The sequence below is a fragment of the Cetorhinus maximus genome, chromosome 37 (genome assembly GCF_964194155.1).
Source record: "Cetorhinus maximus chromosome 37, sCetMax3.hap1.1, whole genome shotgun sequence".
NCBI classification, from domain to species: Eukaryota; Metazoa; Chordata; class Chondrichthyes; order Lamniformes; family Cetorhinidae; genus Cetorhinus; species Cetorhinus maximus.
This window is the reverse complement of record NC_135915.1, coordinates 5,061,128-5,133,216: the sequence shown is the minus strand read 5'-3', so window position 1 is coordinate 5,133,216 and position 72,089 is coordinate 5,061,128.

Below are 72,089 nucleotides of genomic sequence, written 5' to 3'. Positions count from 1 at the left end.
GTGAAAACACACTGCAATGTGTGTTCTGGCTGTGGGGAAAATCGATACAAGCTGCATCGAATGCGGGGAAAAGAGGATCAAAGCAATACCTACTGTGGGGTAAAATGGACAATAATTGCACTGACTGCAGGTGAAAGTAAATTTACACTCCACGAACTGTTGGGTAAACTGGATACCAAATGCACCGACTGTGGGGTAAAATGGACGCAAATTGCACCGATTCTGGGACAAATTTGGCACAAACTGCACCGACTGTTGGTAAAATTGGACATAGACTGCACCGATTGTGAGTAAAAATGGATACAAACTGCACTGGCTGTAGGTGAAAGTGGATAGAAACTGCACCGACTGCGGGGAATAGTGGATTAAATTTGAACTGATTGTGGGGTAAAGTGGACACAAACTGCACCAACTGCGGGGCAAAGTGGGCACAAACTGCGCCGGCTGGGGGGCAAAGTGGGCACACACTGCGCCGGCTGGGGGGCAAAAGTGGGCATAACCTATGCCAACAGTGGGCAAAGTGGGCACAGACATAACCGACTGGGTCAAAGTGGGCACAAACTGCGCCGGCTGGGGTTCAAAATAGAGAGAGATAGACAGAGATGGGCAGAGATAATGAGAGAGTGAAAGAGAGAGAAGGAGGGATGATGTGTGTGTGATATAGGGTGAGAGCGAAAGTGTAAGAGAGAGAGATGACACAAAGATTGGCCGGGTGTTTAACAGTGAGGTTGAATGTCTTGGGCTACAGGAAAAATATAGATGGGATGGTCAAATGGGCAGATAAGTGGCAGATGGAATTTAACCCTGACAATTGTGAGGTGATACACTTTGGAAGGAGTAATTTGACAAGGAATCATTCAATGAACGCCATAACACTCGGAATTTCTGAGGAACAAAGGGAACATGGCGTGTGTGTCCATCGATATCTGAAGGCGGAGGGATATGTTAGAGGGGTGGTGAAAATGCATATGGGACATTTGCCTTTATCAATCGAGGTGTAGATTTCAAAAGTAGGGAGGTCATGTTGGAGTTGCATAGAACCTTGGTGAGGCCTCATTTGGAGTACTGTGGTACTGTGCACAGTTCTGATCGGCACATTATAGGAAGGATGTGATCGCACAGGAGGGGGTGCAGAGGAGATTCACCAGGATGTTGCCTGGGATGAAACATTTAATATATGAAGAGAGGTTGGAGGCGCTTGGGTTGTTTTCGTTGGAGCAGAGAAGACTGAGGGGCCACCTGAACGACGTGTACCCGATTATGAGGGGCATGGACAGGGTGGATAGGAAGCAGCTGATACCCTTAGTTGAAGGGTCAGTCACAAGCGGGCATAGGTTCAAGGTGAGGGGCAGGATGTTTAGGGGGGATGTGAGGAAAAACCTTTTTTTCCCAGAGGGTGGTGACAGTCTGGAATGCACTACCTGGGTGGGTGGTGTAGGCGGGTTGCCTCACATCCTTTAAAAAGTACGTGGATGAACACTTGGCGCGTCATAACATTCAACCCCATGGGCCAAGTGCTGGCAAATGGGGTTAGGTAGGTAGTTCACCTGTTTTTTTCACGTTTCGGTGCTGACTCGATGGGCCGAAGGGCCTCTTCAGCACTGTGATTCTATGTTTCTGTGATTCTGAGAGAGTGAGAGAGAGAGATATTAACGAGAGAGAGAGAGAGGAGGAATTGCCCTGAGAAATGGAGACAGAGGGAGCAGGAGAGATTGAGACTTGGAGACACAGCAAGACAGGTCGATAAATGGAGAGAGATCGAGATGGAGAGAGGCATAGAAAGAGACAAAGTTAGGCACATGTTGTGAGAGAGAGCCTGAGAGAGAATGAGGCGGAGAGAGAACGTGAGGGATAGACACAGAAAGAGAGAGAGTTGGAGAGAGAGAGATCGAGAGAAAGTGAAAGAGAGAAAGATAGGGAAGGGGAGAGGAAGAGACAAACAGACAGGCAGAGGCAGAGAAGGCAGCAGAGAGAGAGACACTGAAATAGTGAAAGGAAAGATTAGCAAACGAGAAAGAGAAATAAAGCGAGATTGGAAGAGGGAAAGAGAACAGAGAGACAAAGTGAGAGAAAGACTGAGAAGGAGAGCGAGAGACTGAGGCAGAGAGAGAGAGAGACATAGATGCGCAGAAGGGAGATAGGGAGAAAGAGAGGGAGAGAGAGACATAGAGAGAGTAAAGAGGAAGAGTAAGAGACAGCAAGAGTCATAGAGAGAGAGGGAAAGAGTGAGAGATAGAGACAGGGTGAGAGAGGCACAGAGAGAGAGAAAGTGAGACAGAGACAGAGAGAGTGAGAGAGAGATAAATTGGGAGAGACAGACAGACAAACAGAGAGAGTGTGCGAGAGGGGAGAGAGACTGCCAGAGAGAGAGGGAGAGAGAGAGAGAGAGAGAAGGCAGTGAACCAAAAAGACAACGATAGATAGATAAATAGATAGATTGGATGACAGGTGGGCAGGCAGGAAGGCAGATGGACATGCAGACAGACAGGTAGGCAGATACACAAATAGACAGAGAGATAGATAGACAGGTAAATATGTAGATAGTTAGATAGATAGACAGACAGCTAGTTAGACTGAAGTCTGAATGTCAGTTTAAGGGAAAGGAACTGAGAAGGAGAATAAGAAAGGCAGAAAGACAAACAGAGGTACACACAGAGATTGAACGAGACGGAGAAACGTGAGAGAGAGAGAGAGAGAGAGAGAGAGGGAGACGCAACGACACACGCACATGGCCACACATGCACTCTCAATGTGTCTGTGTGTAAGAGAGGGAGAGAGAGAGAAATGAAGAGAACGAGACAAACAGAATTTTCGGTTGTGAGAAGCAGAGAACACAGAGAGAGCAACACGTACACACACAAACGGAGATAAACACACAGAAAGTGAAAGAGAGGTCTAAGAGAGAGAAGGCGATCGAAAAGGAGAAAAAACTTAGAGTTGCTGGGAGAGAAAGAGAGGGAGAGGCATGGAGAGAGAAAGACAGAGTGAATGAGAGATTGGAGGATGGAGAAGTAGAGAGGCAGAGTGTGTGACATGGAGTGAGAGAGATTGAGAGAGTGAGAGAGATGGATAGAGATAGTGAGAGAAAGAGAATATAGAGAGATGCGTAAATGCATTGAGTGGAGGAGACAGAGGGAGATGGACGGAATGAGATTTAGAGACACAGCGAGAGGGATAGAGAGAGAGGGAGAGAGAGAGGGGGAGAGAGATAGGGAGGCAGAGAGAAACGTTGAAAAAGGGGGTCAGGGAAATGAGCGAGAGAGGCATAGAGAGAGACAGGGTTAGACACAAAGTGTGAGAGCTAGACAGAGAGAGAGAGAGAGAGACAGAAAGAAAGAGACAGAGAGACAGAGTGAGACATAGACTGATAGAAAGAGAGAGAGAGAAAGGGAAGTTTCGAGCGCGAGAGACAGAGAAACATGCACACACACACACGTCGACACTGACAAGGAAATGGAGTTAGGGCTGCGAGAGACAGGGCAGTCGAAGGGAGAGAGTTGATGGGAGAGAAAAAGAGGGTGAGGCAGAGAGAGAGAGAGGGAGAGAGGCAGATAAATTGAGAAAGTAAGAGGAGGAGAGAGAGAGAGTGTGTTACATAGAGCGGGAGGGAAAGAGAAAGGGAGGGAGTCATAGGGAAGAGGAGAGAATGACTGTTAGATAAATAGCGGGAGAGACCCAGAGAGACAGAAAGAGAGAGACATTGAAAAATAGAGGGGAGAGAAAAGAGAGAGAGGCAAAGAGAGAGACAGAGTGAGACACGGTGTGAGGGAGAGAGAGAGAGAGAAAGAGAGTGATAGAGAGATAGAGAGAGGGAGAGATAAAGTAACAGAAAAAAAAGAAAGAGGTAAGAGAGAGGAGCGGACAAACACACAAGTAGAGGCAACAAAGAGGCAGAGAGAGGGAGAGAGGCAATGAAACAGACAAAGGAAAATTTAGCAAGGGAGGAAGAGAGAGAAGGCGTAAGTGAAAGAGGGAAAGAGAACAGAGAGACAAAGAGAGAGTGACTGAGAAGGAGGGCGAGAGGGTGAGGCAGAGCAAGAGACAGGGATTGGCACGCAGAGGGAGAGATAGAGAGAAAGAGGCGGATAGAGAGACAGAGAGAGTAAAGAGAAAGAGGCAGCAAGTGTTACAGCGAGAAGGGAAGTGTGAGTGATGCAGACACAGCGAGAGAGGTACAGACATAGAGAGAGAGTCAGAAAAAAAGAGAAAGTTAGCGAGAGAGGTGGAGAGAGGCAGAGACAGATAGAGTGACAGAGACAGAGACAGAGAGAGAGGCATAGGGAGAGAGAGGGAAAGAGAGAAATAAAAATTCGGAGAGAGATAGATAGATAGCTAGCCGGACAGACAGAGTGAGAGAGAGGGAAACAAATGGACAGAGAGTCAGCGAGAGCGATAGAGAGAGAGAGAGAGAGTGGGGCAGAAAAAGAGAGTGGGGAAGTGAGATGGAAGAAAAAGACACAGGGTGAGCGAGAGCCAGAGATAGAGAAAAAGAGAAGAAGAACAAGGTAATGGGAGAGACAGTGAGTGTAAAAACCAGAGAGAGAGATAAAGAGTTCAAGAGCGACAGGGGAGGAAAGTGAGAGACACAGCAAAAGGGAGTGAGTGAGATGTGCACGGAGAAAAAGAGGGACAGGTAGCGGGGGGAGGGAGAGAGAGAGAGAGAGATTGATAGTGAGATAGATTCGCATTTGATTGTGGTATGGAATCAGTTTTTCAGGGATTTTGAATACATCCAGATATTTTGTTCGTTGAATATTTTAATAAATTGTCATCCTTAACCCGCTGTAATCGAACAACTGAATGTCCACAGTTAAGAGGACAGTTACCCCACATGGTGTAATAGAACAGAGGCACTCGAAGATTTGGAATTTAAACAATATATGGTACCAGTCAAGGATCGGATATCACTGGAACAATAGGAGATCTATTTGAGGGACTGATGGTGATTGAGTGGACAGCATATTATCCGGGTGAATACAGCTCTTGTTCTTTTTATTAGTTAATTAATTTGATAAGTAGAGTCCAGTCCTTGGATCCTGTGAGCTCCATTTAAAAATAAACATTTTGTATCAATAAACTCAAAGTCATTATCTGTTTGCTCATATATTTTAAAAAACAATTTGAACAATGTTGCAATTTCAACATCCCTGAGGTGATCCCGCAGGGTATAAATTAAAGGCTTTGGGAATGTATCACCTCAGTGTTTAAGGCAGATATTACCAGCAGCACAAAGGGGCACATCACTTCGCACTGAAACAATGCTATCAATTAAAGTGGCTGAGAAAATCTTCCACACAATCCTTGCTGTTATCGGTGTTCCTGGTGAGTGACCAAAGCTACTGAAGTTGTGTAAATCTGTATGTGAGCGGCTCTCTCATTTTAAACTGTGACTGAAAATATTACATTCTGATCTGTTGCTCACTGTCACAGACACACTGAATCAGCGATATAATTTGCTGAATTAAAATGTCTTGAATGTCTCTGCGGCTTTATTCAATTTTGTCAAATGAAAACAAACCTTTGATTGTAACTAGCAGGCTCTCTGATGAATTATGTCCTAGTATTCAGTGGAAAATTGTGTAATGTTAAAATAGACCTTAGTGAAGGCAAAATCTCTGAAGGAATGTTCAGTGGGAGTCAGAGGAAAATCACCCTGAGTGTGGGTCATTAATCAGAGTGGAATACCTGGCCCCAATCACCACTCTGTCACGGACTGGGCCTGTTCGTGTCAAATTGTCCTGTGTGTGTGTTAGTAACCAGATTGGAAAACCTCACTCCAGTGACCATATGTTTCTGGGTCTATCTGTTAATGTCTGTTTCTATTAAGTGTGTGTCAGTAACCAGAGTGGAATACCTGACACCAGTCACCAACCTTTCACTGACTTTATCTGTTCGTGTCAACTTGTCCTAAGTGTGGGTTGGTAACCACAGTGTAATACATGACTACAGTCACCAATCTTTCAATTACTGTATCTGATAGTGTCAAATTTTCCCAAGTGTGGGTCAGTAACCAGAGTGGAATACCTGTCCCCAGTGAACATGTATTACTGGCTGTATCTGTCAGTGTAGAATTTTACTGAGTGTGGGTCATTAATCAGAGTGGAATAACTGGCACCAGCCACCACTCTTTCACTCACTGCATCTGTTAGTGTCAAATTGTAGAAAGTGTGGGTTAGTAAAAAGAGTGGAATAACTGACTGCAGTCAACATTTATTTATGGTTATATCTGGCAGTGCAGAATTGCATTGAGTTAGGCCAGTAACCAGAGTGGAATACCTGCTCCAAGTGATAATGCATGATTGGGAACATTTGTCGGTGTCGAATTGAACTGATGTGGGTCAGCATCCGCACTGAAAGGATTCGTTTCGATTTGGAAATCATGTCTGTTTTTATTGATGAACTGTCTTTCCATTCCTTGGAGCTCTTTCTGCGTTTTACGTTCTGTATAGTGTGACAACAAGAAGTGTTTTGATGTTGGTTAAAGATATTTGGTAGTGAGTGTATGAAGTTAAATGTCTGGATTTAGCTCCATTTTCTATTGAGCTGCTTAAACAGAAATAGATGTCAACTTGTTCATGATATTGAATTAATCCACCAGCACTCTTACAGTGGTCCAATGTTCTTTTTGATTGTTTTTTAAGGCCAGAAGAGATCGGAGCAGTTGAAGGTCATTCCGCCCATGGAGTCAGCTCAGCCATTCAGTGAGATCATTGCTGATCTGATCATCGTCACCTCCACAATCCTGCCTTTTACCCATAACCCTTGATTCTCTGACTGATTAAAAATCTGTCGAGCTTAGCCTTGAATATATTTAACGACTCATCATCTACAGCCCTCAAGGGGAACTAATTCCACAGATACACTAATTTCTGAGAGACGAAATTCCACCTAATCGCTGCATTAAATTGGTGAACGCTTTCTCTGAGATGATGCCCACTCGTCCTGAACCCCCCCACAAGGCGAAACAGCTTCTCAACATGTACTGTGTCAAGCCCTCTCGAAATCTTATATGTTTCAATAAGGCCCACTCTCATTCTTTTCAACTCCAATGAGTACAGGCCCAATCTAATCAATCTCCCCACCTGAAAAAAGCCCCTCCACATCTGGCACCAGCCTATTGAACCTTCTGTGGGCTGCCTCCAATTCCAGCATATCTTTACACAAATAAATGGACCAAAATTGTTGACATTATTATAAGCGAGTGCCTTGTATAGTTCTAGCATGACTTCCCCATTATTATAATCCATTCCCTTTGAAATTAAAGCCAATATTTCATTTCCCTTCCCTATCAACTGCTGAAATTACCGTTTTCATATTCATGTACACGGGCTCCCAAATCCCTCTCTGCTGCAGCTTTCTGCAACATTCTCCATTTATGTAATATTGAACTCCTCTATTCTTCCTGCCAACGTGCATAAACCCACAGTTTCCGACATTATATGGCATCTGCCAAGTTTTACCAACTCACTTAACATTTCTATATGCCCCTGTAGGCCCTTTGAGTCTTCCTCACCACTTGCCTTCGCACCAATGTCTGTGATAACTGGGAATTTGGCGATAGTACATTCACTTCCATCATATAAGCCATTGATATATATTGTAAGTAACTGTGGTCCCAGCACTGATTCTTGTGGCGCTCCACGACTTACAGTTTACCATTCTGAAAATGCCCCCCTTATCTCAGCTCTCTGTCTTCTATTAGTTAGCAAATCCTCTATCCATGCTAGTTGACTACCCCAAGACCATGAGCTCTTATCTTATTAAGCAGCCGTGTGTATGGTACCTTATTGAACGCCTTTTTGGAAACACAAGAATATTGCATATCCTGTTTCCCCTTTATCTATTCTGCTTTTTACTTCCTCAAATAATTCTAATAAATTTGCCAGTCACGATTTCCCCATCATCAAACCATGTTAACTCTGGTTGATTATATTATGTATTTTAAATGCTCTGCTATCACATTCCTTGTCATAGACTCTAACGTTTTCCCAACAGTGCATGTTAAGCTATTTGGCCTATACTTACCTGACCTTATTCTCTTCCTCCCTTTTTGAATAAGGTTGTTACTTTGGCAGATTTCCAATCTTCTGAGTCTTTTCCAGAATCAAACGATTCTTGGAAGATAACTGTCAGTGCATCCATTATTTGTGCAGATACTTCCTTTAATATCCTAGGTTGCAACCCATCAGGGATTTATCGGTCTTTAGCTCCATTAGTTTCTTGATCACTTTTTCTCCAGTGATAGTTATTTCTTTACTCCCTTCCCCCATTTCCTCCCTGATTATTTAGTATTTTTGGAATGTGATTGGTGTCGTCTACCATGAAGACTGATGCAAAGCATTATTTCAACTCCTCTGCCATTTCCTGGTTCCCCATTCTCATTTTCACAGACTCGTTCTCTAAGAGGCATTAGTTCACTTAAGACTATCTCTTCATTTTTTTCTTATATTTAAAGCATCTGCTACGTAACCTTTTTATAAGACCTGCTATTTATCGCTCAATGTTTATTTTCTCAATCTTTAATGTATTTTTGGATAACTTTTCTTGGTTTTAAAAAAAAGATCATAATTCTGGCTTGTGACTAACCTTTGCCACATTGTACATTTTTCTTTTTTCAGCTTGATTCTATATTCAACTTCTTGGGTAAACTATGGTTGATTATGTCCATCCTAGAATCCTAATTCCTCACAGGGACATATCGCTGATATGAGTCTTGAACTATTTTCTTAAACGTCTGCCATTGTTCATCAACCGTCTTTTCTGTTGAATTCATTTCCCAGTCTACTCCAGCCAACTCTGCCATCATTCCTTTGTAATTATCCGTTTGTACGTTTAGCACAGTTGTTTCGGACCCATTTTCACTCTCAAACTGCAAACAAACTCGCTGCTTCTCTCACAGCTTCTCTCACAGTCTCTCGCTCCTAATGACCCCACTTCTCCTCTCTCACTCTGTCTGCTAATGGCCCCGTTGCTCCTCTCTCTCTCTCACTGTTAATGGCCCCGCTACAACTGTCTCACTGCAAATGGCCCCGCTTCTCCTCTCTCACTCTCCTCCAGTACACTGGCACCCCTCGAATGGCCAGATAATTTGAAAATAAGCGTCAGAGACATTGCACCCTCCTCCCGTACCTCATATTACAACCGGGGTTACATCTCATCTGGGCCTGTGAATTTATCCACTTTCAAGTAAAAACCACTAATACGTCCACCCATTCAAAGCTAATTTGTTCAAGTATATCACACGTCCCCCTCCCTGATTTCAACACCTACATCATCGTTCTCCACAGTCATCACAGATGAAGAGTAAACGTTCATAACCTCACCTTTGTCCTTCAGTTACAGCATAATCTGCCACTTTGTTCCCTGATGGGTCCTACTCTTTCCCTGGTTATCCTCATGCCCTCAATATATTTATAAAATGCCTTGGGTTTTGCTTTACCTTTCCGGCTAGTGTTTCGTAATGTCTCCTGTTAGCTCTCCTAACTACTTGTTAATAACCACATCCCTCCCCCACCACGCACTTTTGATGGTTCTCCAGCGTTTCCGCGCTGTTTTAAACCCCCTGTATCTGCCATCAGTCACTTTTCTTTTCCTTATCCAATCCTCTATATCCCTTGACAACCAGTATCCCCTGGAATTGTTTGTCCTACCCCTCACCTCTACGGGAACATGTTGGCCCTGAACTCTCACCATTTCCTTTCTGAATGACTGCCGCAGGCCTTTTGTAGCCTTTCCTACAATTAGCTGCTCCCAGTCCACTTTGGCCACATCCTGTCATAAAATATTTTAGTCGGCCTTCCCCAATTTCATCACCTTTAATTACAAGCCATCTTTGTCATTTTCAATAACTACCTTAAAACCGCAAGAACTATGGTCTATTTCCACGAAATACTTTCCCCCCTGACCCTTATACCATTTTCCTGGCTTCATTCCCTAAGATTAGGTCCAGTGCCGCCCCTTCTCTCGTAGGGCTTTAGGGTTGCCTCAAAAAGCTCTCTTTCAAGCACTTTAAGAATTCTACCACATCGAAGCCTCTCACACTAAGACTATCCAAGTTAATATTGGTGAATAGAAATTTTCTACTATTATTACCCTTGTACACATCTCTGAGATTTTCCTACATATCCGCTCCTCTATCCCCCCTGACTCTTTGGAGGCATTTAGTGCATCCCCAGCAATGTGATTGCCTCCGCTATTTAAGTTCTCTACAGATGGCCTCATTTGAGGAATCTTCTAATTTACCATCACTCCTTCTGGCATTAATTTACTTATTCATCAATCGTGCAATGCCAACTTCCATTTAGAACCCCCACCACCAAGTTGCCCTCAGCCTCCTGTCATGCCCTGAATATTCTATACAGTGGAGCATTGGGCTGCCAGTCCTGCCCTGCCACCAACCATGTCTCTGTGTTAGCAACAATATCATATTCCCATGTGTTAATCAGCACCCTCAATTCATCTGCCCTACTTTTAAGACTCATTTCATTACAAAGCAGCGAACCAGCGTTGAATTATTCCCCTGTGCCTTAACAGGTCTACGTTTTCTCTGTCTTCAGACTCACTTAGCTTCTCTTCTATATTAGGCTGTGCACCACCCTCTACTGTACCTTCAGTCATTATTACATAAAAATACAGAATTAGTTTTATCCTCCCCCCAAACCCCACCCCAACATCACAAGCAAACCTCCCCACAAAGATGTTGTTCCTGTGCCAGTTCAGGTGCAACCTGTCCGACGTGAACAGATGCCAATTCGCTAGAAACATACCTTGATCAAGGAATCAGAAGGCCTCCCACACGCAACATTTCTTCAGCCACGCATTCATCTTCTCTATCCTCATATTGCTATACTCACTTTCACGTGGCCAGGGGGCCATTCAGATGTTGCAACCTTGGAAGTCCTGCTTTTTAATCTGCTGCCTAGCTCCCTAAGTTAATTTTGCAGTACCTCATCCCTCTTTCTACCTAAGTCGTTAGAACGAATGTGAACCATGACCTCTGAGTTTTCCCTCCATCTTCAGAATGCCTTGCAACTGTTCTGTAATATCCTTGACCCTGCTACCAGGGAGGCAACACACCATCTGGAGTCAGGTCTACGGCTGCAGAACCTCCTGTCTGCACCCCTCACTATTCAGTCTCCTACCACTATTGCTGTTGGACTCTTACCCCTCCCCACTTGTGCAGCTGAGAAAACCTCAGTGCCTGGAACTTGAATCTGGTTGCACTCTCCAGTGGAACATTAACCCTTATCATATTCCAAAACAGAAAAACAGGGTTTCCGCATTACCTGCCTGGTGCTTTCCGCATTACATACCTGTGGCTTTCCTCATTACATGCTTGCCTCCCTTCTTCTGACTGGTGGTCACCCATTCCTGCACTTCCTCAAGCTGCTGAGTGACCACATCTATAAATGTTCTATCCACCTATCTCTCAGTCTCGCGGATGCACTGCTCTGTCTGCAGCTGACGCTAACGCTCTGAAACCCAATGCTCAAGCTGGTGAATCCAGTGGCACTTCCTGCACATTTGGTCATTCAGATTGTAATGCGTTTCGAAGAATCCACATGCAAATCACATGACTGAGTCTCTTTGAAATAAGTTTTCTTTTATTTTTATTACAAAAAGCTGTTTCGCTAAATTTAAGTAAAAAACGATTTAGCTTTTTTCTGGCAAAATAAATTCAAATGCAGTAACTGTTACCTACTGTAATGTAGTTTTAAAATGGAGAAAAAAGAAAACACCTTACTCACTAACTACAATCCAGCTCTTTCCCTTGTTCTGACATCACTCCTTTTGAATTCCAGCACCGCCCAGTGTCTGTGTGACAACAGGCTCCCTGACAGTTAAACTCTGCAGCGCTTGTTCTACAGCCGCTCCGTTCCCTCATAGGTAAACTCCGCTATCGCTCTTTATACAGCCGCTGCGTTCCCTCAAAGGTATACTCCGCTATCGCTCTCTACACAGCCGCACCGCTCCGTCACAGATAAACTCCGTTATCGCTCTTGATACAGCTGCTCTGCTCCCTCAAAGGGGCATTCCGCTCAACACTTTTTACAGCCGCTCCGCTCCCTCACAGGTAAACTGCGTTATCGCTCTTTATACAGCCGCTCTGCTCCCTCACAGGTAAACTCCTGCTCGAGATGCACCCGCTCCACTCTCGCTCTTTATACAGCCGCTCCACTCCCTCACAGTTAAACTCCTGCTCCTTAAACACCCGCCCACGTCTGGCTTTTTTTTGTTGTTTCACCATTATTGTTTGTTTAATTTCCCCCTATCCTTTAAATAATAAATTTAATAATAATCAACAAGTGATTGTAACTCAGCTGCTAATTTCAATCTAAAAACAAAGCTAAAATCTGAAATACTCACCAGCCAGTCGCCTGCCTGTCCTCCTGTGAGCAAACTCTGTTTTGGTGCTGAAATCCTGTGCTCCCTATGAGGGTCAGACATGGAGAATGTTTAATCATTAATTTCCAGGCCCTTCTCCCCTCTCTCTGAAAGTTAATCTACTGGGAATTGTGATCCTGTCCCGGGGAAAGTGTGGCCTCTCCACCTGCACCACTCGCTACCTGGTGGCCATGGCAACGGCGGATCTACTGGTCATTATCGCACACGTCATACTGACCAAGATCAGAAATTATTATTTCCCAGTGACTTTCCTGGACATCACTCCTGTGTGTAGTGTTCACGTTGTCCTGCTGGTTGCATCCACGGACTGTTCTGTCTGGTTCACCGTCACTTTCTCCTTTGATCGATTTGTGGCCATTCGTTGCCAGAAGCTGAGAACAAAATATTGCACCGGGAAAACTGCGGCTGTGGTTCTAGTGACAACCGGTATCCTGCTCTGTTTAAAAAACATCTCGTGGTACTTCACATATGAAGCTGTTATGATAATCGACAATGTACCATGGGGCTGTTTTCCAAAGCCAAGCATTTATACTGATCCCGGATGGGTTGGATTTTCCTGGTTTAAGACGGTTTTAACCCCATTGCTCCCATTCGGATTAATTCTGCTGATCAACGCTCTGACAGTCAGACACATTTTAGTGACCAGTCGAGTCCGGAAGGGACTGAGGGCTCAGAGTAAGGGAGAGAATCGCAGTGACCCAGAGATGGAGAGCAGGAGGAAGTAAATGATTTTACTCTTCACCATATCCGGCACCTTCATCCTCCTGTGGTCGGTGCATGTTATAAAATTCTTCTATATTGATGTGAGAGGTTTAGTTTACCTCACCTATCCTGAATTTATAGTACAACAAGTCGGATTTATGCTGCGGAGTTTAAGTTGCTGCACAAACACATTTATTTATGTGGTGGCTCAGTCCAAGTTCCGAGAGCAGGTCAAGAAAACGGTGAAATATCCGGTTACATCAATTATTCAATTAATGAAGAAAAAAAACCGACTGTCAGACGCCTCAGCCAATCGGTGAGTTCCGGCTGCTGACGGACAGGCGTTTCCCCCAATGAGGGAGCTCCGCATGATGACTGACAGTAGCATCAGCCAATCAGGGATCGCCGCCGCTAACTGACAGCTGCTTCTGCCAATCAGGGCAATCATCCCCATAACTGACAGGCGCGGCAGCCAATGGAGCAGCATCAGATTTTCACCCACAGCCACCTCAGCCATTCAGGGAGAAGCGCTCGCTGAATGACAGCTACCTGAGCCAATTAAGGTGGCTTACCTGCTCACTGACAGTCACTTCACCCAATCAGGGAGCTGCAACCTATTGACCCAGAGTCACGTGGACCATTCAGGGTATTCATCCTCTGCGCTGACATTCATCTCAACCAATCAGGGAGCAACAACTGCTCACTGACAGACAGTTCAGCCAAACAGTTCATTCCAACAGCTGACGTGCATAAGCTTCATTCAATCACCTTGCTGCAACCAGTGACTCACAGTTAGTTCAGCCAATCATAGCGTTCAATATTTCCCTGATAGCTCCTCAAACAAATGGAGAGTCCCGAAGGTGTGACGGACACCTGCCCTGCCCGATTGGAGCGTTTCAGAATGAGATTGACAGCTGTACTTTCCAATCGGAGAGATTCATCAGCCCTGGAATTTCCTGGAGTAATGAAAATCCCGCCTCAAAATCCGACCAATAGCCGAGCGCCTTGCTCACCTCAGCAAAACCTATCCCTGCCCACTTTGCGATTGACAGCAGCGTAAGCCAATGGCTGGGTTGCTTGCAGATCATCGACCAATCAAAACCCGGCCCCATTGTTTCGATTCTGAAAGGGTCACCACAACCTACCGTCATGACGTCATGACGCTCGATCCTGGCTGGAGGTTAGTCAATAATCCTTAAAGCGGGGCAGCTTTGGGAATTACGCCAGTGCAACTATGTTTCACTGATTCTAATTAAAGCTGCAAACAAAAGGCAGAAATTCAGAGATTGAAATAGGAGGGACACAGGGAAAAGGAAGGATCAAGTTAAATAACAGAATCACAGAACTGTTAGCAAGTTGAAGACGGCCATTTGTCCCATTGTGTCTGCACCAAATCTCTCAACGAGCAACTCACCAAGCTCTATTCTCCAGCCTTCTCTCCATAACCAGCACTTTCTTCATTTTCAGATTACACTCTAATTCCCGAACGAATGCTTCATTTCAACCTGACTCCACCAGCTCTCAGTCACTGTTTTACAGATCCAAAAAACTCGCAGTGCGAAAGCATAATATTTAACGTTATCAGTGCGTCTTTTCCTGATGACCTTAATACTGAGCTTCCTCACCCTGAGTGCTTTCACGAAAATGAACCCTTTCCCCTTGTTTAATAAGGATCACTCATGATTCTAAATAGACATATCAAATATCCTCTCAGCCTTCTCTTCTTCAAGGAAAACAATCCTAACTTAGATTCATAGTGTCATTGGTGTTGTCAGCACAGAAAAAGGACCTTTTCAGCCCATCGAATCTGCGCCGGTCATACAAGTACTTATCTATTCTGAACCCATTGTCCAGCACCAGACCCATAACCTTGTATGCCATGGCATCGCAAGTGCATATACAAACATATCTTACATGTTATGAGGGTTTCTGATTCAAACACCCTTTGAGGCAGTGAGTTCCAGATGCCCAACACCCTCTGGGTTAAAAAAAATCTTCCTCACATCCCCACTAAACCTCCTGCCCCTTACCTTAAATCTATGCCCACTGGTTATGGATCCCTCCACCAAAGGGATGAGCTCCTTCCTGTCAACCCCATCTATGCACCTAATAATTCTATACACTCAGTCATGTCCCCCTTCAATCTGCTCTCCTCCAGGGAAACAAAACCCAGTCTATATAATCTCGCTTCATAACTAAAGCTCTCCAGTCCAAGCAACATCCTGGTAAAACTCCTCTGCACTCTCTCTGATGGAATGACATCCTTCCCATAACGCACATTCCAGAACTGCACGCAATACTCTAGCTGTGACCTGACCAGCGTTTTATATAGTTCAAGCATAACCTCCCTGCTCTTATACACTACGACTCATCTAATATCGGCAAGTATCCCATATGTCTTCTTAACCAGCTTATCTACATGTTCCGCTACCTGAAGGGACCGGTGGATATGCACACACAGATCCCTCTGATCCTCGGCACTTCCCAAGTACAATTCATCGTGTACTCCGGTGCCTTGCTTGTCCTGCACAAGTGAATCACCTCACACTTAACCGGATTAAATTCCATTTGCCAATGATCAGCCCATCTGACCAGTGCATCTATATCCTCCTTTAATCTGGGGCTATCCAATGCACTAATTACCACCCCACCAATACCCGTGTCATTCGCGAACTTAATGATCAACCATCCTACATTCAGTTCCAAATCGTTTATATATACCAAAAACAGAAAGGGACCCAACACCAATCCCTGTAACTTCTCCAAGTTCAAATCTGGAAACATTCTCGTGAAGCTTATCTGTCCTCTATAGAGTAACTTCACATTCCCTGCCCAGATCTCAACGTAATACTTCAACTAGAGTCCAAACTAGTCATTTATGCAAGTTGAACTAACTTCCTTGCACTTATATTCTATTTTACGATAAATACAGCCTTGCTTTAGTTACTGATTTCTCAAAATATACTGCCACCTTCAATGGCTTGTCCTTCTGCTCATCACCCCTTCAGAGATGTATCCTTCATTTTGTGCTGTCTCTCCTCATGTTCTCGCTACTAAAATGAATTATTTCGCATCTATTTGTATTGAACTTCATCTACTACCTGTCTATTCATTCCATTAACTTGTCCAGGCCCTTTGGAAATGCTATTCTATCATCCTCACAGTTCAGCAATCTTCTGATTTAGTTGCTTATCAGCTGAAATACCGTTATACCTTTCTTTTCTATCCTTGCAATGTTTTCAAGACCAATACAACAATTAACTTTACTTTATATCATTAATATTAGTTAACATGACCAATTCACGATTTACACTCAATGTACCCGTCTGTGTGTTGGCTATCAAGTTAACTTTCACAAGTGAAATCGAACATTATACCATGTGGATCAGTTATTATGCCCAATAAAATAAACACGTACAATTGTACTCCTCTGCATAGGGTCTGAAGCCCAACTTAGCAATCAAATGTCAATTTATGTTAGAGTATACAATTGATCTTAATTATTTAGCATCTATGTGTTTGTGTATGTGTGTGTTTGTTTGTGTGTGTGTGTGTGTTTGATTGTGTGTTTTTCTGTGTGTGTGTGTGTGTGTGTGTGTGTGCGTGTGTGTTTGGGCGTCCGTGGTCACGATAAACCCCAGCCGAGGGAGATTGCTGAAGGTGAGGTTGTGTGTGCGTGTTTGTATTTGACTGTGAGTAAATATGTCTATTTATGTTTCTGTCCCTCTGTGTGTGCGAATGTGTGTGACAATGTGTATGTGTGTGTGTGTTTGTGCGTTTGTCTGTGGCTGTGTGCGTCTGTGTCTGTCTGAGTGCCTGTCCGTGTATGTCTACGTGCGTGCGTATATTTGCGTGGGTGCGTATTTGAGGATATGTCTGCCTGTGTGTGTGGCTCTCTGCATGTATGATTTTTGTGTGCGTGTGTGTATGTGTTTCTGTATGTTTGTGCGTGCCTATCGGAGTGCACGCATTTATTTACGTATCTGTCCGCCTGTACGTTTCTGTCTCTTTATATGTGTGTGTGTGTGTGTGTGTGTGAGAGAGAGAGAGAGTGTACATCTCTCTGTCTGTCGATCTGTGTGTGTGTGCGTGTGCGCAATGTGTTTCTGTGCAACGTGAACATGACAGCATCCTACAGTGGGAGAGCGCTGAATGTGAGTCTTTTTTGTGTAGGCGCCTGTGTCTGTCAGCCTGTTCGTCTTCCCGTGTGTATGGGTGGGAGAGAGAGAGAGAGAGAGAGAGAGTGAAAGAGTGAGAGTGAGAGTGAAGGAGTGAGAGAGAGAGAGAGAGATAGAGTGAGAGTGAGAGAGAGAGAGAGAGAAATTGTTGTTCCAGTACAAACTATATTTTTTATTTACGAAATACTTTGTTAATGTTCTGCCATTGATCTGATCTATGTGTAAAAAAAGTACAAGGCAGTGCTTATTGTGAAATGAGAATTATAAGCCTAACCAGTTTGTAAGTGTGTTTAAAATTATCAGAGTAACGCATGTTGCATCAAAAGAGATTGAACGTTAATACACTATTAGTCAAAGTGGAACAGTCATGTACAAAAAACAAAAAAATGCCGGAAAAACTCAACAGGTCTGACAGAATTTGTGGAGAGAAAGACTGAGTCAAAGTTTCGAGTCCGTATGACTCTTCTTCAGAGGTCCCAAGGGTAGTCATGCAGAGTCGATACACTAATAATGTCTTTCTCTCCACAGATGCTGTCAGACCTGCTGACTTTCCAAGCATATTTTTTTTTGCTTCAGATTTTCAACATCCGCATTATTTTGCCATTAAGGGACAGTCATGTACTGCACCTTAACATGTATGATGAATAAAGTACATCATTTTTTGGAAAACTAAAGTTTTACACAGTTTCCATTCTCCTTTCTCCAATTAATCACAGACTTTCATTGTGTCCATTTCATCCCGTCTTCGCCTTGTCTTAAACCTCTTAATTGCCTAACGTTTTCCAGCTCTGAAATAAGCTCAATGACATGAAATATAAAGTCAGTCAGTTTTGAATAGAAATACAAGGAAATAGCCAGGACTTCAGTAGTCAAAGACGTGTCTTATGAATGTCAGTTACAGGACTCGATTAAGGCATTCTGAGACGCTGAGGTATGTCAAGTTTAAAACGGCCCATTCCGTAAAAGGTTTCCTTTGTAACGCTCACAGAAAGTGGACTGCAAATTTTATCTTCGCAAATTTGCAACAGTAAAGGCACAAACATCACATTAATTTGGAACTAAAATACATCTTACAAAATACTTGTTTGCATTAGATAATTCCAAATTAAGATACGTTAACGATTTGTTAATTGGTAAAAATGAAAATTTTTGACGACAGAAAGAGAAAAGCTGTTAGACCAATCAGCAGCTTATTAAGAGGAAGCAGTAATACAAACTGCAGCAAATCTGTTTGCACATCATATGATTCGAAAACATTGAAAAGTTTTCTTTCGTGATGTTTGGAAAGCAACATCATCGATGATGTCCTCAAATAATAAGCTACCAAATGTATCACTTTGGATGTACATAATGCTGAGGGCTGATCGCTATCCTTGCAGCAAACTTTAGCCAAATTCATGGAACTCAGTCCTGGAGAACTGAGCAGAATTTCTCAAGTAACTGTTTGTGAACGTGCATCATTCTTACAAAGATATATCCCGTTCAAAGCTTGTGAACACTTCAAATTCTTGGATTTCAAAAGTTACATATCCAAAAATGTAGATATTGATCTTGTGCCAAAGAGATAAAAAAATCCGTGCGCAACTCGACCCGAGGCACAACTGATGCTGCCGTGCAGCTGCGACCAGCAGACTGCTGGATTTATACACGCCGTTTTCAAGTTAACCATTCAACATGGAACACATTTAAGCTACAGGAAATAATTATGTGGACAGCAGCAAGGGGATCTGAATGGAATCCTTCCTTTTGTATGAATAAAATATTTATCAATGGGGTTTTACGGCATTTTAAAATAAAACATTGTTACACCTGCACAAATACATGAACTCATTCTGACTAATAACTTTGTAACGATATAGGTAAGAATGTATTTCACATATTAGAATGAAATGTCCATATTTGTAGTGTAACATGCCAGTTTCAACCGATTATGTCCAATTACCACCCTCTCAGCCACCGACTGCCCGCCCCACACGCTTGAAAGCGTGAAATCACAATGGTCCGGAACATGTACGGACCAACTTGTCAGGACTAAACAGGATGGGGGCCTGGAAGAACTCATAGACATTGGGAATGATTGAAAACTTTGGGCATGGTGGTTTCCTGAGCACCAAATGGTGCCGATTATCTCAGCCATCGTTCCAATGGACCACCCAGCAGCAGTCACATCACTCGGTTGGTCTTCCCAGCAGTGGTTACATAGCACGGGTGGTCTTTCCAGCAGCAGTTACATCGCTCGGTTGGTTTCTCCAGCAGCAGTCACATCTCTCGGGTGATCTCTCCAACAGTAGTTGCACAGCTCGGGTGGTCTCTCCAGCAGCAGTTACATGGCTCGGGTGTTCTCTCCAGCAGTAGTTACATCGCTCGGGTGGTCTCTCCAGCAGTAGTTACATCGCTCGGATGAACTTTCCAGCGGCAATCCCATCGCTGAGGTGAACTCTCCAGCGATATACAGCTAAAGTGGATCCGGAGCATGTCGTTTGGCTAAAGCAAAGCTTTTCAATCGGGGCGTGTGTGAAGGGCAAATGACAAGCATCCAGGGAAGGCGTCTAACACGAAGCTCACAAGCACTCGGGCAAAGGCAGATTCGTCCCTGTGTGCATATTCTTCTGGGCGTCATAGACCCAGCTTGGGCTGTCCCCCTGAATATAGGGAGTGTGCTCATGAACAGAAAATAGGAAAAGGAATGAGAACACTCAATCCCGGCGTGAGAAATCCCGGCTTCTCTCTCAAACCCACACACACACAGATACACAAACACATACTTACTCAATTACACACACAAACACGCACACAAGAACACGCAGCCGTAGATTTTCACTTGATCTCACACTATTAAATTGTCAAACACAGTTTCTCAAATATATGCACTCTCTTGCCTGCTCTCAGTCACAGTATGATACACTCAAACTGGCCCTCATACACTCCGCCTCATACACACCCACTCACAGACTGATTTTCACTCACGCACTCAAATCCCAAGCTCACTCAATCTGACACTCTGAAAATGCCACGCTTTCTCTCTGTCACAAAAACACACGCACACACACACACACACACAATATCATAGACTCATGAACACTCACACTTTTACCCACAATCACACTCACACACACATTCTCTCTGACGCATTTTCACGAAATCCCATGCTCACACAATTCCACACTGTCCAAATCTCTCTCTCTATCTATTTCTCTCTCTCTCTCTTTCACTCGCACACACACAACATGCACACACTCACACAGGCAGACACTCACAGACACTCTGCATTCCATATTTTTTCTCTCACTGACACAGGCATTCACTCACTCCCTCACACACATTCACAGAAGCACTCACACATTAATCACAAGCACACACTTACTCCGTCACACACGCACTCTCCCAGAATCAAATACTCATTCAATATCACACTGTCAAAATGCCACACATTCTCTTTCACCCTCACACACACACTTTCACTCTCACAGACTCAGACTCACATGCACACAGACACAAACCAACATCCACACACACACAGATTCTGTCACACGGTCACAATATCATAAAGTCAATGTCTCACACACATTGACACTCTCACTCTCTATCTCTCACAAGCAGGCAGACAAACAGATTCACATACTTACTGACACACCCTCACAAAAACATTTCAGCTCTCACACTTGTATGCACTCACATATCACACTCACTCACAAACTCTTGCAGAGAAGCACTCATGCGTATCAACAGGCAATAGCAAACATACATTCAGAAACACTCTCGCTCTCTAATACTCTCACTCACACGCACATTCACACATTCTCTCAAGCACTCAAAATTTCACACACCCTGCTGTCCCACCATACAAAGAAACGCATTCGCACAATCACGCACTCTTTCAAACAATTACTAACTCACTTTCACAATCTCAAAATGACACAATCTTACGCACACACTATTAATGCCATCAGACACAAACATAAACACAAATGTCCTGAATCACAAATAAACAAAATCATAGTCAAACTGACTCACAAGCTCTCCCTCGCATGCTCCCGTCACACACACACACACTCACATGCTGTCAGATAAAAAGTAATATAGTCGCACCGCACTCTCACAAACACACAAATACACACTTGCTCAATCTTAGCCTGTGTTTGTCTATGTGTGTGTGTGTGTGAGTTTGTGTGTTTTATGTGGATATGTTTTTTGTTTGTTTGTGTGTTTTATGCACGTTGACATCCCGAGTGTGTTGGAGTGAGTCTGCTGATGTGTGTGTATGTGTGTGAGGGTGTGTTTTCAGGTAGAAATTCAATCATGATTTTATTGGATGCCGGACAGACTCCAATACCCGAATGACAACCTAATTGTCCCGATTACTTAATTCATTACTCACCTTAAGGATTTCCTTTTGTCCTAATCGGTGATAGTGCAATGGCGGACGTTGATCCCACAATCCCCCGCGGATGGGAAAGCCCTCTATCAGTGAGCAGGGCCGCACTGCACTCTGGGAGAGTGAACCGACTGCACATGCGCAACAATACTGCCTGCTTAACAGGAAGCTGCTTCTCATTTACATTTAATTGTTAGCACTGTTATTATTATTTAGCTCCTCGACGGGTCAGAGTTTTAGTTCCTTCTCAATTCTGAAGAGTCGAATCTTCCATTCTCTTTGTCGATTTAAAATAAATGCCTGCAATAAGACACTGAAGCCAGAAGGCCATTGTTGCCGACCTGTGGCCGGGGTAAGACAAAGAGCAGCGGTCGATGTAGCGGGTGGGCAAGACTTAACAGTGTGAGGACCAGAGAGACACAGGAGGGCCAGGCGAAGTTTAGAGCGGCACGTAACGGTTAGGAGGTGAAATGACTCCAAGCGCAGTCTCCCTCTTCCTCAAGCCCAGTTCAGTTGGCAGAGGCAGGAGGAAATGTCTTCAAACATGAACTTCAGCTTCTCAACTCCAGAACAAAAAGAAACATTCAAGCTGCACAACAGATTTACTCACCAATCCCCACACTATATCCGCCCTTATCACATCAACTGTGGTGTGAGATAGTTTAAGTCGTTTCCTGTTGAAGGATTTCAGATATCAAGTGCTATTAATGGCTTTAGAAACAGGAGCAGGAGAAGGATACTAGGACCCTCGAGCCCACTCCGCCATTTAATAAGGTCATAGCTGATCAGATTATGCGCTTAACTCCAAACCTTTGCTCCATTTCCATATCTGTCCCCCTTTGCCCTCCGTTCCCTTGTCGATGAAATCTCTACCGAACTCAGCATTGAATATAATCAATGACCCGTATTCCACTGCTCACTGGGGAAGGGAATTAATGAATCTGGGAAACAAGGAATTCCTCATCATCTCCGCTACAAATGCTTGACTCATATTCTTTAATTGTGCCACTAGTTCTGATTCCGGCACAAAGGGAAACATCCTGTCAGCAGACACCCGGTCAAAGCCTCTCGGAATTATACCTGTTCCAAGGCGACTCTGAAGTCCAATATGCACCAGTTCAAAGGGCAGAAAATTTGCTAATGAGAAAACGCCTTCATCACTGGGATCAGCATCTTTGAACTGCCTGCAGTGCAAACATTACCTTCGTTATCTCAGGAGACCAAAGTGAGTAGAGAAGATTAGACGAGAATGGATTCAGCGATGAGGGACCTCCGTTAAGTGAATAGATTGGAGGAGCTGGCGTTGTTCTTGGAGAAGAGAAGCTTGCGAGACTAGGTAGAGATGACCTGAATCATGATTGATCGAGACAGAGTAGATAGTTATTCTTCACTTTGGCAGTAGGGCCGAGAATCAGTTGAGATTAGGTTAATGTGTTCGCCAATGAAGCAAAGGTGACATGAGGAAAACGACTTTGACACGGTAAGGAGATGAGGTCTCCAAAGTTCTGTCCGAGAAAGAGATGGAGCAAAGTTTAATACTTTTTTCTGAGAGGATATCGGATGGGAAGCTGAAGGGAAAATATTTGCTGGGTTTCGGGGAAAGGGTGGACAAGTGGCAGTAGTGATATTGCTCCTGCAGCGTACTTTCACAGGCTGGATGTGCTGAATGCCCTCCTTCTGTACTGAAACCGTTCTATGATTTACACATAGAGCTGGGTATCAGTTATGCTGACTGCTCCGTTGCATCCCCTGTTTAAATCTGATTTCTGCTCCAACACATCCATGCTCACTTTAAGGGCAAATGATTGATGCTGGAATTTGAACAGCCCAAAGGGTGTGCTGAATGATCTCTGGAGTGAAGATTCCTCATCAAGTTTCACGTTCTAGTCGCCATATCTGGTACCAAGCTGATGAAAGCTTTGGCACCTGGCAGTTCTGGCATGGTCCCTTGCACTGTTGGAATATCATAGTCAGTACACCTTATTGGTTGATTTAGGTCTTTGGGATCCAGGGAAATACTTACTCGCCCATTTGCCTTCTCTCTCAAGGCATTACAATTTACCAATCCATAGGCTCAATGACTTGGGTAATTATTTTCTTCTCTTTATCTCTTGGAGCTCACTTTCAAGCTTCCTTTCAGCTCTATTGGTAATTTAATGGGGTATGAAACAGTGATATTCCTTGGGTCAATCATCATGTGATACGTAAAATATACAGTGCATTCACATATCTTATCTAAACTTTCTGGGTCCAATTGGACCAGATCTTTCTTTCATCTGCTCGGAGGACGCTGTTTCAATCAATGTATTATTTTCAATCCTCAGTGACGCCTCATTCATTCCTTGATTTGCTGCGATCAGATACAGCTTTTCACAACTGCTCAACCCCCGGATAGCAGGTCCATCTGTTTCAGTGGCATATAAAATTCAATTAACGTCACTTCCTTTTGGGCCCTTTCACTTTGCTCGTCCCCAGCTATGAAATATCAGTTCCACATTAGAACTTTAGAATAAGTTTCCTGGCTTTCATTGCATCTTTCCTCAGGGAACCATTCCCTTTCAAACGTTCGGAAAATATTTTCCGGTTTTAGCCTGAAGGGTTTGATATTTCTTTGTGTTCTGGCGTTAAGCTTTGGATTAATGTTTGTGAGAGTATTTCCCATCTCATCCAGGTCTGAATAGTTGCGTAAGTTACTTCTGGCAAGGAAAAGCCACGTCTATAAATGTCATTCAGTTTTCTAGTTCCGATCTCGTATGTATCCTCAACCTCATGGCCATTTCCTAGGGAATGGAGTTTTTGATTTCTTCTCTTCCACTTTAACCCTGTTTCTTTGCCTCTGATAATTTGTTGACCTTGTTCTTTCTTTGCCCCCGTGCATCTGTTCCCAGTGATTGTGTTGTCCACAAGCTCTGCCTCCAAGTGTCTGTGGGCTCTGCTTGCCACCTGTTTCTGCAGGCAGGTACTACTGTGGGTCAACATTGTATCCCCGCACTGTGAATCATAATCATGACGAAATTGGTCATTTACATTTGGAGTCATGGAGGGTTGTGGAAAACAATAATTTCCATCCCCACTTCCCAGATGGTTTATGTTTTTGCAAATCTGGTGATCAATGAAGAGGAAACAGGTGGAAATCTGGTCCAATAAGACAACAATGTAAACTCCTCAATTGCCGTGGTGGCTCGGCATGTAGACTTTGAGTTTGGGAGGATGGAAGTTCCAACCAGCAGGTGCAGGAAACATGTTATTGTATCGGGATCTGAAGTTGGAGTTGGAGAGAAGATGAAAAAAAAATGCTCCAGGGAGACAGATTGTGGGAGTGGAGCAGAGTGAGACGGTCACGGTTCCATTGACATGTTAAATAGGTAATTGTGACTTTTCAAGTGGTGGGTTGTGGTCCTGTGGTATGGCGATACCTTCGGATATACAAGTTATAAAATCATAGAGGCCTTCAGAACAGAAACAAGCCCTTCGGACCATCGAGTCTGCACCGGTCAAAAAAGTAGCTGGTAATTCTAATCCCATTTGCCAGCACTAGGCACATAGCCTTGTATTCCAGGGCATCATAAGTGCAAATCCGTACACTTCATTGATATTATGAGGGTTTCTCCCTCTACAACCCTTTCAGGCACTGAATTCCAGATTCCCACCACCCTCTGGGTGAAAAAACAATTCTTCCTCGCATCCCCTATAAACATCCTGCCCCTTACATTATATCTATGCCCGCTAGTAATTGATCCCTCCAACCAGTGGAAAACTCCCTTCCTGTCTACCCTATCTATGCTCCTCAAAATTCTATACACATCAATCATGCACCCCCCTCAATCACCTCTGCTGCAGGGAAATTAAACTCAGTCTATCCAATCTCTCATCATAACTAAAACTCTCCGCCCCAGGCACACCCTGTTAAATCTCCTCTGCACTCTCTCATATACAACCATATCCTTCCTACAATGTGGACTACAGAACTGCATGCAATACTCAAGCTGTGGCCTAGCCATTGTTTTATACAGTTCCAGCATAACCTCCCTGCTCTTATATTCTATTCCTTGGCTAATAAAGGCAAGAATCCCATATGCCCCCTTAACCAACTTATCTACCTGCCCCGCTAACTTAAGGGACGGGCGAACATGCACACCAAGCTCCCTCTGATCCTCTATTCATCCCAGGGTCCTTGCATTCATCGTGCATTCCCGTGCACTGTTTGTCCTGCTGAAGTGCATCATCTTATACTTATCCAGATTAAGGTCTATATGCCACTGATCAGCCCATCTGACCAGCCAGTCTATATCCTCTTTTAATCTTAGGCTTTCCTCCTCACTATTTACCAACCCACCAATTTTCATGTCAGCTGCAACCGGCCAGCTGGATGGGCTCAATAGTTTGTGACATGGAAGACACGATGGATGTCTCTCCAATGGTCTGAGTGCCCCCCGATTCGAGAATAAATCTACAGTGAGTTTCAAACAATTCCAGGCGAGGCATCCTCCATGCTCCGCAACAACAAACCAGGGAAATGATTCTTGTTATCATGTCCAAGGACAGTCGATACATGGCCCAGCCAGAACTGCACACATTTTTGCGCCTTGGTGTTGCATTCGGCAAGATCTGCAACAGTGCAGGGTTACTCGAGCGATAGGCATTGCAGGAGATGTTGCATAGCCTGTAGCTCAGTTCCACATTCACAAGTTGTTAGGCTGGTTGTATGTCCCCATTTGCTTAGTGACACCTTTGAAAGACCTAACTCTGTTAAGGCACTTCCAGGTTGCTTATTTGCAATTAGCGCTTGGGGAAGGCTTTCATCCAGTAGAATTTCCATCGCTGGGTTTTGTTCGCGACTGGCGAGCCGGTCTTTCCACAAGGCGATGCGGGCTTCAGATGGGGTTGATTGTAATGGAACAGCACTGTTCAAGAAGCTGCTCGGTTACTTTAGGCGGCTGGGTGTAGGTGTATGACCATTTAGAGGGTGTCATCTGATGTTTGACAGAGTGGCTCTTTCTTGATGGCTACCGTTCGTCTTATATCAGGAGGAGTGATACCCGCCAGGATATACAGGCTGTTGGTGTTTGTTGGTATTAAACAACCTCTGATAAGTCAGCAACTTGCATTCAGAACTGCAACCGTCTTCTTACCTTGAGTACATCTTTCCCATGCAGAGCAGGTGTATTCAGCAGTGGAATAACAAAGAGCAAGTGCACTGGTTCGCTATGTTTTCCAGCTTACTCCCCATTTTGTGTTAGTGAGCTTATGCAGGATGTTGTTTCATGCACTCAGTTTTTCCTTTGTCTTTTCAATGTGGTTCTTGAAGGTGAGGGATCTATCAAGTGTGACTAAGTAGATAGGGTGCTCGCAATCCGTCTGTGTTGCTCCACACCAGGTTACTTTAAACTGGCGTTTGGCTTCACGGTTTCTGAGGTGGAATGCACAAACTTGTGTCTTTGACGGGTTTGTGCGAAGGTGGTTTTCTTCATAGTACGATCTTAGTCCCTCCAAGGCCTCAGAAAGCATTTTCTCCACAGTGTTAAAATCAGTGCCTTTGGCAGTTGCACATAAATCATCAGCAGGTATAAAACGGCGTGTGACACCGTCTATAGGTTGGGCATTCGTGTAGATGTTGTACAGCAGCGGTGCAAGCATGCTTCCCTGAGGAAAACCATTCTTCTGAATACGGCACGTGCTGCACTACCCACCTAGTTCAACATCGACCCGGCGATTCTGAAGCATGCTTTTTAACAGTTCTGTTAAGTGAATATCTTTTGTCATCTCTAGGATCTTGCAGAGGAGACGTCTATGGTTCACTGTATCGGATGTTGCTGACTGGTCGACAAAAACAACACATGTTACCATCCCTTGCTCAAAACCATCTTCGATATGTTGTGTGAGGTTGAGCAGTTGGCTTGCTGTTGATTTGCCGGGGCGGAAACCTGCTAGCTCTGGAATGATCTTCCCATCTACAGATCGTGATATCCTATTGAGTATCAGGGATTTAAACAGCTTATTGGTGCGGCAAAGCAGTGAAATTGGCCGAAAACTCTTAGGATCTGAGGAATCTTTTCTGGGCTTTGATAGTGCTATTACCTGTCCCTTCTGTCAAATATTATGTTTCTTGTGTGTTGCCAGGCAGTGGTTGAACAATTGGAGGAGCCATTTCATTGCTTGTTGTCCAAAATGCTTTATCTACTCCGTTGCTATGTTTTCAAGACCATGGAAATGAAGGAAGAGTACACACTGGTCACTGGCACCGAGGCACTATAGGAAAACAGTAAATTCCCAACTCAAAATGTTAACAGGGGACACCTCCGCCCCTTCCGCCCCCTCGCACCCCCACCCTCACACTGCCGCCCCCCAACAACCATTGCTCGGTTACAGCAAGAGGGAAACTCATCAGCAATGCTTTAGTTTTCCTAGCTGAACGGGAACCCGTTGGCAGCCACTGCCCCATTGTCCCACCATAGATAGGATTTTAACAGATTCCATTCACCGACCACATTCTAATAGGCAAGCTGTCTTCCAGGTGGACTCGGGAGATTTTCAACGTCTCAGTCAGAGACTGAGTCACGACCAACAATCGGGGCACCTCCTGGTGCTGGACTGAAGGAACAGGACTCAAATGCAGCTGTGGTGTCTGAGGTCAAAATCGTCACACAGTGTAGAACCCAATGTTTCATACCCTGGAAAGGAACAGACACAACTGAACCCTCAGTGTAACAAGTATATCTTAGACCTGGTTCAGAAGTTCACTGCTGCGTTGTTAAAAGCTGATTTGCATTTACAAGCACATTGCCTGCACAGGAATACCTGGGGATTTCGAATACTTTCTTGCAGAATGGCCATCCCACAAAGCTGTGCTATCCAGCTGAATATCGCCACCTAAGGGACCGGCCCTGTGTGGGTTTCGGCGCCACCGTGCAACTCCAAGCGCTTTTTCAATGATGTGAAAGCAGCAGCCAATACGGTCCAAGGCTGTAGACGCCAAACTACCTGGCAGCGGAATGTCGATGACCGGCATTGGATTCTCCCAGATTGGCTTCAGCCATATCCACATCCCACAATCCCCCAAACCCGTCCGCCCAACAGCAACAAAAAAAAAACGGTCGAATCTGGCTTTACCTGTGGCACATATTCTGCGCTGTTGTAACTTCACTCCCACAAAAGGGTGTGCCCAGGCCTTCGGGTACATTTTTGTCTCATCTGCTGTATCTCACAGGCACTGACAATCCTGGGCTGTCATCTGGAAAGCAGCGTGTGTATGAGAGTGCAGTGGGTGATTGGGATTCCCCACATTTCTCTTGAGCTGGGGAAATGATTTTCAGTAGATTGTCATTCTCCATGTTTTCAAAACATGTGTTAAAGTAGTGTTGATGCAATACTTTGTCTCTGAGTCCAAAGGAGGGGGTGTTCGGCTTCTATCATTTTCAGCATTTCCGCCACTTTTCCTGCAGGGATTTTTTTTCCCGGGTTCCAGTTGGGAACTCACTTTGTGCCGTGGGTGCCTCCGTGTTGCTGAGCATTGAATCCTCTTCCTCCATTTGACCTGCATTTCAGTCGGTGGAATGGACGAGTCCACACTCGCAGGAAGCGCTAACTCACTAACACCGTCACACGGAGCCGTTTCCTCTGCCTGATATGGGACAGTCACGATGGTGTCAGACACATGGAGACCTCCAACAGGAGATTCCACCACCCACTACCCCACCAGTGCCTGAGAAACCATCTTGCTGAGGATCATCCTGGCCCACCTCATAAAACTGCTCTACCTCACACCACCCCACTTCACCAGAGGTGGAGATGTTGCGAGTCTCCACGGCAAGTCCCAGTTATCTATCGGAGGACTTTCTTCCTCTAAAGCATCTGAATTTTGATGCCTGTCTTTAACTGCTCTCAGCCTGACTGCAGCCTCCATCCCATTAGCACAAACCAATCTACCTCACCTCTTTCAATGTGTGGCACGCAATCTGGTGCTGCATTTCTGTGTTCACTGTCCATTCAGACATGTTCATCAAACACGTATGAAAATCAGTGGGAAAGGGGCAGAGACTGTGCAGTGAATGCTTTTAAGAATCTGTTTGGAAAATCCGTGAGAAATATTATCCCTGGCAATGAGCTGCATGAGATTCTCATTAAAGACGAATTGGCAGGATCGTTCAACACATTCATCCCCCTAATAATCATCACACGACTTATTTATCTAAGTAACTTTCTTAACCGTTCTCTGCTTAATGATTTTGCTGCTGATACTGAATCACAGCAACAGAGTTTGAAACTCTGTCATGTGGGGCTTCAAGTGACAACTTCAAAAAAACAGTGATGCTACTGTTGAATCAGCCAACTGTCATGACTCGTGGACGTTATAAGTTAATTACGATCTAAGATTTATCTTCCAATTAAAAGCAACAAAATAATGTCCTGGAAGGGAGGACGGCGTGAAGTTGAATTGAACTCTTGCAGGAGACAAGGCATTGTGATCTGGTTGACATGGATATCTGGGGCCGTGGTTCAAACCTTCTGAAAGTCTGTGCTGAGCTTTAACACCTTGACACAAAGGATGAAGTAACCTCTGCTTTGAAGAGTACAGACTTGAAAATCTCAGAACCAGTCAGACCGGAAGTGTCAGGGTAAAGAAGACCCACGGCAGTGGCTGCTATGCCATGCAGAAGAAAAGGACTGATTTTCAGATAATGACCAAGCAGATAGCTCGTTAGAACCACGGACTGGTAAGAGTTAAAGATGGTGGAACCACCAGAGGGAATCTTCATTGCGAATTTCAGTCGATTGTGTTCAAAGGCTTGAATAGTAGAGACACGGTGAATAAGGGAAAAGGGTTCCTGATAGAGCCGGAATGCGCCAGATGTTAAGGTTAGGGCTACATGACTACAGATAGTGTCTATAATGTCTCAACTCGGAGTGAGTTTTTCTTTTTAATTATGAAGTTAAAGCGGGATATATTCCCTGTAATTTAATGTATTAGTTGCCTGCTCATCAATGTTTAGTCTTGGTTGATTTCAGTGAGCTTTGCAGAGCAAAAGAATTAAAACGAGAAAACTCGTTTTGCATAATTTTGCAAGGTCACTTGGACTTCAGATCTCTTTCTAAAGGTTAGCAGACTTTGTGCAACAAAACACACAGACATATGGTTCAACAAATGTTGATAAATTGAGGATATATTAATTCCCCAATTGATCTGTTCTGCTGGTCAGGGCAATGACAGAACATGCAGCCGACAGTCAGCTGCGCAATTTTCACAAAGTTGTTTCTCAGATCCGCAGAGCTCAAGACGATCAGGCAGTTACTATGGTCTCCTTCTTTACTGGACTGTTGAGAGCTCCGCTGGTTTCAGTGCTGCAGTTCATCACCACAGTGGTGAAAGTTTATTGAGGGATTTGCTGAACGCCTGTCCTGCTACCCAGTGGTTGTGTCAGAGACCTGGAAACGTCTGGCAGCGAAAATAATGTCTTGGAGAATGAAAGACACATTGAATGTCCTACTGGAGAATGATCAGAACTCAGATATAATAACACTTGTGTAATTGTCTTGCCTGCATATCACGACAGTCAGGTTTTGATTCACGGACACGTTGAGTTCCTACACAACGGATGGCGAGTTATTCAATAATGAGCAACAGCAGATCCGGGATCGTGCAGCGGAATTTTCAACCTTACTCCTGGAACGTCCAAAATGTTTCCAAGTCCCCCGATGTGCCTGCAACCTGTTAGCATAGTTGCAGAGTCAACTGCTGCTGTCCAGACCCAGAATGAACCCGAAATCCCCAGGATACGAACCTCCTGCACCTCCTCCTCCTTTTTAAATCAATTCATTCTGCTCCCAAAATGAGTTATAAATAAAGCCTTGGTGTATATAACAGGTTGTTCTACTGAAAATAACTATTGTGTGCACTGCAATAAATATATTTCCTGGTTATGTCAATACTGGTGGACCAGAGCCTGGGAGAGCCAGAGGATCTGACACATGCAGAACCAGGGAATCAGACACTGGCAGAGCCACGGGATCTGACACTTTCTGAACCAGGGGATATGACACTGTCTCTACCTGAGGGTCTTACATTGGCTGAAACAGTTGGGTTGACAATGATTGAATCAGGGGATCAGCCATCTGCGAAATCATGGAATCAGTCAATCGCTGAACCAGGTATTTAGTGACTCGCTGAACGAGGGGATCAGGCACTCGCTGAGCCAGGGGATCTGATAGTTGCTGAATAAGTGCCATAGAGTCACGAAGTCATAGTTGTGGACTTGTAAAGCGCAGGAACATGACCTTCAGCCCATCGTGTTTCTGCGAGGCATCTGCACCAATCTACTCTAATCGCATTTTCCATCACTGGGCACATACGCGTGTATGCAATGAAGTTTCAAGTGCTGATATAATTACTCATCAAACGTTGTGAAGTTTCCGTCCTCTACCACCACCTCTGGCAGGGTGTTCCAGATACCAAACCCCTCTGGGTGTAAAAAAAAAATCCTCAAATCGCCTTACCTTAAATATATGCCCCCTGGTAATTGACACATCATCTCATGGCAAATGATTCTTCTTACCTCCACAATCTATATCTCTCAAAGTTTTGCCTACCTCTGTCAGGTCCCCCCCTCATCATTCTCTGCTGTAATGAAAACAGCCATAGCCTATCCAGCCTTTCTTCATAGCTGAAATTCTCAGCCCAGGCAACATCCTGCTGTATTTCCTCTGCATCATCTCCAGTGCAACCACATTCTTCCAATAGTTTGGCGACCAGAACTGCACACAGTACTCCATCTGTGACCCAAATATCGTTTTATAAAGCTCCAACATAATCTTCCCGATTCTAAATTCTATGAGACAGATAATAAATGCACATATCCCGTAAGCCATCCTAACAACCTTATCTTCCACAGTTGCTGCCTTCAGAGATCAATGGACATCTACACCAAGGTTCCTCTGATTCCCTGTTCTTCTGAGGTTCTACTATTCACTGTGTATTCCTTTGCCGTGTTTGGCCTCCCAAAATGCATCAGCTCACATTTCTCAGTATTAAGTTCTATTTACCACCGCTCTGCCCGTCTTACCAGGCCACCTTTATCGTCCAGGACTCTAAGGCTTTGCTCCTCACTAATTATGTCACCACCTATCTGCAAAGCTACTGATCATAGCTTCCATATTCAAGTCCAAATCATTAATGTGCACTAAAAACAGCAAGGGTCCCAGCGCCGATCCCTGCGTATCGCCACTGGACAGAGGCGTCCAATCGTTAAAGTAACCGTCGACCATCACCCTCTGCCATTGCCACGAATTTAAATTTTGACTCCAATTTGCCAAAGAGCCCTGGATCCCATGGGCACTTAACTTATTGGCCTGGATCCCATGTGGGTCCTTGTCAAAAGCCTTACTGAAGTACATATGTTCACTACATCAACAGCACTACCCTCACCTACCCAACCAGCCAGCCCCTCCAAAAATTCAGTCAAAGGTGATAGATATGACCTACCTCTGGGAAAGCCATGCTGACTATCTCTGATGTAACCCCTACATCTCCTAGTGGAGATAAATCCTGTCCCTCAAGACTTGTTTTTGTCAATAGTTTCCCTACCACTGATGTAAGACTCACTGGACTGTAATTACCAGGTTTATCACTGCAACACTTCTTGAATAATGTTTTACATTCCCTGTCCTCCTCTTCACTGGCACCTCTCCTGTGACGAAAGGGTTTTGAAAATTTGTATCAGGACCCTTGCAATCTCCTCCCTTGCCTCACATAGCAGCCTGGGAAACACCTCATTTGGTCCTGGGGGTTTATCAATGTTCATTGCCGCTAACATCATTAACACCTCCTCGCTTCCAATGCCAATTTGTTCAGGTATATCACAGTTCCCCTCCCCTATCACTACATCTACGTCCGACCCCTCCCTTTTGTGAACACAAGCGAAAATTAATAATTCAAAACATCACTTATGTCCTTCACCTCCACGCAAACATTGCCACTTTCGTCCATAATGAACGCGACTCTTTCCCTGGTTATCGTCTTGCCCTTAATATATTTATAAGATGCCTTGTGATTTCCTTTATCTTGACCCTCATTCGCCCTCCTTGTTAATTTTTCTCAGTACCCCCTACACTTTCTACAGTACTCTAGGGCTTCCACTGTTTTCAGCCCTCTGTATCTGACATGAGCATTCTTTATTTTGCTTATATCCCTTGACATCCAGAGCGCACTGACCTTGTTGGTCCTGCCCTTCACCTCTACGAGAATATGTTGACCCTGAAATCTTACTATTTCCTCTTTGTATGCCTCCCACTGGTTTGATGTAGACTTTCCAACAAGTAGCTGCTCCGAATACACTTTAGCCAGATCCTTTCTTGTCAATTTGAAATCGGCCTTCTCCAATTCATGACCTTTATTTCCGGTTTATCTTTGTCCTTTCCTATAATTACCTTAAATCTTACAGAGTTATGGTCACCATTTTGGAACTGCTCCCCCACTGATTCTTTTACCACTTTCCCGGCTTCATTCCCGAAGACTCGGTCCAGTCCCGCCCCCTCTCCTATAGGAATTTATGTGTGCAGGCTCCAACAAGCTCTCCTGCATGCACTTTAAGATTTCCGTCACCATCCACCACCCCCCCAACCCGCTCCCTCTAAGCATTCCACACTAACGCTATCCCCATTATTATTGGGGAAGTTGAAATCCCGTACTAGTAGTGCCCTATTACATTTAATATTCTCTGAGATTTGAATAAATATCTGACCCTCTTCACAACAAGTCCCCGCCTCCCAAGCTCCCCCACTCCCACACCCTCCACGACACCACATACCCCGCTACCCACCCAGCATTCTTTCGGGGATGTGGCAGTCGCTGAAACAAAGGATCAGATACTGGCTGAACATGTGGATGAGGCACTGACTGAAACAGAGCACAAGGCACTGTATGCACCAATGGATCTCACCCTGTCAGGATCAGCAAATATGATTCTCTCCCACCCAGATGATCTGATTGAACCAGAGCATCTGACACAGTCTGTACCGTTGGATCCCATTCTGTCTGAATCAGAGCGCCTGGCACAGACTGTAACAATGGATCTCACTCTGTCTGGGTCATAAGATCTGGCATTTCCTGACATTTCGGATCCAGTGGATCTGATAGTGCCTGATCCAGTGGATCTGACACTGAAGCAGAGATGAGGCACTGGGTGAAACAGAATACAAGACACTGTATGTAACATTGAATCTCACCCTGTCCGATCCACATTACCTGACACTATCTGAACTGTAAAACTAGACACTAACTGAAAAAGAGGATCTGGCCCTGCTGTAACCGGAGCATCTGATATTCTCTGAACCTGAGAAAATGACACTGCCTGCTGTAGGGTATCTGACACTGTCTGAATCAAAGCACCTGACACTGCCTGTAGCACTGCCTGAACCAAAGGTTCTAACACAGACAGATACAGGAGATCTATCACTAATCGTTTCAATGTCTCGGGACTATCTGGAGCAGTGGACCACACTCTGTGTGAACCAGAAGGTCTGAAACTGTCTGCTTCAGTTGACATGACACAGCCTGAACCATGGAATCTGACACTGTCCGATCTACTGGACCTGGCACGATCTGGATCACTGGATATCACTCTGTCTCAGCCAGATGATCTGACACTGTCTATTCCAGAGGATCTTACACTGTCTGATGCAGTGGACCTGACACTATCAGAAACGTTAGGCCTGACGCAATTGGACACAATGGATCTCACTCGCTCTGCTCCAATGGATCTGACATTTCCTGAAACAGTGAATCTGGCACTATGTGATCCAATGGATCTCATTCTGTCTGATCCGGTGGATCTGTGCCTCTGTAAACTGTTTAATATAATATTTTCCACAATGGTTTAATCTATGGACAACCTAGTGCCTCCCACGACATCCTTGCACAGTTAGTGGGAAAGCGTCTTCAGGATGCTGGAAACAGTCCAGTGAGTGAGTGAATTGTGAGCCCGGATTAAACTTCATGCTGGGAATACCTGAGGACTCTTAAACAAAAAATAAAAATACCTGGAAAAACTCAGCGGTCTGACAGCATCTGCAGAGATGAACACAGTTAACGCTTCAAGTCCATATGACTCTTCAACCGAACTAAGGAAAAAGAGAAAGGAGGAGAAATAGAAGCTGGTTGAAGGGGGGGTGGGGGGGGGGGTGGGGGGGGTGGAACAAGTAGAGCTGGATAGAGGGCCAGTGATAGGTGGAGATATCCAAAAGATGTCATTGACAAAAGGACAAAGAGGAGTTGACGGTGGTGATATTTTCTAAGAAATGTGCTAATATGTGACATTAAGGGTACAAAGTAGGACGAGCAAGGCACAGATATCCCTAGTGGGGGTGAGGTGGGGGGATGGATTCGAAAAAGGCTAAAAGGTTGAGATAAAGCAATGGATTTAAATACATTTAAAAACAATGGAAAAAGGTGGGAAAATAAAAATCTATATAAATTATTGGGAAAAAAGGGCGGATCGGAAAGGGGGTGTAGATGGAGGAGAGAGTTCATCATGTAAATTTGTTGTTATTCTATTTTTCCTTAGTTCTGTTGAATAGTCGTACGGACTTGAAGCGTTAACTGTGTTCCTCTCCGCAGATGCTCTCTAACCTGCTGAGTTTTTCCAGGAATGTTTATTTTTGTTTTGAATTTCCAGCATCCGCTGGTTTTTCCTTTCACCTGAGGACTCATGTCCCATAGGAGAGCGCATGCGCGGACGGAGGATTGTGGGGAGAGGGGGTGCGAATGGTAACGCATGCGCAGATCCGGAAATGGAAAGTTGCACGCGTGCTCTAAACCGCTTGGGAAAGCGGAATGCGGCACACATTTATTGTGGAGGGGCTCTTGGCGCATGCGCGGAAGAGGAAGGGCAAGGAAGGAGAACGCGAGGGCGGGGGCAGGGGGAGCGCGGCGCGAAGAACAGGCGAATGCGCTGCACGGGCGTGGACTGTCCTCGGGCTCTGGGGGTGGGGAGGAGCAGCGGAATAATGAGGGTGAAGGGCGGGATTGGAGACAGCGACCCGGTGAGCGCGCGGAAGGTCTTTCCGTGACGGAGGGTGTTGGAAGGATGACAATGCGCATGTGCGATGGTTGAGGAGGCGGGAATGTGTCAACATCGTGGAGGATAGCGGCCGGACTGCGCGTGCGTGAACTGGTAACAGTAGGACTGCGCTTGCCCGGATGCGGGTGGCGGAAAGAGCAGCGCGAGATTGTCGATTCAAAAATAAACGGTAGGGCAGTCACCGCGCCTGCGCAAGAGCCGGAGATCCAACCCTTCCACTGATATCAACTAGAGAGGGATTCCACACTGGGGCTGTGTCAGAGATCGACTAGAGAGGGATCTCACACTGGGGCTGTGTCAGAGATCAACCAGAGAGGATTCCACACTGGGGTTGTGTCAGAGGTCAACCAGAGAGCGATTCCACATTGGGGCTGTGTCAGAGATCAACTAGAGAGGGATTCCACACTGGGGCTGTGTCAGAGATCAACTAGAGAGAGATTCAACACAGGGGCTGTGTCAGAGATCAACTAGAGAATGTTCTCACACTGGGGCTGTGTCAGAGATCAGCTAGAAAGGGTTCTCACACTAGGACTGTGTCAGAGATAAACTAGAGTAGGATCTCACACTGGGACTGTGTCAGAGATCAACTAGAGAAGGATCTCACACTGGGGCTGTGTCAGAGATCAACTAGAGCGAGATCCCGCACTGGGACTGTGTCAGAGATCAACTAGAGAGGGATCTCACACTGGGGCTGTGTCAGAGATCAACCAGAGAGGGATTCCACACTGGGACTGTGTCAGAGATCAACTAGAGGGGGATACCACACTGGGGCTGTGTCAGAGATCAACTAGAGAGGGATCTCACACTGGGGCTGTGTCAGAGATCAACTAGAGAGGGATTCCACACTGGGACTATGTCAGAGATCAACTAGAGAGGGATTCCACACTGGGGCTTTGTCAGAGACCAACTAGAGAGGGATTCCACACTGGGACTATGTCAGAGATCAACCAGAGAGGGATCTCACCCTGAGGCTGTGTCAGAGATTCACTAGAGAGTGATTCCACTGTGCAATGCCTCCTTGTCCTGCCTGTACACTAAGCCACTTTCATCCTTACTCGCAGTTACCCACGTGCAGTTTACTCTGTTCTAATCCTCATCACCCTAAACGCGGGTAACTCATTCTTTGCCCTGTCCCCTTCATAATTCACGGCCTCACACTCCCTGTAGTCATGGATGTGCATCTGTCTCACTCTGTGCCTCAACACTTACTTCTAGGAATAGAAGGCTTAGGAGCAGGAGTAGGCCATTCGGCCCTTCGAGTCTGATCCTTCAATCGATAAGATCATGCCTGATCTGACAGTGACCTCAACCCCACCTTCTTGTCCGCCATTCCCCGCAACACTTGACTGTCTCCTCCATCAAGAATCCATCTTCAATAAATTCAATGATGCAGCTTCCAATGCTTTCCGAGAAAGAGTTTTGGTGTCCTTAGCTATTCTGCGGCCCTCTTTGCCCCGTTGCCCTCATCATTCAGTTCCTTATTTAAATCATTCATGGGATGTGGGCATCGCTGGCTAGGCCAGCATTTGTTGCCCATCCCTTAGTGCCTCTTGTGAAGGTGGTGGTGTGCTGTCTTCATGAACCGATGCAGATCATGTGGTGTAGGTACACCCACAGTGCTGGTAAGTTGGGAGTTCCAGGATTTTGACCCAGTGAAAGTGATGGCACGGCCGATATACAAAGAAAAGTACAGCACAGGAACAAACAGGCCCTTCGGCCCTCCAAGACTGCACCATCAACTAAAAAATATATTTCCAAGCCAGGATTGTGTGTGGCTTGGAGAGGACCTTCCAGGTGGTGGCGTTCCCCTATGTCTGCTTCCCTTGTCCTCTATGTGGTAAAGGTCACAGGTTTGGGCGTTGCTGCCGAAGCAGCCTTGCTGAGTTTCTGCAGTGCATCTTGTAGATGGTAAGCACTGCTGCCACATTGCATCGCTGGTGGATGGAGTGAATGTTTGTGGATGCCGTGCAAATCACGCAGGCTGCTTTGTCCCTCACGGTTTCAAACTTCCTAAATGTTGTTGGAGCTGCATTCATCCAGGCAAGTGGAGAGTATTTCATCACACTCCTGACTTGTGCCTTGTAGATGCTGGTTACACTTTGGAGAGCCAGGAAGTGGGTTACTCTCTGCCGAATTCAAAACCTCTGACCTGCTCTTGTAGCCAAAGGATTTATATGGCTGGTGCAGTTCAGTTTCTGGTTAATTGTAACCACTGCGATGTTGATAGTGGGGGAAGCTGTGTTCAATTTTGTCTACAACACTTTGGGAAGAATGTGAAGATTGCAGAGAGAGAGAGAGCAGAAAAGAGTCATGAGAATGGCTCCACGGATGAGGAGCTTCAGTTATGTAGCTGGATTGGAGAGTTGGGATTGTTCTCCTTGGAGAATAGAAGGCTGAGAGGGGATTTGATTGAGGTGTTCACAATCATGAGGGGTCTGGACAGGGTAAATTGGGAAAAGCTGTTCCCATTGGCGGAAGGATTGGCAACCAGAGGGACACAGATTTATGGCGATTGGCAAAAGAAGCAAAGGAGATGTGAGGAGAAACTTTTTCATGCAGCGAATGGTTAGGATCAGGACCGAGCTGCCTGAGTGTGTGGTGGAGGTAGGTTAGATCTAGGCTTTAAAGAAGGAATTGGATTATTATCTGAAGAGAAGAAACTTGCAGAGCTACAGTGAAAGGGCAGGGAGAGTGGGGCTAGCTGGGTTGTTCTTGTAGAGAGCCAGCATGGACAAAACAGGCAGAATGGCCTCCTTCTGTTTCTCTTCCTGGATATCGTGGATCATTAGCTCAGGGCACTGGATAACTATTGCAGTAACGTAACCGCATTCCACTGTACACCAGAAATGTGACACTTTTTGTTCACTCCTCCCACGCCCTCTCACATTTATGGCCTCAGTCGCACCAGCTGCCCTTTCTCCTCGTTCCATCCCAACCAATCACTTTAGGACTCTCCTCGGCTGTGCGGCATGTGGCACTGAAGGAAGGAGGGAACAGGGAGCAAGGCGCAAGCGTATTGACAGCAACCGGTACTGCAAGCAGGCATGCTGGCTGAAACCCGGCAGGGATTCGAGAGGCACACAGGCACACAAGACCGAGCTGGGCACGCCTGCGCAGTGGACACCCACCATCTTGCTGAACTGCTCCTGTTGCGTATGGAGACATCGACGCCCTCACTCCTCCCGTGCGGCAGCTACACTTGGTCACGCCCAATCTTACAGCACGGCTTTTTATTTGTCACTGGCAATAATCCTCGCAGTCAGCTCGATTCTGACTGGCTGCTGACCGAATGAGGGGCAAAAAAATACAGCAATCAATCACTGATGTATCCAGGCAACCAGTGTTATAATCAATGATAACGCAACACATATGGAAAAAGGAATTAGGGTCAGGAGTATCGCCTTTGTGCATGCTCCTGTCACTCAACAGTATCTGATTGTGGCACAACTCTACATTTCCGCCTCCCACCGATAAGGTTTGACTTCCTTGTTAGTGAAGAGTCTATTAAGCTCTCACTGAAACATATTCAATGAGCCAGACTCCACCGCTCACTGCGGAAGAGAATTCCACAGACTAACCACCCTCCGAAAGAAAAAAAAAATCTACTCATCTCCGTCTTTAATCTGATATCCCTGACTTATTAACTATGCACACTATGTCTATTCTCTCATGGGGAAACATCCTCTCAACAATCACTCTATCAAGACCCTCTAAATCTTACATGTTTCAATAAGATCACCTCTCATTCTTCTAAACGCCAATGGATACAGGCCCAAGCTGTCCAAAATTACCACAGTAATAACTGGCAGTATGCTTGAAAGGAAGATGGGAGCCCATTGTTGGGGGTTGGTGTGACCTCAGCAACAAGATTCTGGTTTGGTCAATGTTAGCTTGACAAAGCCCAATACATGACTGAGGACTGTTTCTTCATTGAGACACAGAAGGGACTCATAGGCGCTGCTTCACCCACCATTATATTGTCGCAACACAGTCCCGACATGACACTAATCCCCACTGAGATCTTTTCATAAAGGCAAGATACAAAATTTCACCTCTCAACAAGCCCAGGATTTCCACTAACTGCACCTACCACACAGTTCCGTAGAACGTAATGCACCCATTGCTCTGTTTCAAAGGATTACAGAGGATTCATAGCACTAGAGCAGGCTATTCAGCCCCTCTGCTCCTTGCCTGTATTCCTGCCCCACACCAGTCTCCACCCATCCATACTTCATCTCTCCACAACCTCATATCCTTCTATTCATTTCTCCCTCACTTGTTTGTCCAGATTCACCCACCCCTCCCTTAAATGTACCGACACGATTCAGCTCAACCCGTGGAAGTGAGTTCCACATTCTGACCGCTCTCTGGGTAAAGCAGTTTCCCCTGAATTCCCCAATTTGACTTAATAGTATATGATATTTATGGCCTCCTCATGTTCTGTTTTCTTTACCACAGCAACCCCCCTCCCCCAGGACACAAGTGGAAACATCTTGCTTAAGTCTACCCTGTTGAAATTCTAGCTGTCCTTTTCTGGGGTCACACATCAATCTTTGTGTTTCCCACCTCATTGAGAATACCCAAGAAGACAGCCACGAAATACATGACAGCATGAACAAACTTGCAGAATGTGCATGTAAATGGCAACTGAAGTTCAATGTGGATATGGATAGAGGATTGCAACTGGAAGGCGCCACCACTCCTTCACAATTAAGACTCGTAACTGGCCATAGAGTAAAGGAATCTCGGGTTACAGATTCCCAATACATTAACAGTGGCAACACGGGTCAGCAAAGCTACAATAATCACAAACTAAGCTTTGGGGTTGATAATTTGTGAAGTACAAATGAAAAGTAGAGTAGGTGTTTGGAACTTATATAGAACCTGGGTTAGACCTCACTGGAGTATTCTGCACAAATCCAGTTTCCACATCACACTCGGAATACTGGGCACAGGTCTGGGCTCCATGCCAGTGGTATGATTGTTCCTGTGGCTCTATCCCCAGCCTCCTGCATAGGGTGTACAAGATACCAGCCTCCCAGGTTTGAAACTACATGGCAGAGCGCTCAAAGAAGTTCAGCAAGACCAATGGGCCTTACCTGTTCTCTGCTCCACCTTTTGGCTGCAGAGCTAATCGGGCATCCATCCCCAGAAGTGCAGTCGGTAATCGGAATTGCTTCGAAATTGCTCCGTTTCAGCAGGAATTCTTGCTCATGGGTACTGACACTCCATCTTGCAAAGTCACAGCGCCAAGGCTCTGTTGCTGAGATTCTTTCTTACTGTGCCTTTCTTACCTTTCTTACTTTCTTACTGTGATTTTTTCTTACTGTGATTCTTTCTTACTGTTCAATATCCTCCTCCTGCAGCTCACCTGTCCCTTTTACAGCAAGGATTTGTTACCCCACAGGCTCTAATTGGGAACTCAATGTCTGTCGTGAATGTCTCTGTGTTTGACCAGTCTGTCCTCTTCCTCCATTATACCTGCGCTGCTATTGGGTGAACATGGAGAAGTCATCGCGTGATGCTCCAAACTAGCTTGGACTGACATCCAAATTAGTTTCCCTACTTGGTAGATGATCAATGCTGTCAGAAGGGCTCACGTCTGGTGTTTTCCCAGTGGTTGTAAAGCCACCTTGACGTGGTGTAGCCTGGCCTATTGCAGCGTACTGCCCCACTGTCCAGGGATAAAAACTTCCACACGTGCTGGGGAATTAGTGGGGGAGGGTCATCGGTCACCAAATCATCGGTTGTAGGGTGGCCCTGCTCAAATTCAGCCCTATCTTATCCCCTATCGGTAGACATTTACAGCTTGCTGGCAGCCATATCCCTACCAGCGATTGGGCCACTAGCCTCGTGAGTGTTAGCGGATGCCACTGAATCAGCGATCGGTGCTCCTGTGTACGTTCAATCTCCGTGGGAGGACGTGCCAAGCTCGTTGGGCACATATCTGCCTCATCCCCTGGGTCACAGAGACTATGAGGAACCTGTGAGACCATCTAACAGGCCGCTTGTATGTCCGACCCAGTCTAATAAGTCGTAACCCATCTTTTGAAAAGTCATCATGATCCGATTCGTTGTCCAGCTCACATGGCTCGCCTCGCTCAGTTGGGCTCGGTGCAGCGCCTGGGCACTTCTCTTCTCCTCAGCATCAGATCGCATCAACACAACGGTGACTTCCACCTGCTTGGCGGGAACTTCCATCTTCCCGATGTCTGGTGCTGCCTCCTCAGGTGCCATGGCAGCTGTGTTCTTCATCTCGGTGTCGCGTACGGCCGGACTTCCCCCTGGCTCCGTTTTCATTGACAACCGGCCTTTCCAGATCATTGACCGATGGGGAAACAGAGACGGAATTTATTTGCACCCAAAACCAACCCATGTCCTCAAAAACAAAAAGATAATCTATCTTGACGTAACCCTTGAAAACAGTGGTTGAGGGGTCGGTGGTGCGGGGGGCAGTGCTGATGGGGAAAATGCAATACTCACCCGCAGTAGCTGCTGCCGCTGTAGACAGTTGGCAGGTAGAACTTCGATACAACGGTATACATTCAGTGAACGGGTGTAACTATAGAAGCGGGAGATGCAGGTTGGTGTCGACACACATGCCGGGTGCTATGACAACACGGGACTATGTCACAATGGCTTTGCGCTGGACAGTGTGACGTCAGCACGAATCACATTTCCCCAATTTCGAGTCTTGAGTGAAGAGCCAGGGATCAAAGTGAAGGATTCTGCAAATGGAAAAATATAAATAAAGTTTTGCATTTCTTCAGCGACTTTCACCATTTCAGAATGTCCCCAAAGGAAAACAAATGGATTCCTTCTTAATGAGTAGTCACTGTGGTAACGTAGGGCTGCAGTGCAACCGGGTTGCAAGGAATGGCTTTGGAGACAAGCTAAATCTAAGCCGTTAATACAGTCGGGTATTTGAGGAGGAAATTATTCACTCAGAAAGCGGTGGGAATGTGGAACTATCTCCCAAAGGGTTTGGAGGAGGTGAATGGTGACGATGAACTTAAGGGGGGTGCGGTGTGGGGGAGCTGGATAAACGCATTAGGCAGAAAGGAAGAGAGGGATACGAGAATGCGGGGGATGAAGTAGTGGTTGGGAGAAGGCTGGTGTGGGAAGGATCACCGGTATGGAGCAGAGATGCCGAAAGGCCTGCATCTCTGCTGCCAACCCTGTGTAATTCTACGAAATAGATCAGTGGCATCATGAATTATCTCTCCGATACAAAAGCACCGCGCCTTTGCTTCACCACACTCCATTCAATCACCCCCTCTAATTGAATGTAGACACCCCCTCGTGTGGCATCCCTCTCCATTTCATCTCTGATACATCCCCCATACTCGATCACTCTCCAGTTGACCACAGAGACTCCCCAATGTGGGATCCCTTTCCAGCGTATCAGAGAAACTCCTCAGTGCAAGACTCCTCTCGAGTTGATCCCTGACATCTCCCAATCTGAGGCCCTGACCTAGTTGATCTCTGACTCCCCACAATGTGGGTTCACACTCTCGTTGATGAGAGGCATCCCCAATAATCCATTCCTCTCTACTTGATTTCAGGCACCCGCTAGTGTGGCATCCCTCTCTCGGTAATCTCTGATATCACCCCCACCGTGTGGGATCATTCTCCAGCTGATTTCAGCCACTCCCTATTTTGGGAACACTTTCTGGATGATCTCGGAGACTGCACAGTGTGGGATCACCCTCCAGTTGATCACAGACACTCTGCAGTTCAAGACCACTCTGTAGTTGACCTATGAAACCTCCCAATCTGGGGCACCGCCCTAGTTGTTCACTGGCTCCCCACAATGTGGGTTCACTAACGAGTTGATAAGAGACATTCGCAGTGTGGAATCCCTCACTATCTGATTTCTGACAAAGCTCCACGGTGGAATCCCTCTGTAATTGGTCTCTGACAGACCCCGGTGTGGAATCCTTCTCTAGCTGATCTCTAACACAGCCCCAATGTGGAATCCCTCAGTAACCGATCTCTGATACAGCCCCAGTGTGAAATCCCTCTCTGGTTGATCTCTGATACAACCCCAGTGTGGAATCCCTCTGCAGTTGATCTCTGACACAGCCCCAGTGTGTAATCCGTCTCTAGTTCATCTCTGACATAGCCCCAGTGTGAGATCCCTCTCTGGTTGATCTCTGACACAGCCCCAGTGAGGAATATCTCTCTAGCTGATCTCTGACACAGTCCCAGTTTGGAATCTCTCTCTAGTTGATCACTGACACAGCCCCGGTTTTGAATCCCTCTCTAGTTGATATCTGACACAGCCGCAGTGTGCGATCCCTCTCTAGTTGATCTCTGACACAGTCCCAGTTTGGAATCTCTCTCTAATTGATCTCTGACACAGCCGCAGTGTGAGATCCCTCTCTAGTTGATCTCTGACACAGCCCCAGTGTGAGATCCATCTCTAGTTGATCTCAGTGGAAGGGTTGGATCTCCGGCCCTTGCGCAGGCGCGGTCGCTGCCCGACCTTTTATGTTTCAATCCACAATCTGGCGCTGCTCTTCCTGCCACCCGCATCCGGGCATGCGCAGTCCCACTGATACCGGTCAAGCACGCCCAGTCCGGCCGCATTCCTCCACGATGTTGACACAGTCCCACATACTCAACCACCGCACATGCGCATTGTCTTCCTTCCAACACCCTCGATGGAAAGGCCTTCCGCGAGCTCACCGGTTCGCTGTCTCGAATCCCGCCCTTCACCCTCATTATCCTGCTGCTCCTCCACTCCCCCACAGCCCGACGATGGTCCGCGCCCGTGCAGCACAATCGTCTGTTCTTCGCGCCGCGCTCCCCTCACCACGCGCCCCGACTGGCCCTTCCCTTCCTCATCCGCAAATGCGCCAAGCGTCCCCTACCGCCCCCCGTCTCCATAAATGTGTGCCGCGTTCCGCCTTCCCCAACGGTTTTGCACCCGCATCCAACATTCCTTCCCGGATCTGCGCATGCGTTGCCATTCGCACCTCCCCCTCTCCCCATAATCCTCCGTCCGCACAAGCGCTCTGCACTCTGGGACATGAGTCCTCAGGTGAAAGGAAGAAACTGAGGATGCTGGAAATCCAAAACAAAAATAAAAATACCTGGAAAAACTCAGGTCTGACACCATCTGCGGAGAGGAACACAGATAACGTTTTGGGTCCGTATGACTATTCAACAGAACTAAGGAAAAATAGAAAAAAAACAACTTTACATCATGAACTCTCCCCTCCATCCCCAACCCCTTTCCGATTCCCCCTTTTTTCCCAATAATTTATATGGATTTTTCTTTTCCCACCTTTTTTGCATTGTTTTTAAAAGTATTTGCATCCATTTTTTGACCTCGACCTTTTAGTCTATTTCGATTCCTTCCCCCCACCCCACCCCCCGCTAGGGTTATATGTACCCTGCCCGTCCTGTTTTCTACCCTTAATGTCACCTATTAGCACATTTCTTACATAATATCACAACTGTCAACATCTCTTTGTCCTTTTGTCTATGACATCTTTTAGCTATCTCCACCTATCACTGGCCCTCTATCCAGATCTACTTGTCCCACCCCACCTTAAACCAGCTCCTATTGCATCTCCTTTCTCTTTTTCCTTAGTTCTGTTGAAGAGTCATACGGACTTGAAGCGTTAACTGTGTTCATCTCTGCAAATGCTGTCAGACCTGCTGAGTTTTCCCAGGTATCTTTATTTTTGTTTAAAGAGTCCTCAGGTATCGCCAGCATAAAGTTTAATCCGGGCTCTCAATTCACTCACTCACTGGACTGTTTCCAGCATCCTGAACATGCCTTCCCACTAACTGTGCAAGGATGTCGTGGGAGGCACTAGGTTGTCCATGGATTAAACCATTATGGAAACTATTATATAAAACAGTTTATAGAGACACAGATCCACCGGATCAGACAAAATGAGATCCTTTGGATCACATAGTGCCAGATCCACTGTTTCAGGAAATGTCAGATCCATTGGAGCAGTGCGAGTGAGATCCATTGTTTCCAATTGCTTCAGGCCTAGCGTTTCTGATAGTGTCAGGTCCAAAGTATCAGACAGTGTAAGATCCTCTGGAACAGACAGTGTCAGATCATCTGGCTCAGACAGAGTGATACCCAATGATCCAGATCGTGCCAGGTCCAATAGATCGGACAGTGTCAGATTCCATCATTCAGATTGCGTCATGTCAACTGGAGCAGGCAGTTTCAGACCTTCTGGTTCACACAGAGTGTGGTCCGCTGCTCCAGATAGTGCCAAACCATTGAAATGATTAGTGATAGATCACCTGTATCAGACTGCGTTAGAACCTTTGGTTCAGGCATTGCAACAGGCAGTGTCAGGTGCTTTGGTTCAGACAGTGTCAGATACCGTACAGCAGCCAGTGTCATTTTCTAAGGTTCAGAGAATGTCAGACGCTCCGGTTCCAGCAGGGCCAGATCCTCTTTTTCAGTTAGTGTCAGGCTTTCCAGTTCAGATAGTGTCAGGTAATCTGGATCGGACAGCGTGAGATTCAATGGTACAGAAAGTGTATTGTGTTCCGTTTCACCCAGTGCCTCATCCTCTGCTTCAGTGTCAGATCCACTGGATCAGGCACTATTAGATCCACTGGATCCGAAGTGTCAGAAAATGTCAGATCCTATGTCCCAGACAGAGTGATATCCACTGTTACAGTCAGTGCCAGGTGCTCTGATTCAGACCGAATGGGATCCAACGGTGCATACTTTGTCAGATGCTGTGGTTCAAGTCAGATCCTCTGTATCGGAGAGCATGATATTCGCTGATCCTGACAGGGTGAGATCCAATGGTGCATACACTGCGTTGTACACTGATTCAGAAAGTGTCTCATCCTCATGTTCAGCAAGTATCCGATCTTTGTTTCAGCGAAGGCCTCATCCCCGAAACAGTGCTGGGTGGGTAGGGGGGTATGTGGGGTGTGGTGGGGGAGGAGGGGAGTTGTTGAGAAGAGGGTCAGATATGTAGGCAAATCTCAGAGAATATTAAATGTAATGGGGCAATACCAGTTTGGGATTTCAACTTCCCCAATATTAATGGGGATAGTGTTAGTGTGGAATGCTTATAGGGAGAAGGTTGTGTTGGGGGGCGGGGGGTGGGGGGGGGTCGTTGACGGTGACGGAAATCTTACAGTGCATGCAGGAGAGCTTTTTTGAGCCTGCACGCATCAATTCCTACAAGAGAGAGGGCGGCACTGGACTGAGTCTTAGGGAATAAGGCCGGGCAAGTGGTAAAAGTGTCAATGCGGGAGGTGTTCCAAAAATAATGACCATAACTCTGTAAGGTTTAAGGTAATTATAGGAAAGGACAAAGATAGACCGGAAATAAAGGTCATGAATTGGAGAAGGCCGATTTCAAATTGACAAGACAGGATCTGGCCAAAGTGTATTCGGAGCAGCTACTTGTTGGAAAGTCTACATCAAAATAGGGAGTGGCATACAAAGAGGAAATAGTAAGATTTCAGGGCCAACATATTCCCGTAGAGGTGAAGGACAGGACCAACAAGGTCAGTGCACTCTGGATGTCAAGGGATATAAACAAAATAAGAAAGCTCATGTCTGATACAGAGTGCTTAAAACAGTGGAAGCCCTAGAGTAGTTTAGAAAGTGTAGGGGGTACTGAAAAAGTAATTAGGAGGGCGAAAGAGGTGCTAGATAAAGGAAATTCTCAAGGCATCTTATAAATATATTAAGGGCAAGAGGATAACCAGGCAAAGAGTAGGTTGCATTCTGGACCAAAGTGGCAATGTGTGCGTGGAGGTGAAGGACGAAAGTGTTGTTTTGAATTATTAATTTTCACTTGTGTTCACAAAAGGGAGGGGTCAGACGTAGGTGTAATGATCGGGGAGGGGGACTGTGAAACATTTGAACAAATTGGCATTGGAAACGAGAAGTTGTTATGATTTAGCGGGAATGGATATTGATAAACCCCCAGGCCCAGATGAGATGTATCCCAGGGTGCTCTGTGAGGCAAGGGGGGAGATTGCAAGGGCCCTGACACTAATTTTCAAAACCCTTTGGCCACAGGACAGGTGCCAGCGGACTGTAGGACCGAGAATGTAAAACATTATTCAAGAAGTGTTGCAGTGATAAACCTGGTAATTACAGTCCAGTGAGTCTTACATCAGTCGTTGGGAAACTATTGACAAAGACAAGTCTGAAGGACAGGATTAATCTCCACTTGGAGAGGTAGGGGTTAGTCAGATATAATCAGCCTGACTTCCTCAGAGGGAGGTCATATCTAATACATTTGACTGAATTTTTCGAGGGGCTGGCTGGTTGTGTAGATGAGGGTAGTGCTGTTGATGTAGTGAACATGTACTTCAGTAAGGCTTTTGACAAGGACACATTTGGGATCCAGGTCAATAAGTTAAGTGCCCATGGGATCCAGGGCAATTTGGCAAATTGGAGCCAAAATTTACTTTGTGGCAATGGCAGAGGGTGATGGTTGAAGGTTGCTTTAGCGATTGGAAGCCTCTGTCCAGTGGCGAAACGCAGGGATCGGTGCTGGGAGCCCTGCTATTTTTAGTGTACATTAATGATTTGCATATGAATATAGAAGCTATGATCAGTAGCTTTGCAGATTTGTGGTGACGTAATTAGTGAGGAGGAAAGCCTTAGATTCCTGGACGATATAGGTAGGCTGGTAAAACGGGCAGAGCGGTGGTAAATGGTACTTAATCCTGAGAAATGTGAGCTGATGCATTTTGTGAGGCCAAACACGGCAAAGGAATACACAGTGAATAATAGGACCCTCGGAAGAATAGGGGATCAGAGGGGCCTTGGTATAGATGCTCATTGATCCCTGAAGGCAGCAGTGGAGGGAGGTTAAGAATGCTGATGGGATACGTGCCTTTATTAGCCGAGGCATAGAATTTAGAAACGAAAAGATTATGTTGAAGCTTTATAAAACGATATTTTGGTCACAGCTGGAGTACTCTGTGCATTCTGCTCATCAAACTATTGGTAGAATGTGATTGCACTGGAGAGGATGCAGAGGAAATACAGCAGGATGTTGCCTGGGCTGAGAATTTCAGCTATGAAGAAAGGCTGGATAGGCTAGGGCTGTATTCCTTACAGCAGAGACTGCTGGGGGGGACCTGACAGAGGTAGGCAAAACTATGAGAGAAATAGATTGTGGAGGTGGGAAAAATTGTTTGCCCTGAGATGATATGTCGATAACGAGGGGGCATAGATTTTAGGTAAGGCAATTTGAGGATTTTTTTTTTACACCCAGAGGAGTTTGGAATCTGGAACACCCTGCCAGAGGTGGTGGTAGAGGAGGGAAACTTCACAATGTTTGAGGAGAATTTAGATGAGCACTTGAAATGTCATAGCAGACATGGCTATGCGCCCAGTCATGGAAAATAAGATTAGAGTAGATTGGTGCAGGTGGCCGGCAGAGACACGATGGGCTGAAGCGTCAGTTACTGCGCTTTACAAGTCCACAACTATGACTTCGTGACTGTATGGCATTTATTCAGCAACTATTAGATCCCCTGGCTCAGCGAGTGCCTGAACCCCTCGTTCAGCGAGTGACTGATCCCCTGTTTCAGCGATTGACTGATTCCATGATTTCGCTGATGGCTGTTCCCCTGATTCAATAATTGTCAAACCAACTGATTCGGCCAACGTCAGACCCTCTGGTAGAGACAGTATCATATACTCTTGTTCAGAAAGTGTCAGATCCCCTGGCTCTGCCAGTGTCTGATTCCCTGGTTCTGCTAATGTCAGATCCTCTGGCTCTCCCAGGATCTGGTCCTCCAGTATTTACATAACCAGGAAATATATTTATTTACAGTGCACACAATAGTTATTTGCAGTAGAACAACCTGTTATATACACTAAGGCTTCATTTATACCTCATTTTGGGTGAAGAATGAATTGATTTAAAAAGGAGGAGGAGGTGCAGGAGGTTCATATCCTGGGTATTTCGGGTTCATTCAGGATCTGGACAGCAGCAGTTGACTCTGCAATTTTCCGAACATCTTGCAGGCACTTCGGGAGACTTGGAAAAATTTTGGTCGTTCCAGGGGTAAGGTTGAAAATTCCGCTGCGCGATCTCGGAGCTGCTGTTGCTCATTATTGAATAACTCGCCACCCATTGCGTAGGAACTCAACGTGTCTGGGAATCTAAACCTGACTGGCATGATATGCAGGCAGGACAATAACAAAAGGCTTATTATATCTGAGTTCTGATCATTCTCCAGTAGGACATGCAATGTGTCTTTAATTCTCCAAGACATTCTTTTCGCTGCCAGACATTTCCAGGGCTCTGACACAACCACGGCGTAGCAGGACAGGTGTTCAGCAAATCCCTCAATAAACTTTCACCACTGTGGTGATGAACTGCAGCACTGAAACCAGCGGAACTCTCAACAGTTCAGTAAAGAAGGAGACCATAGTAACTGCCTGATCGCCTTGAGCTCTAAGGATCTGAGAAACAACTTTGTGAAAATTTCGCAGCTGACTGTGGGCTGCATGTTCTGTCATTGCCCAGACCAGCAGATCAGATCAATTGGGGAATTAACATATCCTCACTTTCTCTCCATTTGTTGAACCATACATCTTTGTGTTTTGTTGCACAAAGTCTGCTAATGTTTAGAAAGAAATCTGCAGTCCATGTGGCCTTGCAACATTATGCAAAACGAGTTTTCTCGTTTTAAGACTTTTGCTGTGCAAAGTTCAATGAAATCAACCAAGACTAAACATTGATGAGCAGGCAACTAATACATTAAATTACAGGGATTATATCCCGCTTTAACTTCATAACTAAAAGGAAAAACTCACTCCGAGTTTATACATTAAAGACACTATCTGTAGTTATGTAGCCCTAACCTTAATGTCTGGCCCATTCCGGCTCTAACTAGAAACCTTTTCCCTTTTTCACCCAGGTGAAACAGTTTATACAATTCCAGGCTTTGAACATAATCCACTGAAATTCCCATTGAAGATTACCTCTGGAGGTTCCAGCATCATTAACACTTACCAGTCTGTGGTTCTAACGAGCTATCTGCCTGGTCATTATCTGAAAAGCAGTCCTTTTCTTCTGCCTGGCACAGCAGCACCTGCTGTGGGTCTTCTTTCCCCTGACACTTAGGTCTGACTGATTCTGAGATGTTAAGTCTGTACTCATCAAAGCACATTTACTTCTTCCTTTGTGTCAAGGTCTTAAAGCTCAGTACTGACTTTCAGTACGATTTGACCTCGGCCCCAGATATCCATGTCAACCAGATCACAATGTCCTGACTCGTGGAAGAGTTCATTTCAACTTCACGCCGTCCTCCATTCCACGACATTAATTTCTTCCTTTTAATTGGAAGGGAAATCTTAGATCATAACTAACTTATAATGTCCACGACTCCTGACAGTTGGCTGATTCAACAGCAGCATCAGTGTTTTTCTGAAGTTCTCACTTAAAGCCCCACATGACAGACTTTCAAACTCCGTTTCTGTGATTCAGTAACAACAGCAAAATCATGAAGCAGAGAATGATTAAGAAAGTTACTTAGATAAATACTTTGTGTGATGAATATTAGGGGGATGATTGTGTTGAACGATCCTGCCAATTCATGTTTAATGACAATCTCATGCAGCTCATTGCCAGAGATAATATTTCTCGCGGATGGATTAGTTATTTTCCAAACAGCTGCTTAAAAGCATTCCCTGCACAGTCTCAGCCCCTTTCCCACTGATTTTCATACGTGCTTGATGAACTTGTCTGAATGGATGGGTAAAGGAACAGGACACAACTGCAGCTGTGGTGTCTGAGGTCAAAATCGTCACACAATGTAGAACACAGTGTTTCATACCCTGGAAAGTAACAAACTCCAACTGAACCCTGAGTGTACCAAGTATGTCTGAGACCTGGTTCTGAAGTTCACTGCTTCGTTGGTAAAAGCTGATTTGCATTTACAAGCACAGCGGCTGCACAGGAAGACCTGGGGAGTTCGAATCCTTTCTTGCAGAATGTCCGTCCCACAAAGCTGAATATGCCCAACTAATGGCTCGTCCCTGTGTAGGATTCGGCGCCACCGTGCAACTCTGAGCGCTTCTTCAATGATGTGAAAGTAGCAGCCAGTACAGTCCTGGTCTGTAGACGTCAAACTAGGGTGCAGCCGAATGTCGATGACCGGCATTGGATGCTCCCAGATTGGCTTCATGCAGATCCTTATCCCACAACACCCCCAAACCCGGCCGCCCACCAGCACCAACAAAAACGTTCGAATCTGGCTTTACGTGTGCCACACACTCCGCTCTCTTGACACGTCACTCCTACACCAGGATGTGCCAAGGCCTTCGGGTACGTTACTGTCTCATCTGTTATCTCTCACAGGCACTGACAATCCTGAGATGTCATCTGGAATGCAGCGTGTGTATGAAAGTGCAGTGGGTGATTGAGATTCCCCATATTTCTCTTGAGCTGGGGAAATGATTTTCAGTGGATAGTCACTCTCCATTTTGACAAAACATGAGTTAAAGTAATGTTGATGCAATACTTTGTCTCTGTGTCCAAAGGAGGAGGTGTTCGACTTCTATCATTTTCAGCATTTCCCCCACTTTTCCTTTAGGGATTTTTTTTCACGGGTTCCAGTTGGGAACTCACTATGTGCCGTGGGTGCCTCCGTGTTGCTGAGCAGTGAATCATCTTCCTCCATTTGACCTGCATTTCAGTCTGTGGAATGGGTGAGACCACACCCGCAGGAAGCGCTAACTCACTAGCACCGTCACACGGAGCCATTTCCTCTGACTGATATAGGACAGTCACGATGGTGTCAGAAACATGCAGACCTCCAGCAGGAGATTCCACAAACCCCTACCCCACCACTGCTTGACAAACCATCTTGCTGTGGATCAGCCTGGCCCACCTCATAAAGCTGCTCTACCTGACACCACCCCACTTCTCCAGAGGTGGAGATGTCATGAGACTCCACGGCAAGTCCCAATCATCTATGGGAGGTCAATCTTCCAACAAAGAATCTGAATTGTGTTGCCTGTATTTAACTGCTCTCAGCCTGACTGCAGCCTCCATCCCATTAGCACAAAGCAATCTGCCTCACCTCATTCAACGTGTGCAACGCAATCTGGGGTGTCATTTCTGTGTTCCTTCACTCCAGCACCAGGTGGTGCCCCGATTGTTGGGCATGTCTCAGTCTCTGATAGAGACATTGAAAAACTCCCGAGGCCACCTGGAAGGCAGCTTGCCTATTAGCATGTGGTCGGTGAATGGAATCTGTTAAAATTCTATCTATGGTGGGACAATGGGGCAGTGGCTGCCAACGGGTTCCCGTTCAGCTAGGACAACTGAAGCAGTGCTGATGAGTTTCCCTCTCGCTGTTACCGAGCAATGGTTGTTGGGGGGCGGCAGTGTGAGGTGGGGCTGCGTGGGGTGAGGAAGTGGCGTAAGTGTCCCCGCAACCATTTTCAGTTGGGAATTTATTGTTTTCCTTTAGTGCCTCGGTGCCAGAGACCAGTGTCCTCTTCCTTCACTTCCACGCTCTTGACCACATAACAACGGAGAAGATAAAGCATTTTGGACAGCAAGCAAAGAAATGACTCCTCCAATGGTTAAACCACTGCCTGGCAACACACATGTCACCTAATATTTGGCAGGAGACACATGTAATTGCACTAATAAAGCCCAGAAAAGATCCCTCAGATCCTAAGACTTTTCAGCCAATTTCACAGCCTTGCCGCACTAATAAGCTGTTTGAATCCCTCATGCTCAATAGGATAGCACCATATATAGATGAGAAGATCATTCCAGAGCAAACAGGTTGCCGCTCCGGCAAATCAACAACAAGCCAACTGCTCAACCTCACACAACATATCTAAGATGGTTATAAGCAAGGGATAGTAAATTGTGTTGTTTTTGTAGACCTGTCAGCAGCATCCGGTACAGTGAATCATAGACCTCTCCTCTGCAAGATCCTAGAGATGACAAAAGATATTCACTTAACAGAGTTGTTAGAAAGCATGCTTCAGAATCACCGTGTCGATGTTGAACTAGTTGGGTAGTGCAGCACGTGGCGTATTCAGAAGTATGATCTTCCTCAGGGAAGCGTGCTTGCACCGCTGCTGTACAACATCTTCACGAAGGACCAACCTATAGACGGTGTCACACGCCGTTTTATATCTGCTGATGACTTATGTGCAACTTCCAAAGGCACTGATTTTAACAACGTCGGGAAAACGCTTTCTGAAGGCCTTGGAGGGTGTTAGATCGTACTATGAAGAAAACCACCTTCGCACAAACGCATCAAAGAAACAGGTTTGTGCATTCCATCTTAGAAACCGTGAAGCCAAACGCCAGATTAAATTAAACTGGGGTGGAGCAACACTGACGCATTGCGAGCATCCTATCTACTTAGTGTCACACTGGATAGATACCTCACCTTCAAGAACCATATTGAAAAGACAAAGGCAAAAGTGAGCGCACAAAACAACATCCTGAATCATCTCACTAATACAAAATGGAGAGCAAGTTGGAAAACATTGCGAACCAGTGCACTTGCTCTTTGCTATTCCAATGCCGAATACACCTGCCCTGCATGGGAAAGATCTACTCAAGCTAAGAAGATGGATGCGGTTCTGAATGCAAGCTGCCGACTTATCACAGTTGCTTAAAACCAACAAACACCAACAGACTGTATATTGGCGGGTATCGCTCCCCCTGATTTTAGAAGAACGGTAGCCGGCAAGAAAGAGCGACTCCGTCAAACATCAGATGAGAGGCACCCTCTACATGGTCATACACCTACACCCAGCCGCCTAAAGTAACGGAAGAGCTTCATGAACAGTGTTGTTCCATTACAATCAACGCCATCTGAAGCCCGCATCGCCTTGTGGAAAGATTGGCTCGCCAGTCTCGGACAAAACACAGCGATGGAAATTCTACCGGATGAAAGCCTTCCCCCAGGAGCTAAATGCAACTGGGCAACCTGGAATTGCCTTAACAGACTTAGGACTGGAGTAGGTCCTTCAAAGGTGTCACTTAGCAAACGGGGACATACAACCAGCCCGACAACTTGTGAATGTGGAACTGAGCCACAGGCTATGCAACATCTCCTGCAATGCCTATTGCTAGAATAACCCTGCACCTTTGCAGATCTTGCCGAATTCAACAGGCGCAAAAATGTGTTCAGTCCTGGCTGGGCCATGTAGAGACTGTCCGTGGACACGATAACAAACTAATTTCCCTGGTTTCTTGTTGTGGGGCATGGAGGAGGCCTCACCAGGAATTGTTTCAAACTCACTGTAGATTCATTCACGATTCGGAGGGCACCCAGACCTTTGGAGAGATTTCCATCGTGTCTCCCGTGTCACAAAGCCTTTGAGAAACTATTGAGCCCATCTGGCAGGCCGCTTGCGGTTGACATGAAAATTGATGGATTGGTAAATAGTGTAAGGACAGCCTTAGATTACAAGAGGATATAGAGGAGCTGCTCAGATGGGCTGATCAGTGGTATATGGAATTTAATCTGGATAAGTATAATGTGATGCACTTCAGCAGGACAAACAATGCACGGGAATGCACAATGAATGCAAGGGCCCTGGGATGATCCGAGGATCAGAGGGAGCTTGGTGTTTATGTCCACCCGTCCCTTAAGTTGGCGGGGCAGGTAGATAAATTGGTTAAGGGGGCATATGGGATTCTTGCCTTTATTAGCCAAGGAATAGAATATACGAGCGGGGACGTTATGCAGGTACTGTATAATACATTGGTTAGGCCACAGCTTGAATGTTGCATGCAGTTCTGGAGTCCACATTGTAGGAAGGATGTGGTTGTACTAGAGAGAGTGCAGAGGAGATTTAACAGGGTGTGCCTGGGGCGGAGAGTATTAGTTATGAAGGCAGATTGGATAGACTAAGGTTAATTTCCCTGCAGCAGAGGCGACTGAGGGTGGGAAATGACTAATGTGTATAGAATTTTGAGGAGCATAGATAGATGAGACAGTAAGTGAGTTTTCCATTTGGTGGACGGATCAATTACCAGCGGGCATAGATTTAATGTAAGGGGTTGGAGGTTTATAGGGGATGTGGGGAAGAATTTTTTTTCACCCAGAGGGCGGTGGGAATCTGGCATTAAGTGCCTGAAAGGGTTGTAGAGGCAGAAACCCGCATAATATCTATGAAGTGTTTGGATGTGCACTTGCGATGACCTGGCATACAAGGCTATGTGCCTAGTGCTGGAAAATGGGATTAGAATTACCAGCTACTTGTTTGACCGGTGCAGACTCGATGTTCCGAAGGGCTTGTTTCTGTTCTGAAGGCCTCTATGATTTTATGACTTGTATATCCGAAGGTATCGCCAACCCACAGGACCACAACCCACCACTTGAAAAGTCACAATGACCTATTTAACTTGTCAATGGAACCGTGACCATCTCACTCGACTCCACTCCCACAATCCGTCTCCCTGGAGCAATTTTTTCATCTTCTCTCCAACTCCAACTTCAAATCCAGATACAATGACATGTTTCCTGCACCTGCTGGTCGGAACTTCCATCCTCTCAAACTCAAAGGCTACAGGCCGAGCCACCACGGCAATTGAGGCTTTTGCATTGTTGTCTTATTGGACCAGATTTCCACCTGTTTCCTCTACATTGAGCACCAGCTTTGCCAACCCATATAACATTGGAGAAGTGTGGATGGAAATTATTGTTATTCCGCAACCTTCCATGTCTCCTAATGCAAATGACCAATATCGTCATGATCATGACTGACAGTGCGGGGATACAATGTTGACCCACAGTAGTACCCGCCTGCAGAAGTAGGTGGCAACCAGAGCCCACAGACACTTGGAGGCAGAGCTTTTGGAAAACACAATCACTGGGAACAGATGCATGGGGGTAAATAAAGAACACGGTCAACAAATTATTAGAGGCAGAGGAACAGGGCGAATGTGGAAGAGAAGAAATCAAAACCTCCATTACCTAGCAAATGGCGATGAGGTTGAGGATACATACGAGATCGGAACTACACAACTGAATGACATTTATAGACGTGACTTTTCCTGGACAGAAATAATTTACTCAACTACTCAGAACAGGATGAGATGGGAAATACGCTCACAAACATTAATCCAAAGCTTAATGCCAGAGCACAAAGAAATGTTAAAACATTCAGACTAAAACCAGGAAATATTTGCTGAAAGTTTGAAAGGGAATGGTTCCCCAAAGAAAGATCCAATGAAAGCCAGGAAACTTACTTTGACGGTCCAAGGTGGAATTGACATTTCAGAGCTTGGGACGAGCAAAGTGAAAGGGACCAAAAGGAATTGACGTTAATTTAATTTTACATGCCACTGAAACAGATGGACCTGCTATCCGGGGGTTGAGCAGTTGTGAAAAGCTGTATCTGATCGCAGCAAATCAAGAAATGAATGAGGCGTCACTGAGGATTGAAAATAATACATTCATTGAAAAAGCGTCCTCCAAGCAGATAATGAAAGAGCTGGTCCAATTGGACTAAGAGTGTTTAGATAAGATATTTGAATGAACTGAATATTTTGAGTATCACATGATGATTGATCCAGAGAATATCACTGTTTCATGCCCCGTGTAAATTACCAATAGAGCTGAAAGGATGCTTGGGAATGAGCTCCAAGAGATAGAGAGAACAAAATAATTACCCAAGTCACCCTGCCTAGAGATTGGTAAATTGAAATGCCGTGAGAGAGAAGGCAAATGGGCGAGTAAATTTTTGCCTGGATCCCAAAGACCTAATTCAAACAATAAAGAACACTGACTATGTTATGCCAACAGTGTAAGGGACCATGCCAGAACTCCCAGGTGCTAAAGCTTTCAGCAGCTTGATACCAGATATGGCGACTAGAACGTGAAGTTTGATGAGGAATCCTCACTCCTGAGATCATTCAACACACCCTTTGGGCTGTTCAACTTCCGTCATCAATCATTTGCCCTTAAAGTGAGCACGGATGTGTTGGGGCAGAAATCAGATTTAAACAGGGGATGCAAAAGAGCAGTCAGCATAACTGATACCCAGCTCTATGTGTGAATCATATAACGGTTTCAGTACAGAAGGAGAGCATTCAGCACATCCAGACAGTGAAAGTACGCTGCAGGAGCAATCTCACTACTGCCACTTGTCCACCCTTTCACCAAAATCCGGCAAATATTTTCGCTTCAGCTTCCCGTCCCATTTCCTCTCAGAAACCATGATTAAACTTTGCTCCACCTCTTACTCGGACAGAACATTAGAGACCCCATCTCCTCACGGTGTTAAAGGGATTTTCCTTATCTCACCTTTGCTTCTTTGGCAAACAAATTAACCTAATGTCATCTGATTCTCGGCCCTTCTGCCAAAGTGAAGAAAAACTATCTACTCTGTCTCGGTCAATCATGATTCAGGTCATATCTACCTATTCTCGGATGCTTCTCTTCTCCATGAACAACGCCAGCTCCTCCAATGTATTCTTTTAACGTAGGTCCATCATCACTGAATCCATTCTCGTCTAATCTTCTCCAGTCAGTTTGGTCTCCTGACATAACGAGGGTAATGCTTGCACTGCAGGCAGTTCAGAGATGCTGATTCCAGTGATGAAGGCGTTGTCTCAGGAATAAATTTTCAGCCCTTTGAACTGGTGCATATTGGAGTTCAGAGTCGCCTTGGAAGAGATACAATTCCGAGAGGCTTTGACCGGGTGGCTGCTGAGAGGATGTGTCCCTTTGTGACGGAATCATAACTAGTGGCACAATTTAAGAACGTGAGTCAGGCATTTATGACGGAGATGATGAGGAATTTCTTGTTTCCTAGACTCATTAATTCCCTTCCCCAGTGAGCTGTGGAATCCGGGTCATTGATTATATTCAATGCTGAGTTCGGCAGAGCTTTTATCAACAAGGGAACGGAGGGCAATGGTGGGGTCAGATATGGGAATGGAGCAAAGGTTTGTAGATAAGGGCACAATCTGATCAGCGATGACCTGATTAAATGGCGGAGTAGGCGCGAGGTCCCGTGTATCTTTCTCCTGCTCCTATTTTTAAAGCCATTAATAGCTTTTGATATCTGAAATCTTTCAACAGGAAACGACTTAAACTATCTCACACCACAGTTAACGTGATAAAGGATGATATAGTGTGGGTTTTCGAGAGTTAATCTGTTGTGCGACGTGAATGGTTCTTTTTCTTGATGTATTTAGAAGCTGAACTTCATATTTGAGACAGTTCCTCCTGCGTCTGCCAACTGAACTCGACTTTGGGAAGAGAGAGACTGCGCTTGCTGCCATTTCACCTTTCAACCACTAGTTGCCGCTCAAAGTTCCGCCTGGCCCTCCTGTGTCTCTCTGGTCCTCTCATGGTTAACTCTTGCACAACCGCTGCATCGACCGCAGCTCTTTGACGAACCCCGGCCACAGGTCGGTAGCAATGGCTTCCTGGCTTCAGTGTTTTATTGCAGGCATTTATATTAAATCGACAAAGAGAAAGGAGGAAGCGACTCTTCAGAATGGAGAAGGAACTGGAACTCTGACACGTCGAGGAGCTAAATAATAATAATAGTGATAATAATGAAATGAAAAATGAGAAGCAGCTTCATGTTAAGCAGGCAATATTGCTGCGCATGTGCAGTCGGTTCACTCTCCCAGAGGGCAGTGCGGCCCTGCTCACTGATAGAGGGCTTACCCATCCGCGGGGGATTTCGGGAACAGCCCCCGCCATTACTCTCACCAATTAGGACAAAAAGAAATCCTGAAATTGAGTAATGAATTAAGTAATTGGTACAATATGGGGCCTTTCGGGCATTGGATCCTGACCGGCATCTAATAAGATCATGGCTAAATTTCTACCTGAAAACATCCTCCTTCACACGCATACACACACACACATACAGACGCACTCCCACACGCACTGTAATTAACGTGCATAAAACACTCACACACAAAAAAAAAACACATCCACATAAAACACACATACTCACGCACACATTCACACGCATAAAAACACCACACAGCGTGAGATTGAACCAGTGTGTATCTGTCTGCTTGTGATAGTGTGGTGCGAATATATTACATTGTAGCTGAGAGCATGTGAGTGTGTATGTGTGTGTGAGACCGAGAGCGTGTGAGCGAGAACGTGTGAGTCAGTGTGACTTTGAATTTGTGTATTTGTGATTCAGGAAGTATGTGTTTGTGTGTGCATATAGGTGCATCAATAGTGTTTGCGTAAGAGTGTGTCATTTTGAGACTGTAAAAGTGAGTTTGTAATTGTGTGAGAGAGTGCGTGATTGTGCGAATGAATGTCTGTATGTGGTGGGACAGCAGGGTGTGTGACATTCAGACTGCTTGAGAGAATGTGTGAATGTCCGTGGGAGTGAGAGTGTTGTTGAGGGAGAGTCTGTCTGAATGTGTGTTTGCGATTGCCTGTTGATGCCCATGAGTGCTTCCTTGAGTGTGTACAAGTGAGAGAGCTGAGAGCGTTTTGTGAGGTGGTGTGAGTAAATATGTGAATCTGTGTGTGTGCCTGCTTGTGAGAGATAGAGAGTGAGAGTGTCAATATGTGTGAGACATTGAGTGCATGATATTGTGACTGTATGACAGAATCTGTGTGTGTGTCCATGTTGGTGTTTGTCTCCGTGCATGTGAGTCCGTGTGAATGAAAGTTTGTGTGTGAGGGAGACAGAGAATGTCTGGCATTTTGTCAGTGTGCTATTGATGGAATATTTGAATCTGGGAGTGTGTGTGTGAGAGGGAGAGAGTGTGTCATTGAGATTATTTGAGAGTGCTTGTGTGAATGAGTATGAGGGAGTGAGTGAATGTCTGTGTGCGTGAGAGAAAAAATGTGGTTTTGGGTACTTGTGAGTTTCTGTTTATGTGTGTGTGCATGTTCTGTATGTGTGTGTATGACTGAGAGAGATAGAGATGTCCACAGTGTGGACTTGAGTGAGCATGTGATTTCGTGAAAATGTGTGTGTGAGTTTGATTGTATGGAAAAGTCTGAGTGTATGTCAGTCTATGATACTGTGTGTGTGTGTGTGTTAGAGAGAAAATGCGTGAATTTTTGACAGTGTCAGATTGAGTGAGCTTGGGATTTGATTGCGTGAGTGAAAATGTGTCTGTGAATGGTTATGTGTGAGAGTCAGTTTGTGAGGGCGAGTGTGAGTATATGATACTGTGACTGTGTGCAGACAAGTTAGTGCATATGTTTTAGAAAGTGTGTTTGACAATGTAATACTGTGAGATCGAGTGAATATGTATGGCTTCCTGTTTCTGTGTGTTTGTGTGTGTGGGTTTGAGAGAGATGCCGGGATTTTACATGACGGGCTTGAGTGTTCTCATAGCTTTTCCAATTTTTTGTTCATGAGCACGCCACCTATATTCAGGGGGACAGCCCAGACTGTGTCTATGCCACCCAGAAAGTTGTGCAAACCGGGAGGGATCAGACTTTGCCCGAGTGCCTGTGAGCCTCGTGTGAGAAGCCTTCCCTGGATGCTTGTCGTTTGCCCTGCACACAAGCCCCGATTGCAAAGCTTTGCTTTAGCCAAATGACATGTTCTGGGTACCCTTCAGCTGCACATCGCTGCAGAGTTCAACTCAGCGATGTGACTGCTGCTGGAGAGACCACCCGTGTGAAGTGAATGATGCTGGAGAGCCTACATGAGCGATATGACTGCTGCTGGAGAGACGACCTGAGCGATGTAACTACTGCTGGAGAGACCACTCGAGCGATGTTACTGCTGCTGGAGAGACCACCCGAACGATGCGACAACTGCTGCAGATATAACGCGAGTGACGTGACTACTGCTGGAGAGACCAAACTATCGATGCGACAACTGCTGGAGCGTCCATTGGAGCGATGGCTGAGATAATCGGTACCATTTGGTGCTCAGGAAACCACCATCCCCAAAGTTCTCAGTCGTTCCCAGTGACCATGAGCTGTTCCACGCCTCCATCCTGTTAATTCCTGAAAAGTTGCTCCTTGCATGTTCCAGGCCGGCGCGATTTCACGCGTTCAAGCGCATGGGACCAGTGTTCGGGTGGCTGGAAGGGCTGGAATTGGACATAATCGGTTGAAACTTGCAAATAACACCACAAATATAGACTTTTCATTCTAATATGCAAAATACCTTCTCATCTATATCCTTACAAAATTACCAGTTAGAATGAGTTCATGTATTTGTGCAGGTGTAACAATAGTTAATTTTTAAATGCCATGAGAACCCTTGGATAAATATTAGTTTCAGACAAAATGAAGGATTCCATTCAGATCCCCTTGCTGCTGTACACATAACTTTTCCCTCTGGCTTAAATAAATTCCATGTTGAATTTTGAACTTGCAAACTACGTTCATCAGAACCAGCAGCCTGCTGGTCCCAGCTGCATGGCAGCATCAGTTGTGCCTCTGATCCAGTTACACAGGATTCCTTATCTCTTTGCCACAAAATCAACATCCACATTTTTGGATGTGTAGGTTTCGAAATGCAAGAGCTCAATGTGTTTTGAAGCTTTGAACGGAATATATCTTTGTAAGAGTGACACACGTTCACAAACACGGACTTGAGAAATTCTGCTCAGTTTTCCAGGACTGATTTCCATGAATTTGAATAAAGTTTGCTGCAAGGATAGTGATCTGCCCTCAGCTCTATGTACATCCAAAGTGATACATTTGGTAGCTTATTATTTGTGGACATCATCGACGATTTTGCTTTGCAAACATCACAAAAGAAATCTGATGTGCAACCAGATTTGCAGCAGTTTGTATTACTGCTTCCTCTTAATAAGCTGCTGATTTGCCTCTCAGATTTTCTGTTTGTTTAGTCAAAATTTTTCATTTTTACCAATTAAGAAATCGTGAACGTATAATAATTTGAACTTAGCTAATGCAAAGAGATATTTTGTGAGACCTATTTTAGTTCCATTCACATGTGTTCTTTGTGCCTTTACTTTTGCACATTTGCGAAGATACAATTTTCAGTCCACTTCCTGTGAGAATTATCAGGGAAACCTTTTGTAGAATGGGCCGTTTTAAGCTTGACATACTTCCGGGTCTCGGCATGTCTCAATCCAGTCCTGTAACTGACATTTATAAGGCACTTCTTTGTCTACTGAAGACCTGAATATTTCCTTGTATTTCCATTCAAAACTTATTGACTTTAATTTTAAGGCAATTGAGCTTAGATCAGAGCTGGGTAAGTTTGGGGATGTAAGAGGTTTTAGACACGGTGAAGGCGGGGTGGGGTGGGGGGTGGGGGGCGGATATGGACACAATAATTGTCTGTGATGAATTGGAAAAAAGAGGAGACTGTTTAAAACTCTATATTTCCAAAAAGAATAAATACTTTATTCATCAAACATGTTAAGGTGCTGTACATGAATGTTCCATGAAGGCAAACTACTGCGTTGTTGGAATTCTGAAACAAAATAAGTACACACTTGTAAAAATCTGCATGCCTGACAGCATCTGTGGTGAGAAAGACAGAGTTAGCGTCTCGAGTCCGTATTACTCTTCTTCAGGACTCGATACGTTAACCCTGTATTACTCTCCACAGATGCTGTCAGAACTGTTGAATTTTTGTAGCATTTTTTGTTTTTCGTACATAACTGTTCCACTTTGACATTAAGCCTATTAATTTTACTGCATGCCTTACACAGAATTGTTTAAGCACGATTACAATCTGGTTAACTATATATTTCTCATTTAAAATCAAGCACTGCTTTATACTTTTTAGCACAGAGATCAGATTGACGGCAGTGCAAAACAATAACAAGGAATTTCCTAAATAAAAACGATAGTGTGTACTGGAAGAACAATCTCTCCCTCTCTCTCTCTCTCTCTCTCTCTCTCTCACACACACACACACACACACACACACACAAGCGCACACTCGCCTACACATGCAAGTGCTCTCTCTCTGTCTCTCTCTCTCTCTCTCTCCCCCCATCTGTCTTTCACACATATGTACATACAAACATATGTGCACACACAAATACACACAGGTTGACGAAGCTACAGACAGGCACAGGCACATACACAGAAACAGACTGACATTCAGCAATCTTCCTCTGTAGGACGATGTCATGTTCACCTGCCACTGAAATAAACAGCGTACACGCACACAAACACACACACACACACACACGGACACACACAAGCACACACACATACACACATAGAGATAGATAGACAGACACATAAACACTCTCTCACACACAAAGGCATGCAAACGAACGTACACAAAATTACAGATGGACAGAAACATAAATAGATGCGTGCACTTCCATAGGCATGCACACACACATACACAATGAAACACACATGCAGAGGGACAAACACACAGGCGGCCAGACACTCAAATACGCAACACAATCACAAAGATACCCACGCACGTACATACACCTCGACGGACAGACACTCAGACACTCTCCCATTGCCACAGACATACCCACATACACGCACACAAGCACACACACATACACATTCTAACACACATTCTTACGCACACAGATGGACAGAAACATAAACAGATACATTTACTCAAACGGTCAAATGCATTCACGCACACGGACATTTAAACTCACCTTCAGCAAACTCCCTTGGCTTGGGTCTATCATGACCCCGCGCTCACACACACGCTCACACTCACAAACAGATATACACTAAATAATTACGATACATTATACACAATTGTATAAATTGACATTTAGTTGCTAAGTTGGGCTTGATACCCAATGCAGTGGAAAATAATTGTACGTGTTTGTTTTATTGGACATGATAACTGATCCACAGGGTGTAACGTTCGATCTGACTTGTGAACATTAACTTGATAGCCAACACATGGACGGGTAAATTTACAATAAATCATGAATTTTTCATGACATCTAATATACGTGATATAAAGTTAAATCTAATTGTTGTATTGGTCTTGAAAACATTACATGGGGAGTAAACGAAGGCATTTCGATATGCAACGAAATCAGAAGTTTTCTGAACTCTGAGGAGGATAGTATAATATCTCAAAAGGTCATGGAGAAGTTATTGGAATAGATAGCCATGGGGTCGATGAAATTCAAAGCAGAGAGAAGAGAAATGATTCATTTTGGGAGCAAGAACATTGGTAGAGGCGGGATAAAATAAAGGATACATCCCTGAAGAGGGCATGAACAGAGGGACATGTCACTGAAGGTGGCAGAGTAGTTTGAGTAATCAGTAACTAAAGCAAGGCTGCCTTTATCGGAAAATACAGTACAGGTGCAAGGAGGTTACTTTCCACTTGTATAAATCACTAGTTCGTGCTCCAGTTGAAATAATAACTCTCGTTCTGGGCAAGGAATTGGAAGGTACTGTATAGATTAAAGATAATATTCGTGAGAATGCTTCCAGGGCTGAGTTTGGAGAAATTGTAGGGATCGGTGCTTGGTTCCTTGCTGTTTGTGGTATATATAAACAATATGGAATTGAAGTGGGAGGGATGATCAGTAAGTTCACGGGTGCCAGCAAAAGTGGTGAGGTGGTAAATAGTATGGAGCAGAGCCTTAAATTAAACGAGGATATAGATGTGCTGGTCAGATTGGCTGATCAGTGACAAATGGGTCTATAACCGAACATGTGTGAGGTGATACACTTGGGAAGGACGAACAAGGCACGGAGATACACGATGAAACGTAGAACCCTGGGAAGTACCGAGGATCAGGGTTGGTGTGCATGTCTACTGGTCTGTTAAGGTAGCGTGTCAGGTAGATAATGTGGTTAAGAAGGCATATGGGATAATTGCATTTATTAGCCGAGGCATAGAATATAAGAGCAGGGAGGTAATGCTGAAACTTTATGTAACACTGGTTGGGCCACAGCTTGAGTATTAGGTGCGGTTCTGGAATCCACAATGTAGGAAGGATCTGATTCCACTTGAGAGATTGCAGAAGAGATTTACCAGGTTGTTGCCTGGGATGGAGAGTTCCAGTTCTGAGGAGGGATAGGATAGACTGTCGTTATTTTGACTGGAGCAGAGGAGGTTTAGGAGGGATATGATTTTGGTGTATAAAATTACGATGGGAAGAGACAGGGTAGACAGAAAGGCGCTTATTCCCCTTGGTGGAGGGAACAACAAACAGGCGGCATAGGTTTAAGGCAAGGGGCAGGAGGGTTGCGGGGATGTGAGGAGCAATGTTTTTACCCAGAGGTTGGTGGGAATCTGGAACTCACTGCTTGAAAGGGTGGTAGAGGCAGAAACCCTCTTCACATTTAAAAAGTGTTTGGATGTGCACCTGCGAACCCATGGCATACAAGGCTTTGGCCAAGGGATGGGAAAAGGGGTTAAAGTAGTTAGGCACTTCTTTGAACATCGCAGACTCGATTTGCTGAAGGGTCTTTTTCTGTTCTGTAGACATCTATGACTCAAAGTCAGGATCGTTTTCCTTGCAGAAAAAGACGGTTGAGAGGAGATTTGATAGTGGGATTTAGAATCATGAGTGAACTAGATTAAATAAGGGGAAACGGTTCCTTTTCATGAAAGCGCTCAGGGTGACGGTGCTCAGTATTAAAATACTTAGGGAAAGAAGCAATGATGACATTAATTATACTGTTTTCACACAGCGAGTTTTTAGGGTCTGTAACATTGTGATTGAGAGTGTGGTGGAGGCAGGTGGAAATGAAGCATTCATGATAGATTTAGACTGTTATCTGAAAATCAAGAAAGTGCAGGTTTATTGGGAGAAGTCGGGAGAATAGATATAGCTTAGTTGCTCATTCAGAGTGTCCGTAGAGAAACGATGGGCCAAATGGCCACCTTCTGCTCGGTAATAGTTCCGTGATTGTGTGATTACATTTCCTCCTTCCTCTTCCCTGCTTCCCTCCTATTTCACTCTCTGAATTTCTGTCGTTCGGTTCCCGCTTTAATTCCAATCAGGGAAATATCGTTGCACTGCAGTAATTTTCAGCGCCTCCGCGCTTTCAGGATTGTTGCCCAATCTCCCGCCAGGATCGATCGTCATGACGTCATGACGGTGGGTAGGTGGTGACGCTGCGTAAATCGAAGAATAGGGACGGATTTCTATTCGTCAATGGTTTGCAAGCAACTCAGCCATTGTCTTACGCTGCTGTCAATCACAAAGTGGGCAGCGCTACGCTTTGCTAAGCTGAGCAAAGCGCTCGGCTATTGGTCGTGTTACTCCAGGAAATTCGAGGGTTGTTGCATTTCTCCGATTGGATAGTTTAGCTGTCACTCTGACACTGAAATGCTCCAATCAGGCACGGCCCTTTCCGTTACACTTTCGGGAATCTCCATTTGTTTTTGGACCTGTCAGTCAATTATTGAACGCTATGATTGGGCCAAACTCCATGCTAGCTGGCTTGAGATGTCTGATTGTTTGACGTGCGGTCATTCAGCGTTCGGAGCTCACTGATTGGCTGTTGCGCCTGTCTGTGATCGCGTTGAGATTCCTGATGAACCTCACTGATTGGCTGAGTTATCTGTGAATCACTGATTGCACACATGTGATTGCATGGAGCTGTTGCCAGGCAACGGGTTGAATGAACTGTTTGGCTGAACTGTCTGTCCGTCAGCAGTTAACGCTCCATGATTGGTTGAGGTGACTGTCGGCACACAGGACGATTATCACGTCTGGCACATGTGACTGTAGGCCAAAAGTATGCAGCTCCCCGATTGGTCGAAGCGACTGTCAGTCAGCCGGCAGGTAACCTTGATTGGGTCAGGTAGCTGTCAGTTGACGACCTGTGCTCCCTGAATGGCTGAGGCGCCTATCGTTGAAAACATGGAGTTGAGCCATTGGCAGTTGTGGAACTGATTGTCCGATTGCTGGAGGAAGCTGTCAGGTAGCGTCGGAGCCCCCTGACTGTCTGAGACCACTGTCAGTCAGCATGCAGAGCTCTCTCATTGACCAAAGCTTCTGCCCATCAGCGGGCGCAGGTATCTGATTAGCTGAGTGCCTGACAGTCAGGGTTTATTTTTCATTAATTGAATAATTGATGTAATCGGATATTTCACCGCGTTCTTGATCTGCTCTAACTTGGACTGAGTCACGCCATAAATAAATGTGTTTGTTCAGCAATTTAAACTCCGCAGCATAAACCCGACTTGTCGTAACATGTATTCAGGGTTGCTGAGGTAAATTGAATATTTCAGCTCATTATGGAAGAAATTTATAACATACGATCACAGGAGTATGAAGGAGCCGGATACGGTGAAGAGTAAATTCATAGACTTCCTCCTGCTCTCCATCTCTGGGTCACGGCGATTCTCTCCCTTACTCTGAGCCCTCAGTCCCTTCCGGACTCGACTGGTCACTAAAATGTGTCTGACAGTCAGAGCGTTAATCAGCAGAAATAAACCGAATGGGAGCAATGGGGTTAAAACTTTATCAAAACAGGAATATCCAACCCATCCGGGTTCATAAAAAAAGCTTGGCTTTGTATCACAGAACCACAGCACATTGTCGACTATCTTGACACTTTCATACGTGAAGTACCAGGGGATGTTTTTTAAACAGAGCAGGGTGCCGGTTGTCGCTAGAACCACAGCCGCAGTTTTCCCGGTGCAATATTCTGTTTTCAGCTTCTGGCAACGAATGGCCACAAATCGATCAAAGGAGAACATGACGGTGAGCCAGACAGAAAGGTCCGTGACTGCAACGAGCTGGGAAAGTCGAACACAACACACTGAGGTGAGGTCCAGGAAACAGATTGGAAAATAATAACCATTGATTTCGTTCAGTATGGGGTCGGTGATAATGAGCAGTAGATCAGCCGTTGCCCTCGCCACCAGGTAGCGAGTGGTGCAGGTGGAGAGGCCACACTTTCCCCGGCACAGGATCACAATTCCCAGTAAATTTACTGTCAGAGAGAGAACGGAGAAGGGCTGGAAAGTAATGATTAACCCTTTTCCGTGCCTTATCCAGACAGTAAGGACACGGTTTCAGGGCGAATAAAACGATGTAAGGAGAGATGGGGGAAGGTAGTGGTGTTCGAGATTAAAATTGCGGGCTGCGAAGCAGCAAATGTTACCGCAACATTTAATAAGGGAGAGATAGAGAAACTTAGAGCGACAGAAGAGTTAGTTTGTCCTCACTGGCATGAAAAGGCAGTAGGTTCTGGCAGTGGGAGGCCAGTCACCTCAGCTCCAGCGCATCTCTGCAGGTGTAACTAAGGATAGTGTGCTCGATATAACCATTGTTAGCTGCTTCATCAATGAACTTCCTTCCGCCATAAGGTCAGAAGTGGGGATGTTCACTGACGATTGCACAATGTTCAGCACGATTCACAACTCCTCAGGTACTGAAGCAGCCCATATCCAAATGCAGCAAGTACTGGAAAATACCCAGGCTCTGTTTGACAAGTTGCAAATAAGATTCACACCACACAACTGTTGTAATGATTATTTCCACCAAGAAAGTATCTTACCATTGCGCCTGGAAGTTCAATTGCATTCGATTCTTGGAAACCGCCACTATCAACATCCTGGGGGTTACTGTTGATGAGAAAAAGAACTGGACCAGCCATATAAACACTGTGGCTAGAAGTACAGGTCAGAGGCGAGGAATCCTGAGGTGAATGACTCACCTCCTTACCCCCCAGATCTCTCCAGTAACTACAAGACGCATGTCAGGAGTGTGATGGAATACTCCGCCCTTGACTGGATGACTGCAGCTCCCAGAAAACTCAAGAAGCTTGACAACGCTCGGTAAAAATCCTTGAACTCCCTCCATAACACCACCGGGAGTGTACCTGCGCCGCATGGTCTGCAGCTGTTCATAAAGGCAGCTCACGACCACTTTCTCAAGGGCAACAAGGGCTGGGCAATAAATGCTGGCCCAGTAAGTGAAGGTCACATCCGCTAAAAGAATTAAAATATATCCCCTGAAATCGAGCATCTCCAGTACTGTACACTCCCAAGTTACACTATTCCCAGAAAGAGAGCCTCTCTTGTTTTGGAAAGCCTCCAACGCAATCTCTCCTCTGTAATAGATCCCCTCCAGGTTTGGAACCTTAGCAACGAAACCTCCCCAGGAATATTTCTTCTTCAATTCTGGTCCATCCACAGGCCTCATTCTTCCCACGAATAGACCCTCTTAAGGATCAGACGCTGTCCAGGAAACATTCAATTCAGAAATCGACCCTTTTCAGGGTCGTATACTCCCCAGGCCACATTCTTCTTAGGAATAGATCCTCACCATGTTTGGACACTCGTTAGGGCAAACCCATCCCGGGAATAGAAATACTCCAACTACCACAGAGCAACTCTTCCCAGGAGTTTAAGCTATAGATCCACATGTAATACTACACACTTTTTCCCAATAATAGACTCTCTATCCATGTTTGTCACTCCTTATGAAACTATCTTCCCAGGAATGGACACTCTCCTATTTTGGAACCAATCCACGACATACACGTTAACAGGAATAGACCCTGTCCAGATTAGGGCCATTCCCAGAGCACGCTCTTCCCAGGAATAGACCCTCTTCAGATTCAGACCATCCCAAAGCACAAAACCCCTGCTTTAAACGCTCTCCAGGTTCAGAAGCTCCCCCGGCCTAATTTGTGGCTGCAATATACCATCTCTAGATTCAGAGATTCCTTAGTGCAGACTCTTCACAAGGTATAGTCCCTCTCCAATCTCGGCCAAGCCCCAGGCCTCATTCATTCCTGGGACTGAGCATGTTCACATTCGATCGCTCCCCAGGACAAACTCTTCTCATGAATAGAAACTCTCCCGTTTCAAATGTCTCCTGGTCACAATCTGTTCAGTAACAGTCCTCCTCGAGATTCGAACCCTCCCCTGGCACACACTTGCCAGGAAAAAACCCTCTCCAGCTTCACACTCTCCGCAGGGAACGCTTTTCCCAGTAATAAACCCTCTCCAAATTCAGACACCCCCATATCACACCATTCCAAACATATGAGCCTTTACAGATTCAGAACCTTCCCAGGTCAAAGACATGCCAGGAATAGAACCCTCCAGGTTCGGCTACATCCCAGAACACACCATTGTCAGGAATGGCCCATCTCCTAGTTCAGAGTCTGCCAGGGCATGCACTGCTCAGGAATAGTCCTACTCCATATTCAAAAGCTCCTGGAGGCTCACTTTAGCTACAAATCGACAACTCTCCAGTTTCTAACCACCCCCGGGGAAATCTTTCCCAGCAACAGTCCCTCTCCAGCTTTTGAACACCCCCAAGCCTCACTCACCCAATGGGAATACCCTAACCATCTGCAGATCTTCACCAGGTGAAAGACCCCTGTGGCATCACACCAATGCAAGCTTTGAAAGCCCCATGACAACCTTTCCAGCAATGCTCTTCGAATAGCTTACTCCTGCTCCTATATTCCTGTCTTCCCAGGAATGAACCCTGTCCTGATCTGGACAGTCACCAGGTCACACACTTT